This window comes from Ascaphus truei, chromosome 3, assembly GCF_040206685.1.
Source record: "Ascaphus truei isolate aAscTru1 chromosome 3, aAscTru1.hap1, whole genome shotgun sequence".
NCBI classification, from domain to species: domain Eukaryota; kingdom Metazoa; phylum Chordata; class Amphibia; order Anura; family Ascaphidae; genus Ascaphus; species Ascaphus truei.
Genome location: NC_134485.1, coordinates 304,377,596 through 304,449,684, shown reverse-complemented (window position 1 = coordinate 304,449,684; position 72,089 = coordinate 304,377,596). Strand labels below are relative to the sequence as shown.

Sequence of the window (72,089 nt, the reverse complement as noted above, 5' to 3'; positions counted from 1 at the left end):
GGATAATACATTATTTGCCCATTATTAAACACATTAACTAGCATATTAAAATAATGAAAATTCTACTGACCTCATCAATAAGAAGGCCCCGTCGCCAGCATCATCCTTGTGGTCCGTTGCCAAAATAATACATAGCCAATACATTGCAATGACATTCACATATCAATGAACCCCTTAATCGCCTTCTCGGGTACTAACCGCAAAGGTAATTAAGGGGTTAAGCCATCCTGGCAATGGCAATACCACTTATCCATAACATCCTCAATGAAATACAATGTAATTTCCTAAACAAATCAAATGTAATCATCCAATCTAAAGCATCAAATGCCAATCCAAAGCCTCAAATGCCACTTAAAACATTGCATTTACATTGTACAGTATACATGCTGCATAAAATGTAAGCTACATGTAGACGCTGCAAATCAATGTTAACAATACAATATTTCTAATAAAATAGCATTACATCAAAAGAAGTATACAATGTAATCCAATAAAGTTACCATCAATCAATTAGCATACATGAATTACATCCCAAAACAATTAAAATAGCATCCATATCAATTACACAATTAACTATAGCAACCGTTAAAGAGAACAAGTTACCATCATACAAAATAGGACACCAACAATTACAAAATACAAAAGCAAGCCTCACCATTACCTAAAGTATAGCATATAAACCCCAAAATTACATCTATCTAATTATAAAATACATTAAACACACATCTATGCATAGCAGCATAGCCACAATCATTTAAAATAGTGCAAAGCAAGCTTTTAAAACAATATCATTTCTTACCCTGTATATATATATATCTCTAGACATACATACATACATACATACATACAGTGGCAAGAAATTATGTACAATAAAAAAAAAAAACACATGTAAAAAGCAACAAAAAACACAGTTACATTAAATACATTTCTTTAGTTCACTTACCATTACTTGACCCACTCACCGACTCCCGTTGAACAGCTTACTCACGAACCAATCCACGAACAGGAACCCATAAAATAATAAACCTGAAAATAATAAACATTAAAATAATAAAACACGACAATCCAGGAACATGGTACGAAACATGGCCGGCCTCACATTGTACGGCAGCCAATCAGAGCGTGGGAACTCCATCCCATCTCTGATTGGCTCTAGTAGACCATGTGACAGAGGCTTGGGGAATAACGGATATGACGTCATTGAAAGCCTGTCACATGGTACTTGAACCAATCAGAGTAGGGATAGACTTCCCACGCTCTGATTGGCTACCGTACCATGTGAGGGCGACCATGTTTCTTTTAATGACATCATCTTAAAGGCAATTGAAGCAAAGCCATTCTAATTGGCTGTGCTTTCATTGCCTTTAAGTGACGTCATCATTTTTTTTGTATCGGCCAAAACACATGGTTTTCACGGCCAAATCAGGGGCGTGGAAACCATGACGAAAATGTGACGTCATAGGCCTTTAAAAGCCTATGTCGTCTAATTTTGAAGCCAGACGCCGAGGAGGAAGGACCTCCGGTGAAGAAAGAAGACCAGGGCATGGCAGCCGACGGGAAGAAGACCCCGGAAGAAGATAGAAGAAACAAGAATACAGATGAAGATGGATTAGAAGTAGAAGACCCCTGGATTGTCGTGTTTTATTATTGTAATATTTATTATTTTCTGGTTTATTATTTTATGGGTTCCTGTTCGTGGATTGGTTCGTGAGTAAGCTGTTCAACGGGAGTCGGTGAGTGGGTCAAGTAATGGTAAGTGAACTAACGAAATGTATTTAATGTAACTGTGTTTTTGTTGCTTTTTACATGTGTTTTTTTTTATTGTACATCATTTCTTGCCACTGTATGTATGTATGTATGTATGTCTAGAGAGATATATACATACAGGGTAAGAAATGATATTGTTTTAAAAGCTTGCTTTGCACTATTTTAAATGATTGTGGCTATGCTGCTATGCATAGATGTGTGTTCAATGTATTTTATAATTAGATAGATGTAATTTTGGGGCTTCTATGCTGTACTTTAGGTAATGGTGAGGCTTGCTTTTGTATATTGTAATTGTTGGTGTCCTATTTTGTATGATGGTAACTTGTTCTCTTTAACGGTTGCTATAGTTAATTGTGTAATTGGTATGGATGCTATTTTAATTGTTATGGGATGTAATTCATGTATGCTAATTGACTGATGGTGACTTTATTGGATTACATTGTATACTTCTTTTAATGTAATGCTATTTTATTAGAAATATTGTATTGTTAACATTGATTTGCAGCATCTACACGTAGCTTACATTTTATGCAGCATGTATACAATGTAAATTCAATGTTTTAAGTGACATTTGAGGCTTTGGATTGGCATTTGATGCTTTAGATTTATTGATTACATTTGATTTGTTTAGGAAAGTGCATTGTATTTCATTGAGGATGTTATGGATAAGTGTTATTTTTATTGGAGAATGTTTTTGTTAACCCTGACACATTTATTTGTATATTGGTTCATCATGTGTGTATATGTGTGTATATGTGTGTATATGTGTGTATATGTGTATATGTGTATATACACATATACACACATGATGAACCAATATACAAATAAATGTGTCAGGGTTAACAAAAACATGCTCCAATAAAAATAACACTTATCCATAACATCCTCAATGAAATACAATGCACTTTCCTAAACAAATCAAATGTAATCAATAAATCTAAAGCATCAAATGCCAATCCAAAGCCTCAAATGTCACTTAAAACATTGAATTTACATTGTATACATGCTGCATAAAATGTAAGCTACGTGTAGACGCTGCAAATCAATGTTAACAATACAATATTTCTAATAAAATAGCATTACATTAAAAGAAGTATACAATGTAATCCAATAAAGTCACCATCAGTCAATTAGCATACATGAATTACATCCCATAACAATTAAAATAGCATCCATACCAATTACACAATTAACTATAGCAACCATTAATGAGAACAAGTTACCATCATACAAAATAGGACACCAACAATTACAATATACAAAAGCAAGCCTCACCATTACCTAAAGTACAGCATAGAAGCCCCAAAATTACATCTATCTAATTATAAAATACATTGAACACACATCTATGCATAGCAGCATAGCCACAATCATTTAAAATAGTGCAAAGCAAGCTTTTAAAACAATATAATTTCTTACCCTGTATGTATATATCTCTCTAGACATACATACATACATACATACATACATACATACAGTGGCAAGAAATGATGTACAATAAAAAAAAACACATGTAAAAAGCAACAAAAACACAGTTACATTAAATACATTTCGTTAGTTCACTTACCATTACTTGACCCACTCACCGACTCCCGTTGAACAGCTTACTCACGAACCAATCCACGAACAGGAACCCATAAAATAATAAACCAGAAAATAATAAATATTACAATAATAAAACACGACAATCCAGGGGTCTTCTACTTCTAATCCATCTTCATCTGTATTCTTGTTTCTTCTATCTTCTTCCGGGGTCTTCTTCCCGTCGGCTGCCATGCCCTGGTCTTCTTTCTTCACCGGAGGTCCTTCCTCCTCGGTGTCTGGCTTCAAAATTAGACGACATAGGCTTTTAAAGGCCTATGACATCACATTTTCGTCATGGTTTCCACGCCCCTGATTTGGCCGTGAAAACCATGTGTTTTGGCCGATACAAAAAAAAATGATGACGTCACTTAAAGGCAATGAAAGCACAGCCAATTAGAATGGCTTTGCTTCAATTGCCTTTAAGATGATGTCATTAAAAGAAACATGGTCGCCCTCACATGGTACGGTAGCCAATCAGAGCGTGGGAAGTCTATCCCTACTCTGATTGGTTCAAGTACCATGTGACAGGCTTTCAATGACGTCATATCCGTTATTCCCCAAGCCTCTGTCACATGGTCTACTAGAGCCAATCAGAGATGGGATGGAGTTCCCACGCTCTGATTGGCTGCCGTACAATGTGAGGCCGGCCATGTTTCGTACCATGTTCCTGGATTGTCGTGTTTTATTATTTTAATGTTTATTATTTTCAGGTTTATTATTTTATGGGTTCCTGTTCGTGGATTGGTTCGTGAGTAAGCTGTTCAACGGGAGTCGGTGAGTGGGTCAAGTAATGGTAAGTGAACTAAAGAAATGTATTTAATGTAACTGTGTTTATATGTTTATATATGTATGTATGTATGTATGTGTTTATATGTTTATATATGTATGTATGTATGTATGTATATATATATATATATATGTATGTATGTATGTATGTATGTATGTATATATATATATATTTTTTTTTTTTGTTTGTTTCTTTCATTTTTATTTAATTTTTTCATGATGAAGCCACTGTACAAAGGAATGTGTGAAGGGTGGGTATGTAGCCAGGATGGCTTAACCCCTTAATTACCTTTGAGGTTAGTACCCAATAAGGTGATTAAGGGGTTCATTGATATGTGAATGTCATTGCAATGTATTGGCTATGTATTATTTTGACAACGGACCACAAGGATGATGCTTGCGACGGGGCCTTCTTATTGAAGAGGTCAGTAGAATTTTCTTTATTTTACTATGCTACTTAATGTGTTTAATAGTGGCCAAATAATGTATTATCCCTATCTGGATAATAGTTATTTGGCCCATTATTGTACTGTATGTGGTGGGGTGGGTGGAGGGGGTATTGGCCCCAAGGGTATGTGGTAGGCTCCCTTGTGGGTAGTGGGTGAGGGTGATTAGGCCTCAGGGGGTGGGGGGGGTAGTGGGGGAGGGTATGTGGGTGATGGTGGGTTAACCCCTTAATGACAGTAGCGGTTCATAACCGCTATTGTGATTAAGGGGTTAGGGGACATTACATTGGATGTTTTTAATCTTGTGTCTGTTTTGCAGAAGTGGATGGGGCATTAGCAGGATGAAGATGAGGATGGCCTTCATCGTGGCAGCCGGACATGGGTGAGTGCTACATGTATTTAATGTATTTATTGTTCTGTATGTATTTTACATGGACACATGCACTATTATCCTTTTCTGGATAATAGTCATTTTGCCCATTACTATACTGTATGTTAGGGGGGTATAGGTGTTGTTGGTGTAATATATATATATATATATATATATATATATTTCTTTAGTTAGTGTGGGGCCGTTGTGTGTGTTTTCTTTTTATTGTGGGTAGCGGGGGTGGGTGAAGGGGGTATTAGCCCCAACGGTGGTTTGTTTATGCTTTTTGGTGGGTAGCGGGAGGGTTTAAACCCTTAATGACCGTAGCGGTATTAACTGCTACGGTCGTGAAGGGGTTAAGCGCACCCGCAACCCCCCCGCTAGCCCTAAACAAACAACAAGGGCCAAATATCCCCTTCACCCACCCCCGCTACCCACAATAAACCTGGCACGGCTGTTTAACCCCTTCATTGCCTTAGCGGTTAGTCGCTAAGGTAATGAAGTGGCCTTTAAATGCATTTTTCCTTCCTCGGATGCATGCCGGGGGGGTCCGGTGCTGGTATTAATGGTATCAGCTCCAGAGACTACCGGCATCAATCCCAGCCAGGAAAAAGGCCAGAAATTTTTCTAAGTGCCGATCTGCCACTCATCAGCAGCCTCTCACCATCAACTTGCCAACTTTTTCTTGCGTGGTTGATTCGCCATAAAAACGCCATTCTAGAGTGGCGAATAGCTCCGCTAAGCTACTCGCCACTACTAGAATACAGCGTGGCGGAAAATGTTTCTATTTTAGGCGGAAAGTGCCTTCTCGCCTCGCCACCGGTGGAAAACAAAAAACCGCCAACAAAACTGGCGTTTTTTTTTATTCTCGCCACTTTCTCGCCCCTTACTGTATAGGGGTAGGCATTCTTGGTGGGAAAGTGGTGAGAATTGCCTTTCCGCTGCTTACTGCATGATGCCCTAAGTCTGTATTTCATTTAATTATATGCACAAAATCACTATTTGAGTTGATTCAAAATCAGGCACTTATTTAAGCACAATTAATTTGGGTATATATATCTTTCTGTACCCTCATATATATAAATTTTCTATACTTGTAACTAAGTATATTTAAGCGCTATTAGATAACACGATTTACTTCATAGTATTGGTCTTTGTATTACTACTGTATCTAAAAAGCAGCCTTTAAAATGGATGGCAGAGATAAAGACATATGACTACACGAGACAGCTGATTTACATGAATTTTGAAGGCTTTTAATTACCAACAATAAAGACTCTACAACCTCAGATGTTGCTCAGACAAAGCATTGAGTGCCACTGACAGGTATACATTGTTTTTTTTTCATCATTTTAGTGAAATATCCAAAAGATACAAATTAAAAGTTGCACATACAGTACAATGTCAAACATAGTTGTAACAGCTCAGGTTTCTGTGGCATTATACTGTAATATACTGAAATAATAGCTGTTTGGGGGCACTATTGAAACACCATTAGATAAGTTAAAAGCTCATCAATTTTATTATACCGTAATTAATTGAAATTTTGGATGAGATAAAATGGATTCCTCAAACTCTTTATATTTTAATTAAATATATCTCAACATAAGCCAATATTATTTTGTGAATATTTGCAAATAATTTGCATAGAAAAACAGATGTTAACCTGTAAATATCTGAAACTGAACTTACTGGTTCCATGTGCAGAATTATGACTTCGAATTGAAGCACTTGGTTGTTGCAGTTGGATTACTTTACCTTTAGACACTATTACAGTACTATAGGCCAATTTTATGATATGTTGTCAAGTCATTTTACATAACTTTATTGCTCATATAACCTTTTTTTGCTACAATAAATAACATGCACAACAAAGTAGAACAATGAAGAATTGGGGCATATTAAACTACAGTGAGTCATATTCTTGGATTACTTTATATATGTGGCCGGGTCCCCTTTGGTACTTGCATCTCCCGATCTGCCGCGGAGGGGCTTGGGTAGTTGCGGTAGGGGTGATCCGGCCGCTGGAGGCTCCCCTTGCAGGGCACTGCCATATTTATAGTGTGCGCGCATGCACAATGTGATCGTGCATGAGCAGAGAAAGGTGCCATTATAGCAGGGGGCTCTGCGGGGACTACAGCCCCCAGAATGCACCAGGGCATAGTACCACATTGGATTCCCCTGCAACTGTATGGATACATTTGGCACGCTGAGACAGCCACGTCAGTCGGAGCTGGGAAAAGCAGAGCGTAGGTTTTGTGTGCAGGGCATCTGTGACCCCTGTACTAGGCCATAGAACCCTTAGGCCTCAGCTAGGCCCCAACTCCCCTCAGCTTGTCGTTGCTGCAGGGACAGACCCATTAGATAGGGACACTCTCCCTGTAGTACCAGTGTGAGGGACCCAGCCAGGACGCAATTGCACCCTGGCATCAGATGATCTGGGACCAGATCACCATGCACTGAGAGAGAGAATATAAAGGTGGGAAACTCCTGCTGGACACCACCCAACGTGGAGGCACACTCGTCACTGACGAAGATGGAGTGGGACCGGATGCCCCTTTGTCTACAGTCGGTGCTACCGGGTGCTGGAGTACCCTGCAGGTATCAACAAATGCACCAACTTTACATGTTAGTTGTGGGCAGCGCTGTCTCGCACATTGGGTGTGTTGCTTCTTTTGGACACCAGGGTGGTTGGGTGCCCAAAGGCCCATCAGAACTTTGGGAAAATCACATCAGGTGTGGACACTGAGTTTGAGGGTACTGTGGGGTTATGGCCATTCGAGGCCATGTTGTTGGGGACGTTATAGTGTTGTCATTTCTCTTATGCATACAGTATACTGTTATTATTATAGTAGGATCCCACATAGGTGGAGGGTCTGTCACCATACCAATCAGGCACAACCCTGGCTCCCACCAGCAGAGGCTCAAGCTTCCTGTGAGCCACAGGTAACGCACTACACACACAGTAGATGCCATATCTCCCAGTGGGTGGGGGAAAGTGCGTTACAATTGGAGGCGCTGCTGAGGTGCAGCAATAGGGCAGGCATTCAGAGACTTTGCAGCCAGCAGCAGTTAAAGAGGTCGGGGCTGGGCCCCTGATGCTACCCCAGGGACCTGGGCACCCATCCGCATTAAGGAATGGCAGAGCCTCTCCCTGATGTGACACCAGGGAGGGGGCTGCCTAGACCCCTTCCTAGGATAGACTGAGTTGGTGCACACCCCAACAGGAAATCCGGGGAGTGTGTACCTATCATCAAAGATCAAGACAGGGACAGGCAGCCTTTCAGTGTACCAAACGAACCCTGTGCACGACATACTGTGCATGTTGGGGTGCATCCAGAGAGTATGCTTCCAGGGAGTGTGTACTCTTCATTCAATTACCGACCAGATGTTGGGGCATTGGGGCATTCTCTGATGGGAAATCCAAAGAGTGTGTACCCTTCAAGCTGATACTCCTTAAGGAAAATCTGGGACCAGAACTCTTTCAGCATAAAGAAGGACTATGGGTATCTGGACTGTGCTTTTGTGAGTGCACCCTGTGGGAAATTTATCAAGGGAGCGTGAACCCACATTTCATTTCAACAATGGATTGGCCTCTTCAGTTGTAGGCTGGGGGACCTTGTGCACCTTTATTCTGGAAGTTTCTACAAGTCGAATTCTCTCCAACAGGAGTCTGCTGCGGCCTTGCCAAATGAGGATGCAGGCAGAGCCCTGTTTGGTGTGCCACAGGGGGATGTACTTGCGGTGCAGCCGGATGTGATGTCATCGCTCCCGCCGAGCATTGGCCTTCTTGAGACTCTTGCAAGGCTGGCACTACCCGATGACATCGACAAGATGGCCAGTGTCTTGGATGTGGAACCTCCTCTACTATCTACCGGGGTGAGTGCCGAATGGTGTTCAGCTGCTCCTGCTCCCCCACAGACCCCAAGCCGGGGAAGAAGTCATTGTGGATCCATCAACAAGGCCCCTCTACCATTCCCTAGAGGTCGTGGCCAACTCTTCCAGGAAGAGATAGCTGAGGACCTTTGCAAAAAGTTGGGTGAGATTAATTTAGGAATAAGAGTTCCTAAGGGTACCTCCGTATTCTATCAGGAGGTAGAGCTCAGTGAGCCTAAGTTCTGGGTATTACCTGGTCAGGGAGATGACCATAAGATCATAAAGCTGAGTAGAGCTGACCGAGCAATTTTTAACAGGTACTGTCAGTCGCACGGCTATAAATTCCCATACAGTATGTACCTGAGCAAATAATGGATTAAATAGATCTAAACCGTCAGGAATGGTTGTGACTAGCTGTAATAGAGAATATAAAGACAAAAACATCTGATGACAAATTTATTACTGATTCTAAAATTTGTTCTGTCATGGAAGAATGGTTGGTAAATACCTGCATATACAAAGACAGTGCAGAAGTTAGGCAACAACCTGGTGCTCCAAAAATATATATTATATGTGGACCAAGCTATTCAATGGGAGAGAATTCAGGAAGCCAGATCCAAAATATTATAAATGAGGATCTTGTTTGTCTTCCCGTTGGAAGAGTAGTTATGTATTCATCATCACTGTAAATCAGTGGATGATGTGGGCAATTGTCTGTATGACTGTAATGGTTATGTTATACATCTGTAGTAACCTGTTCTGTTTTGCAAGCTTCAGGTTACTGGATTGTGACCAAATTGGATCTCAATGAGGACATGGGAATTTTCACCTAGGAAGAGTATAACCATGGCTAGTCCAGCTATCTTTCTCCCCCCCCCCCCCCTGTCACATAAGTTCTCCGAGGTACAGGCAGTGTACAGGTTATCCTGTGGGGTTTGCCCTACCTCATGCAGCCTCTCTGAGTGGAAGCAGATATGTGACACTGGGTCTGTATTGCATCCTATCAGTGGCAGAAACTGTACCCTCCCCTTTTGCATTAGGGTGGAGGTTCTAAATTATAGCAGTCAGTTCTCCTCCGCCCCTCCTGGGGAGAGGAGTGTGTGTGTGTTGGAGTTCCCTTCAGCCCCTCATGGGTGGTGGAGCCAAGATCTGTTTTTAGCACAAGGCCTCATCACATTATCTTCTGGCCAGCACCATCCAAGGTTACATATAAAAGACACTAGATGGCGCTCAAACACTATATCTATGTGCAAATAACAGTGAAAACATAAAAAAATAAAATAAAATATATATACTTCACCGTGCAATAAATAAAAGTAAAAACACTCAAACCCTTGTAGGACTGTTTCAGGGTCCACACTCAGAGTACAATGGAACGAAATCAGGGGAGCGTCAGTACCTGGAAAAAATATATACAAACTACCATAGTGTATACTGCTAATAAACAAAACATATAATACGGTAGGGCTCCAAGGAGCAACAGAGTGCTAGATTAGGTATATAGTCCATAAACAGCATATGAATAGGGAGAACGATATCCCAGAAGAGAGACAACAGAGTCAAGGATAAAAAGCCATATAAAATTTATCCGGAAATGGTAAAAGTCAAGGCTTACAAGATACCAGAGTATAACAGGCGTGGGTAACAGGTTAGAGATGGAACGCCGAGTCGCGACCTCGTGGACCTCCTGCACGTCTGTCTTCTCCGCCGGTATCTGTCCTGTGCTGCAGGCTTGATGCCGATACGTCAGTTCCGGGTTTCACGGAACAGTTGGCGCCACCAGAACATCAGCTGGAGACTGTCTCCCTCAGGATGTCACGTTGAGGGTTACGCTCTACGCGTTTCGCCGTATAGGGTGGACGGCTTCGTCAGGAGTGACGTAGACCCATAGGAGGATACTATTTATACCCTTCCCAATTGCAATGACCTTTCTCCCTATAGGTCACAATGTATGATGGTCTAATTAATTGGGTAAATTGTTTACACTCACCGCTATAACAGATCTCATCACAAGTTTATACAAATATATTAAAATACAATTTAAACTTTAATACAATATATAATAGTGAAAAATAATATTTTTACTCATAACTAAAAATATGTAATTAATAACAAAACACATCTAACTCAATAAAATTCATAAAATAATCCCCACATATTTCTCTTATTAGAAAAACGCCGATTGATGTGTCTCCAAAGGAAAAAGAGAAAGAAAAACACTATAAGTATTGATTGAAACAGTATACATAATCCAACAAATTCTTTACTCTTTAGTGTATATTTCATAAACAAGTTCCTGTATATAAAAGTTTATACTCATATGATTAATATACATCAATCATAAAAAAGCATTTAATTCGAAATCCACATTTAGTCCCAGTGGAACAAGTGTTTTGAGGGTGAAAATCCAGAAACTCTCTCTCTTTTTCAGAGAGATGATTCTGTTCCCACCTCTCCAGTGTGGTAACACCTGTTCTAATACAGTAAACTTAAGACCTGATGTGTCTCCGTTATGCTTTTGAATAAAATGATTAGACAGAAAATGTGTTGTAATACCTCTTCTTACATTCCCAATATGCTCAAGTATACGTGTTTGTACTTTTCTTGAAGTTTGACCCACATATTGTAGCCCACATGGGCAAGAAACAAGGTATACTACATGATCTGTTTTACATGTTAAATGTTGTTTTATAAAGAACCGCTTTCCTGTCACGTTTGAGGTAAAACTAAATTTATCATCTGTCCTGTATTTACATGCCGTACATGTAGTGCAACCGTAAAAGCCTTTATTTTGTGTTAGCCACCTATTTGCAGTTGGATTCAATTTTTGCAATGCACTAGGGGCCAGTTTATCTTTTACGGCTTTAGCTCTTTTAAAGATAACAGCTGGTTTGTCTGGGACAATCTCTCCCAGTATAGAATCATTTTTGACAATATGCCAATACTTATGAATGATCTTTGAAATTTTTTCGGATTGGCTATTGTAGTTTGTAATAAATGAGAACTCAAAGTTATTTTTTGAACTCAACTGTTTTTTACTTTTTTCACACAACAAATCTTTTCTGTCTAAATTTTCCGCTTTTGTTAATGCATTTTTTATATCCTTATCTTTATAGTTTTTTTCTTTAAACCTATTCTGTAGGAAAGCTGATTGGCTGTGGAAACTGCTATCATCAGAACAGTTTCTCCTAATACGTCTTATTTGCCCATATGGAACATTTTGCAGCCATTTAGGGTGATGACAACTATCCATAGATATATAATTATTAATATCAACACCCTTAAAAAAAGTCTTGGTTTTAATAAGACCATCTTCAATGAAAATTTCTAAGTCTAGGAAGTTCACTTTTTCCTGACTATATTCACATGTAAAATGTAAATTTAACAAATTGTCATTCAGATAATGGGTGAACTGAATAAGTCCCTGTTCGTTACCCTTCCACACAAAGATGATGTCATCTATGTATCTACGCAATAGGCACAAATTTTCACCCAGCTCCGCAACAGACCATATATGGTCTTCTTCCCATGCTCCCATCAGAAGATTTGCGTAGCTGGGTGCAAATTTTGTGCCCATGGCGGTACCACATTTTTGTAGATAATATGTACCCTCGAACAAGAAGTAGTTGTGCTCTAAGATGAATTTGATACCATCAAGGATAAAATTAGCCTGTTCATTTGGCATCTTTGAATCTTTGGCTAGTGCTCTGTCAACTGCCTCGTGTCCGTCTCTGTGGTTTATGCAGGTATATAGTGACGTGACATCGCACGTCACTAGATACCATCCCTTTTCCCAGACTTGATTGTCTAAGATACGCAAGATGTCAGTGGTATCTTTGAGGTAAGAGGGAAGTTCTTTCACATATTTTTGTAAATAGACGTCTATGTAGGCGGATAGATGTGACGTTAAGGAATCTATGCCTGCAATAATGGGCCTTCCTGGGGGGTTGGAAATACTCTTATGTAATTTAGGAAGGTAATAAAATATAGGTCTAATGGGGTTATCTCTATACAAAAAATTATATTCTTCATTGTTTATTATTTCTTCCATTTTACCTTTATCTAGCAGAATTTTAAGATCTTTTAGAAAATCTGCCATTGGGTCTTTTTTTAAAGGTAAATAGGTATGGCTATCTCCCAGGATCCTATTGGACTCAGCAATATAATCCTTTCTGTCCAAGATAGCTATACCACCCCCTTTATCAGCTTGTTTTATCACTACAGAGGTATCTTCCTGTAAAGTTTTTAAAGCTGTTTTCTCAGAATTTGATAGATTCTTTTCAAACATTTTTTCTGATTCTACCAATTTTTCAAAATCTTTTTGTATCAGATTTGAAAATACCTCTAAGTTATTACCCTTTGCAAATTTGGGATAAAACATAGAGGGTAATTTCAGACCAGAATGGACTAAAGTAGGTATTCCTATAGACGTATTAGTTGAGCAATTATCATTTGAATCTTTTTTCAGATTATCCGATGTTCTCTGCTCCACTTCTTTGGTTCTAAAAAACCTTTTGATAGTGAGTTTTCTAAGGAACCTTTGTGCGTCCACAAAAAGGCCGAAATTACTGGGACCTACAGTTGGAGCATATTTGAGTCCCTTTGCCATTAATGATTTTTCTGGTTCAGTAAGTACTTTTGAACTTAGGTTGAAGATGTTGTTCCCTATCTCTTGCTTTTTTTGAGATGTTTCTTTTTTTCTTCTTCTTCCCCGTTTTCTTCTACTCTTGTTCTTTTCCTTTCTGATGAGGGATCCCTCCTTGCCAGTGGAGCATATTTGTTTGCTCTCTGAAAAGAAGTGGACCCCCCCTCCCCTAAAAAATCCTTCTGGGTTTCATTTTTAGGGCCATTTTTGGTAAACAATCTTTCTTTTTGGACTTCCCTTAGTTCTTTTCTATTGTTAGTCACTATTTCTATTTCAGAGTCAAAGTCTATACTTATAGTCCTTTTGGGAGTTTTTTTAACATTAATCTTTATGTTTGACTTATTAGGAGTATTATTTGATTTGGTAGGAGTTCTACTTTGTTTGTTTCTCCAATTCTCCAATCCTTGACTCTGTTGTCTCTCTTCTGGGATATCGTTCTCCCTATTCATATGCTGTTTATGGACTATATACCTAATCTAGCACTCTGTTGCTCCTTGGAGCCCTACCGTATTATATGTTTTGTTTATTAGCAGTATACACTATGGTAGTTTGTATATATTTTTTCCAGGTACTGACGCTCCCCTGATTTCGTTCCACAGCACCATCCAAGGGCCTGAAACCCCTACTCTACTATATGCAACGCTGTTATACCATCCTGCAGTGGTTGCTATAAATAAAGATCCCGTTTATATACTCCTGGCTGAGTTGCAGTCTATTAGCCTGAAGTATAGGAGTAAGACTGTCATGGTAGCGACAGCCTGCAGTTTTACTGCATCCTGCTGATATTAGAGGCGCTGTCACCACATGGAAAAAACCTAAGGATCACCGAAAGCCTGTCCTGTTACCCCACAACATCGCAGACACTCAGCTCTACAGGACCCTCACAGGTCTGATCTCACTACAGACATCAGTAGCAGCAACATGTTTCTAGGGAAGGGGGGAAACAGGACTACAAATATATATATATATATATATATATATATATATATATAATTTATTTTTTTATTTTGGGGGGGGGGGGGGGAAGACATATGTTTCTGCAGATTAACTGTCTTTTTTCCCCCTTCTCCCTTCTGGATTTGTTGCCAATCAAGTTCAGCAAAAGTTAATTCATTTTTCAACCTTTATGTAGTCACGTTTAATGTTTTTTATGTATGTCCTAAGGGTTTGGATTTATATTAAAAGAGCTTTAAAATGCCATTTTCATTAAACTGCTCTAATATAATAAGTACTGCTCTCTTGTATTCTTTAACCGTAACCATACATTTACATCAGAAGATCAACCTAGATGACAATAAAGACTATGTAAGTACAAATCTATTTTTTCTTGATATTATATGCTTTGAATTCTGAATAAAAAAAAAACAAATATATCAACAGCAAACATACTCACAGTTTGTCCACCCATGCAGTATTGTGTGCAACTAGAATTCATACTCCGACTATTTGGGATGAGGAATTGAGAAATAGGTAATAAAAGAATAATCTAGACACTTTCATGTTTAATGATTTTTAATATTTTTGTTATGAAACAAATTGGATATTTTACGGATTAAAACTAATTTAAATAAGATTTGCCGAACATAGATTTTTTTTTTTGTGGAGTTGTGTTGCATATTTTGCAAGTTATTAAAGTTGTTAAGAAAAAACTTTTAGCATCACAACTTAAACAACCACATTTATTTTGTACAAATTCACTTGTATCAAATGTGTCCTCTACTAAGATCAAAATAAAAGGAAAAGAACTGGAAGAAGTCAAAGACAATTTGTACCTTGGCCACCATGTATCAATTGATGGTAATCTTTCAAATAAAATCAATTGGACAATAAAGATGGGATGGCGTGCATTTGGAAAAAAACAATACAATATTTAAAATTAATTTTCCATTATGTCGCAGAGGTGAATGTTGGGAAGAGATAGGAAAAAGAATGAATGGGTCCGAAGGAAAACAAAATTCTGTGACATCTCCACAAGGGTGAAGAAATGTAAATGGCAATGGTCATACATATTGCAAGAAGAAATTACCATTGTTGGACAAAGATGATACTCAACTGGATTCGAAAGGGATGTGAAAAGACCAAGACAATGGGTGGGAGATGGACGGATGAAATAAGGAAATTTGTTAGAGCAAAGTTGTCACGGGAGACCAGGTCTCTTAACACATTTATACCCTGGATCATATGATTGAGCAAAGCAAGGAGGTAAAATAAATAGTAATTTATTCCACGAAATGACATACACTCAATGTTCCACAATTACACTCAAAATACACTTACTGGGAAAGGGGCAAACAAAATAATTTGTTTCCAGAATTAAATGTTGAAAAATAAAGTCTTTAGGAGCAATTTCCCAGGAGCGGGAGTTGCTAGTGAAATGGTTTGGAACTGTCCTCGGTCAGCAGGTCAAGTTGCCACCGCTGTGTACTCCGATGAAGCAGCATCCTTCATTCTGTCACCACGGTGATGGCACTTGGAATCTTGGTATCTTACAAAGACTTTGATGAATCTTAAGAATATTGGATGGATCTGATTCCTAATGGACTGCAGGAATTCTCATAAGTATCATAACCATATACCTAACAAGTGCAGCCAATCTCTCTGTGGGAATAATTTTTCCCACCTATCCTGGAGTTGCCAATACTTTAGAAACCTGGCAGAGGGGGCTTATCATTCTGCTAAGGACATGCGCAAACGTAACACCTTTGCTTCTTAGCATGTAAGACCCAACCCTTCTACCTGGCTACAGTAAGTCTGTGCTGGCCACCATTTGCCAAACTGCCTGGACTTTACACTAGAATGGGGGTACTTGAGGAAACCCTGCCCAACTAACACCTTGGGGACACTGAGCCCTTTCAACTCCAGACTTTTACAGAAATTGTGGCATCAAGCCAGCGGGATGCCTTAGAAGTCCGGAGCTGCACATCCTCAGCTCATTTACAGTGAGTCACTACACGCATACTAAGTGGGGATGCTACAATAAATGAGTATTTACCTGTCCCCGGTGGTCTGAATGAAAGCCCAAATGTGCCTATCATGTTAAATACACTATTTGAGGGGGACTTTCAGTCATCAATTTTTATAAAAAGTTATAAAAATTACGCTATGGTTGTTTTACATGTTCCTATCTGAACTATGCGCACAGCAAGTCTCAGAGCGCTAGGAGCTTCCTAACAAAAGTTAGGACACAACCACTTTTATACTTTAAGCGCTGAACTTAAAAACATTTTTACTCTTGCCACCTTATACCTGGTGGGAGAGACTCCGAACCCCTACACTGGGTTCTGGGGCTTTGGGCATATACCGGGGGGCGCTGGGATGTTATTTCCCCTTGCCCGGTCTTACTGTTCTGGTCTGTGCCGAAGCAGGGAGATCTGGCAATGAGCTGCTAACTGCTTCCAAGGGAGGATTTTGACCGGTGGCCTGTGTCTTCATGTCTCCAGGACTCTGGTAGGATTCCTGGGTACATGTTTCAGGGTAACAAGCAAGTCTGGCCCCCTACTACCTAAACACACCCTGACAACATTTTACCGTAAAATCATCCCTGAAACTCATGCCCTGTGAATCTCCGCTGGTTGGCACTCCTAGAACAGTAAAACACACACAATCATCTTTATTAAAGTACAGTGCACATGCCATAACTGGGTTGCAGAGCTGACACTTTAAACTCCCCAATATGGCTCAGGGGCACCCAGTCTGGCATAATACAATTTATTATTGGCCTGGGTACCCCTCACCATCACAAACGTCGAGGAAGAGGCTTGTAATGACAGTGCAAACAACAAGGAACATATACAGACCAGCGCCCCAAAAGAGTCCAAAGTCCCTAATAGAGTCCAAACAGATGGAAGGGAAGATATCCAAATGCTCCAATCACTGTAAAATCTCCAATCCGGGGGTCCGTGACATAGGGACAGAAACAAAGAAAAATAATAGTGTAATACGTAATGTTAAAATGGGACAAACAACATGAAACACTTAACAGAAGACAAACATGAAACAATCAAGCTGAAAGAAAAATAACTATTTAATAAAAACAGAGCCTGTTGCAAAGGGTCATCAACTGGTTAAAACCCAAAACCCTACTTACAGCAGGACTGGAATAACATGAGTAACGACGGTGCCTTGGAGTTACACTGGTTGTGAGAAGTGAGAAGTGAGAAGTGTCAGTCAAGTGAAGCAGGAAGCAGCATCATTAAAGCTGCAGTGCTGGCAAGCAGGAGGGTGGAGTTCCCTTACTCGGCAGCCATCTTGGAGTGTGTTTTGTAGCTAGAAGGAAAGACACTACACAGGGAGCCCCTGAGGACCCAAACTGCTGCAGGCATCTGCCCCACTTGTCTACATATGCTTGTTATTCCAGTCCTGCTGTAAGTAGGGTTTTGGGTTTTAACCCCTTGATGACCCTCTGCAACAGGCTCTGTTTTTATTAAATAGTTATTTTTCTTTCAGCTTGATTGTTTCATGTTTGTCTTCTGTTAAGTGTTTCATGTTGTTTGTCCCATTTTAACATTACGTATTACACTATTATTTTTCTTTGTTTCTGTCCCTATGTCACGGACCCCCGGATTGGAGATTTTACAGTGATTGGAGCATTTGGATTATCTTCCCTTCCATCTGTTTGGACACTATTAGGGACTTTGGACTCTTTTTGGGCGCTGGTCTGTATATGTTCTTTGTGTTCTCTCTGGTCTTGTTCTGCTAGTGTTCCTGGCTGCCCTGTACACATTGTGTTATTATTGTTAGTATTTTATTTTATTGCACGTAGCGCCTAAGCACTTTTCTTTGTGTTATCAGTGCAAACAACAAAGAAAGAAAAGGGCGCTCCAGTAAAAATCACAATAATGTGTGCAAATTAGTGCAATAAAGTGAATATAGTGTGAAAAATACAAAATATACAATCAGTTAATAATAATAATAATAATAATAGTAATAATAATAATAGTAATAATAATAATAGTAATAATAGTATTTATATGCACTAATTGTGCAAATAGTGTAAAAACAAAAGTATATAAAGGTGCTGCTCAAAAAAACCTTAATGAATGATCCGTGGAGTTCACTTTGTAGAAGGATATTCTTAAAAGTAGGGGAGCGCAGGTGTCATTGTAGTATATATATATATAAAAATAGAAACATGGATTACTTCACTTACAAATTTCAATACTTATTGCACATATGTTTCTATTTTTTTTTATACATGTACTGTATGTAGCCGGGTTCCCCTGGCCCTTACCTGATGGCTGCTGTGGGAACCCCCACGCTGTGCTGGGGAGCTGTGGGGGCGATCGCTTCACTGGGGGCTCCCAGCGGCCTCAGTCACAGAACGCTGCCATGTTTTTCATGTCCACGCATGTGCGGATTGTCGCGCCTGCGCAGAAGGTGTCTGGCGGCATGTTGCGATTGGGGATAGGCTCGAGCAGGAGCAGACGTGACTCGGCGGCCATTACAGAGAGGAAGATATGGCAGAGGTGGCTATCCGTAAGGCAGGGACCTCCTAAAGTTGCGCTTGCACAGAGAAGAGCAGCAGCGGCATTGCAAGCTCGCGCATGCTCAGTGCAGATCGCACACGTGGCCCCAAATGTTTGAAGGCTCTATGGGAAACTACAACACCCAGTAGCCACTGGGGCTGCTAACCACGTGATGCCAGGGAGCCAATGGAAGAGCTAGATTCTCCTGCTGCAGAAGGATACATTTTGAGCGCAGGGAAGAGGAAGTCAGTAGGAGCTGGGACACAGACAGGGGAGGGTGTAGGTGCAGGGAGGCAAGTAGCCCCTGCACTAGGCCATAGACCCCCTAAGCCCCAGCTAGACCCCTACACATTTCAGATTGTGGCTGTTGTAGGGAAGGCCCCTTCAGTTAGCGACCTTGCCCCTTAGTAGTGTGTTAAGTTCAGGGACACAGCTGCAGTGCTGTGAGACCCTGACAAGTGTGGTCTGGGACCAGACCTACCTCACTAAAGATAGACTACATTATCTGTATGGTGAGATTGCTCAGAGGGAGACTATCTCACCAGGAGGAGGAAGCCATCGCTGAGGCTTCGGCGCTGGATGTAGCTATTCTGCTGTACCCGGGTGCAGGATCCCCGGGCAGGTATCAGTAACCAAGTACACCAACAATACACCTCATCTAGTGGGCAGCGCTGTCAAATACTTGGGTGGGGTTGTGGGACTCTTGGGAATCTTGGGACACTTAGGTATATGGTGTGGGGTTGGTGTGAGGCCAGTGTTACAGGGTGACACTCAAGCTGTTGATGTTATATTGTGATATGTTATTCTGCTGCATATAGTAAACTGTTATATATATACTCTGGTGTATGTGGTTACTGTATGTGGATCCTGTGTCAGGGGTTATTCTATACTTTAGGATCCTGCACAGGTGGAGGCGCTGTAATATTATGAGTATCATTCCAGGATACACCCCAGGTTCCCATCAGTGGAGGCTCAGGCCTCCTGTGAGACTGACCAGTATTGCACCACACCTGGTAATACATGTAGATTTCCCCACATGGTCCCTATCTGCGATTGGGGGGGGGAGGGAATGTGTTACATGTACTACACTGACACCTGTGCTTCCGTACTTTTCAAAATATGCTTGTAACGACAGTAACTCAAAGATCAGGGAGGAGGTCTTTTTCCTGCAGTAGATCGACAAGGGCTGAAGATGATGATGATATTGACATACATATATGTTCCAGTACCCCCTGATGCTGTCCACCCTAGCGTTAACACTATGACACATCTGGCCTTGTCACCAATAATGCCTGATGTTGCCATGAGTAATGGTGTTGTTATATCTGCCCTGATTGTCACACCAATGGTAAGGGTATCACCACAAGGGGAGGAGGGTCAGCGCAAAGCTGCAGAACAAGCTGAGATACAGAGGTTGCTAAGGGATTGGAAAGTGGGGCGTAGTATTCACAAGAACAGGGTAGAATACGTCTCTGCGTCTGGGAATAAATGATGTTATTCTATAAGATTGCCTGATAGTCAGGGCAATATGGTGCTGAAACCTGATCTAGCACACTACTACTAAAGGTAGCTTTTACCATGTTATAGCAATGGTATTATCTTATCACTGTTATGTTATGTTATGCAGATCTATCACATGTATATGTAAATGGTTATTGCGTTCATGCCAATTTCCAGGGATTTGCGTAGTGGGTGGTGTTAAACCCACTGCAGTCCAAGCAGGGATGTTGGAGTTTTCACCAGGAGGAGAATATAGCCTAGCCTCCCGGCAGCTACTTCTTTTTGCTGGGCCTTTCCAGTGTCAGTCTTGTTAGTGCAGGGAGTGGAAATGTTAATTCCTTCTGTAGGCCTGTGTGTGTGCTACAGCTTTGGATGATGTAATTAGTATCCAAGGGCGGGCCTAGCAACTTCTGAGGATGTCAATCTGAGGGGTGGATATTGATTGGAACACACCCTGTATGCAAGGGCATATCAGTATCCAGATCTGGCTTGTTATGAGTCAGAGTTACAGACACTCCCCAAAGATTATAAATCCTGACATTCTCCCAAATTGAGAGTTCAGTCCAGTTCTGAGAGAGGGTGGAGTTATAGAAGAAGAGAGGAGTCTCTTCCTCCCACCCATGAGGGGATGGGAGGGAAGAGGAGTAGGCCTGAGTTGGGTCTAAGGCTTGGGGCAGGGCAATGATCTGCAATTAATAACATGCAGTTATGAAGAATGTCTGCCTTTCTGTTGTGATCACCTTCCTACAATAAACATTTGAAAAGAAAATGCTGTCTGTAACTGTCTCTGTTGTATGAGGAAAGTCAGTAGGGGCTCATCCCCTGAACAACCACAGAGGATCCCTGCTGGCTGGAGGCGCTGCACCTACTGAGAACAAGGTAACCTGTCCCCCCTTTCCTGCTTCTCCCCAAACCACTACGGAGCACTCAGCCCTCCTGTTACCAACAGGTACAGTATGCACCACCACACAGCGTAGCCAGAAAAAGCATACCTACCCTAATCTCACTAGGTAGGGGTAGATGGGCTACATTTGGAGGCACTGCTGAGATGCAAAAGAACTGCTCCCAGGACAGGACAAGTTTTAACAACAGGACAAGGTTTAAGCAGACAGCAGACAATGCAGCAGTTTGGACTTCGTTGTGCAGCATAGGCAGCAGCAGACATGCTCTCCAGCTGAAGAGAAGACACGGGGGTCTCTCCCTGAAGCTTCCCCAGGGAGGGGGTTACCCAGAATAAAGACATTTCTATGTTGGGGCGACCTCCTGGTCAGTATGCCAGGGAGTGTGGACACCCTCATATGGACTTGCTACTCTGTGGGGTGACCCCCTGGAGGCCATGTGCCAGGGAGTGTGTATACCCAATAGGTCACAAATAGGATTTGGGGCGACTACCTGAGGCTTCACCAGGGAGGAGTGGGTACCCTGCCTATCAGGATATCAAGGAGAGAATGGGGATCAGGTTCCTGCGGCAACACCAGGGAGCCTGCAGACCATTTCTGGCACTGAAGTTGGGGCGACTACCTGAGGCTACACCAGGGAGGAGTGGTGACCCTTCTGTATACCACAACGAAGACTAGCAGCAACGGGACAGGGCCTCTGAGGTGGCATCAGAGACCCCTGTGTACTCAGCAATAAAGAGACTATTGCATTTCTGTTAGTGAGGCGTTCCCTAAAGCTATACCAGGGTGCGTATTACTCAGAGAAAAGAGAGAAATTGTGCTTTATTTTGTGTGGCTTCTTACTGAAGAAAAGGGGTCACACGTGTTCACAAGTCCTCAAAAGATGGTGGTTTTGCTCTGAAGGAGACCACATGGTCCTGGACTTTGTGCTTTCAAAATCGCGGTTCCAAAGAACTGGGGACAGCATGGACTGATTGGGGGTCATGCACTAAGCTCCGTTAAGTCACTTTTAGAGCGCAAAGTGCTCTTAGAACGTGATTTTGCACTGAACACGATGCACTAAGCAACGCAAACAGGCACTTTGCACTCTAAAACTGACTTTTTTCATGAATTTTTTTCCAACTCTGCTCGTTCGTTACCCTGTTTGCATTAAATTCTGCCCTTAAGTGGGATGCACAGAGCAACGCAACCTTAGCGTACGCGAAAGTTGCGTTCAACAGAAAAAGTCAGCTCAAGGTAGACGCAAAAAAAGCTGGACAATTATTGCTTTACATTTTTGCATGCGCAAAACCCATACAACAGGCTGGCGGGGGTCCCCGAGGAAGCCCGGGGGTCGTGCAGGTGTCCCCGGCTGACTACGCGGGGATCCGGGGGTCCCGGCTCATCAAGCGGGGGTCCCCGCGGGTGTCCCCGGCTGACCCTGCGGGGAGCCGGGGATCCCCGGCTCACCAAGCGGGGGTCCCCGCGGGAGTGCGGGGGTCCCTGCGGGGGTCCGGGGTCCCCGCAGCCGTCCCGGGGTCCCCAAGGGCCTGCGGTACCAATGTTGCGCCTCCAAAAATAATAAACAATATTTATAACTAAATACAACCCCCTAACACATACAATACAGTAATGGGCAAAATTACAATTATCCACATATGGATAATAATGCATTTGCACATTTTAAATACATATAACTTTCAATAAATACAGTAAAAACATATTACACTTACTTTTTACAGGCACCCACGATGAAGGCCGTCTTCATCCTCATCTTCATCCTGCCCATGCCCCCTCCGATGCTGCAAAACATACACAAGAATAAATACATCCAATGTAATGTCCCCTAACCCCTTAATCACCATAGCGGTTATTAAACGCTACCGTCATTAAGGGATTAACCCACCCTCACCCACCACTCTGGAGGCTTACATACCCTCCCCCACTACTCCCTTACCCCGTGAGGCCTAACCACCCTCACCCACTACCCAGCCGGGAGGCCTACCCACATACCCTTGGGGCCAATCCCCCGTTCCCCCACCCTCAGTACCCACAATAAAAACAATACACTGCCCCACAATAAACATCATTATATATATTAAATAAACCCACCCCTTGTAACCCCCCCTCCCCATAAGTACATGATTTATTATTTTACATACAGGTTTAATACCCCAGGCCCACGGGAGTCCCCGGTGGGCCTGATGGGTCACCTCTCAGACCTAGAGGTGACCAGCATCATGTTTCACACAGGGTCTTGAGGCCTGTTGATGGTTCCTGCCAGGTGCCATGGTCCACCAGGTGGTCTCCGCGGGTCACCGTGGGACACAATGGGGTCTCCACGGTAGGCCCACGGATGTCTGTGGGGCCCCAGGTCAGATCCACAGGTGTCTGACGTGCCTCGGGTGGTTCCCACGGGGGTCTGGGGACCCACGGGTGATCCCTACAGGTCTGCGGTGCCCCCACAGATGTGGGGCCACCGGTTCTTCCCCGCAGGTGTCCCCCGTGGACCCGGAAGCCTGGTACCCGTGAGAAGCCTGAGGATACCACAGATGGTCTCCAGAGGTCCCCCGCAAACCAAAATGAACCAACCCTGTATTTAAAAAAAATAAACCTGACCTATACATTAAATACATCAATCCTCCCCCCCCCCCCAACACATACAGTACAATTCTGCTGCATATAGTAAACTGTTATATATATACTCTGGTGTATGTGGTTACTGTATGTGGATCCTGTGTCAGGGGTTATTCTATACTTTAGGATCCTGCACAGGTGGAGGCGCTGTAATATTATGAGTATCATTCCAGGATACACCCCAGGTTCCCATCAGTGGAGGCTCAGGCCTCCTGTGAGACTGACCAGTATTGCACCACACCTGGTAATACATGTAGATTTCCCCACATGGTCCCTATCTGCGATTGGGGGGGGGAGGGAATGTGTTACATGTACTACACTGACACCTGTGCTTCCGTACTTTTCAAAATATGCTTGTAACGACAGTAACTCAAAGATCAGGGAGGAGGTCTTTTTCCTGCAGTAGATCGACAAGGGCTGAAGATGATGATGATATTGACATACATATATGTTCCAGTACCCCCTGATGCTGTCCACCCTAGCGTTAACACTATGACACATCTGGCCTTGTCACCAATAATGCCTGATGTTGCCATGAGTAATGGTGTTGTTATATCTGCCCTGATTGTCACACCAATGGTAAGGGTATCACCACAAGGGGAGGAGGGTCAGCGCAAAGCTGCAGAACAAGCTGAGATACAGAGGTTGCTAAGGGATTGGAAAGTGGGGCGTAGTATTCACAAGAACAGGGTAGAATACGTCTCTGCGTCTGGGAATAAATGATGTTATTCTATAAGATTGCCTGATAGTCAGGGCAATATGGTGCTGAAACCTGATCTAGCACACTACTACTAAAGGTAGCTTTTACCATGTTATAGCAATGGTATTATCTTATCACTGTTATGTTATGTTATGCAGATCTATCACATGTATATGTAAATGGTTATTGCGTTCATGCCATGTTATGCCAATTTCCAGGGATTTGCGTAGTGGGTGGTGTTAAACCCACTGCAGTCCAAGCAGGGATGTTGGAGTTTTCACCAGGAGGAGAATATAGCCTAGCCTCCCGGCAGCTACTTCTTTTTGCTGGGCCTTTCCAGTGTCAGTCTTGTTAGTGCAGGGAGTGGAAATGTTAATTCCTTCTGTAGGCCTGTGTGTGTGCTACAGCTTTGGATGATGTAATTAGTATCCAAGGGCGGGCCTAGCAACTTCTGAGGATGTCAATCTGAGGGGTGGATATTGATTGGAACACACCCTGTATGCAAGGGCATATCAGTATCCAGATCTGGCTTGTTATGAGTCAGAGTTACAGACACTCCCCAAAGATTATAAATCCTGACATTCTCCCAAATTGAGAGTTCAGTCCAGTTCTGAGAGAGGGTGGAGTTATAGAAGAAGAGAGGAGTCTCTTCCTCCCACCCATGAGGGGATGGGAGGGAAGAGGAGTAGGCCTGAGTTGGGTCTAAGGCTTGGGGCAGGGCAATGATCTGCAATTAATAACATGCAGTTATGAAGAATGTCTGCCTTTCTGTTGTGATCACCTTCCTACAATAAACATTTGAAAAGAAAATGCTGTCTGTAACTGTCTCTGTTGTATGAGGAAAGTCAGTAGGGGCTCATCCCCTGAACAACCACAGAGGATCCCTGCTGGCTGGAGGCGCTGCACCTACTTAGAACAAGGTAACCTGTCCCCCCTTTCCTGCTTCTCCCCAAACCACTACGGAGCACTCAGCCCTCCTGTTACCAACAGGTACAGTATGCACCACCACACAGCGTAGCCAGAAAAAGCATACCTACCCTAATCTCACTAGGTAGGGGTAGATGGGCTACATTTGGAGGCACTGCTGAGATGCAAAAGAACTGCTCCCAGGACAGGACAAGTTTTAACAACAGGACAAGGTTTAAGCAGACAGCAGACAATGCAGCAGTTTGGACTTCGTTGTGCAGCATAGGCAGCAGCAGACATGCTCTCCAGCTGAAGAGAAGACACGGGGGTCTCTCCCTGAAGCTTCCCCAGGGAGGGGGTTACCCAGAATAAAGACATTTCTATGTTGGGGCGACCTCCTGGTCAGTATGCCAGGGAGTGTGGACACCCTCATATGGACTTGCTACTCTGTGGGGTGACCCCCTGGAGGCCATGTGCCAGGGAGTGTGTATACCCAATAGGTCACAAATAGGATTTGGGGCGACTACCTGAGGCTTCACCAGGGAGGAGTGGGTACCCTGCCTATCAGGATATCAAGGAGAGAATGGGGATCAGGTTCCTGCGGCAACACCAGGGAGCCTGCAGACCATTTCTGGCACTGAAGTTGGGGCGACTACCTGAGGCTACACCAGGGAGGAGTGGTGACCCTTCTGTATACCACAACGAAGACTAGCAGCAACGGGACAGGGCCTCTGAGGTGGCATCAGAGACCCCTGTGTACTCAGCAATAAAGAGACTATTGCATTTCTGTTAGTGAGGCGTTCCCTAAAGCTATACCAGGGTGCGTATTACTCAGAGAAAAGAGAGAAATTGTGCTTTATTTTGTGTGGCTTCTTACTGAAGAAAAGGGGTCACACGTGTTCACAAGTCCTCAAAAGATGGTGGTTTTGCTCTGAAGGAGACCACATGGTCCTGGACTTTGTGCTTTCAAAATCGCGGTTCCAAAGAACTGGGGACAGCATGGACTGATTGGGGGTCATGCACTAAGCTCCGTTAAGTCACTTTTAGAGCGCAAAGTGCTCTTAGAACGTGATTTTGCACTGAACACGATGCACTAAGCAACGCAAACAGGCACTTTGCACTCTAAAACTGACTTTTTTCATGAATTTTTTTCCAACTCTGCTCGTTCGTTACCCTGTTTGCATTAAATTCTGCCCTTAAGTGGGATGCACAGAGCAACGCAACCTTAGCGTACGCGAAAGTTGCGTTCAACAGAAAAAGTCAGCTCAAGGTAGACGCAAAAAAAGCTGGACAATTATTGCTTTACATTTTTGCATGCGCAAAACCCATACAACAGGCTGGCGGGGGTCCCCGAGGAAGCCCGGGGGTCGTGCAGGTGTCCCCGGCTGACTACGCGGGGATCCGGGGGTCCCGGCTCATCAAGCGGGGGTCCCCGCGGGTGTCCCCGGCTGACCCTGCGGGGAGCCGGGGATCCCCGGCTCACCAAGCGGGGGTCCCCGCGGGAGTGCGGGGGTCCCTGCGGGGGTCCGGGGTCCCCGCAGCCGTCCCGGGGTCCCCAAGGGCCTGCGGTACCAATGTTGCGCCTCCAAAAATAATAAACAATATTTATAACTAAATACAACCCCCTAACACATACAATACAGTAATGGGCAAAATTACAATTATCCACATATGGATAATAATGCATTTGCACATTTTAAATACATATAACTTTCAATAAATACAGTAAAAACATATTACACTTACTTTTTACAGGCACCCACGATGAAGGCCGTCTTCATCCTCATCTTCATCCTGCCCATGCCCCCTCCGATGCTGCAAAACATACACAAGAATAAATACATCCAATGTAATGTCCCCTAACCCCTTAATCACCATAGCGGTTATTAAACGCTACCGTCATTAAGGGATTAACCCACCCTCACCCACCACTCTGGAGGCTTACATACCCTCCCCCACTACTCCCTTACCCCGTGAGGCCTAACCACCCTCACCCACTACCCAGCCGGGAGGCCTACCCACATACCCTTGGGGCCAATCCCCCGTTCCCCCACCCTCAGTACCCACAATAAAAACAATACACTGCCCCACAATAAACATCATTATATATATTAAATAAACCCACCCCTTGTAACCCCCCCTCCCCATAAGTACATGATTTATTATTTTACATACAGGTTTAATACCCCAGGCCCACGGGAGTCCCCGGTGGGCCTGATGGGTCACCTCTCAGACCTAGAGGTGACCAGCATCATGTTTCACACAGGGTCTTGAGGCCTGTTGATGGTTCCTGCCAGGTGCCATGGTCCACCAGGTGGTCTCCGCGGGTCACCGTGGGACACAATGGGGTCTCCACGGTAGGCCCACGGATGTCTGTGGGGCCCCAGGTCAGATCCACAGGTGTCTGACGTGCCTCGGGTGGTTCCCACGGGGGTCTGGGGACCCACGGGTGATCCCTACAGGTCTGCGGTGCCCCCACAGATGTGGGGCCACCGGTTCTTCCCCGCAGGTGTCCCCCGTGGACCCGGAAGCCTGGTACCCGTGAGAAGCCTGAGGATACCACAGATGGTCTCCAGAGGTCCCCCGCAAACCAAAATGAACCAACCCTGTATTTAAAAAAAATAAACCTGACCTATACATTAAATACATCAATCCTCCCCCCCCCCCCAACACATACAGTACAATTCTGCTGCATATAGTAAACTGTTATATATATACTCTGGTGTATGTGGTTACTGTATGTGGATCCTGTGTCAGGGGTTATTCTATACTTTAGGATCCTGCACAGGTGGAGGCGCTGTAATATTATGAGTATCATTCCAGGATACACCCCAGGTTCCCATCAGTGGAGGCTCAGGCCTCCTGTGAGACTGACCAGTATTGCACCACACCTGGTAATACATGTAGATTTCCCCACATGGTCCCTATCTGCGATTGGGGGGGGGAGGGAATGTGTTACATGTACTACACTGACACCTGTGCTTCCGTACTTTTCAAAATATGCTTGTAACGACAGTAACTCAAAGATCAGGGAGGAGGTCTTTTTCCTGCAGTAGATCGACAAGGGCTGAAGATGATGATGATATTGACATACATATATGTTCCAGTACCCCCTGATGCTGTCCACCCTAGCGTTAACACTATGACACATCTGGCCTTGTCACCAATAATGCCTGATGTTGCCATGAGTAATGGTGTTGTTATATCTGCCCTGATTGTCACACCAATGGTAAGGGTATCACCACAAGGGGAGGAGGGTCAGCGCAAAGCTGCAGAACAAGCTGAGATACAGAGGTTGCTAAGGGATTGGAAAGTGGGGCGTAGTATTCACAAGAACAGGGTAGAATACGTCTCTGCGTCTGGGAATAAATGATGTTATTCTATAAGATTGCCTGATAGTCAGGGCAATATGGTGCTGAAACCTGATCTAGCACACTACTACTAAAGGTAGCTTTTACCATGTTATAGCAATGGTATTATCTTATCACTGTTATGTTATGTTATGCAGATCTATCACATGTATATGTAAATGGTTATTGCGTTCATGCCATGTTATGCCAATTTCCAGGGATTTGCGTAGTGGGTGGTGTTAAACCCACTGCAGTCCAAGCAGGGATGTTGGAGTTTTCACCAGGAGGAGAATATAGCCTAGCCTCCCGGCAGCTACTTCTTTTTGCTGGGCCTTTCCAGTGTCAGTCTTGTTAGTGCAGGGAGTGGAAATGTTAATTCCTTCTGTAGGCCTGTGTGTGTGCTACAGCTTTGGATGATGTAATTAGTATCCAAGGGCGGGCCTAGCAACTTCTGAGGATGTCAATCTGAGGGGTGGATATTGATTGGAACACACCCTGTATGCAAGGGCATATCAGTATCCAGATCTGGCTTGTTATGAGTCAGAGTTACAGACACTCCCCAAAGATTATAAATCCTGACATTCTCCCAAATTGAGAGTTCAGTCCAGTTCTGAGAGAGGGTGGAGTTATAGAAGAAGAGAGGAGTCTCTTCCTCCCACCCATGAGGGGATGGGAGGGAAGAGGAGTAGGCCTGAGTTGGGTCTAAGGCTTGGGGCAGGGCAATGATCTGCAATTAATAACATGCAGTTATGAAGAATGTCTGCCTTTCTGTTGTGATCACCTTCCTACAATAAACATTTGAAAAGAAAATGCTGTCTGTAACTGTCTCTGTTGTATGAGGAAAGTCAGTAGGGGCTCATCCCCTGAACAACCACAGAGGATCCCTGCTGGCTGGAGGCGCTGCACCTACTTAGAACAAGGTAACCTGTCCCCCCTTTCCTGCTTCTCCCCAAACCACTACGGAGCACTCAGCCCTCCTGTTACCAACAGGTACAGTATGCACCACCACACAGCGTAGCCAGAAAAAGCATACCTACCCTAATCTCACTAGGTAGGGGTAGATGGGCTACATTTGGAGGCACTGCTGAGATGCAAAAGAACTGCTCCCAGGACAGGACAAGTTTTAACAACAGGACAAGGTTTAAGCAGACAGCAGACAATGCAGCAGTTTGGACTTCGTTGTGCAGCATAGGCAGCAGCAGACATGCTCTCCAGCTGAAGAGAAGACACGGGGGTCTCTCCCTGAAGCTTCCCCAGGGAGGGGGTTACCCAGAATAAAGACATTTCTATGTTGGGGCGACCTCCTGGTCAGTATGCCAGGGAGTGTGGACACCCTCATATGGACTTGCTACTCTGTGGGGTGACCCCCTGGAGGCCATGTGCCAGGGAGTGTGTATACCCAATAGGTCACAAATAGGATTTGGGGCGACTACCTGAGGCTTCACCAGGGAGGAGTGGGTACCCTGCCTATCAGGATATCAAGGAGAGAATGGGGATCAGGTTCCTGCGGCAACACCAGGGAGCCTGCAGACCATTTCTGGCACTGAAGTTGGGGCGACTACCTGAGGCTACACCAGGGAGGAGTGGTGACCCTTCTGTATACCACAACGAAGACTAGCAGCAACGGGACAGGGCCTCTGAGGTGGCATCAGAGACCCCTGTGTACTCAGCAATAAAGAGACTATTGCATTTCTGTTAGTGAGGCGTTCCCTAAAGCTATACCAGGGTGCGTATTACTCAGAGAAAAGAGAGAAATTGTGCTTTATTTTGTGTGGCTTCTTACTGAAGAAAAGGGGTCACACGTGTTCACAAGTCCTCAAAAGATGGTGGTTTTGCTCTGAAGGAGACCACATGGTCCTGGACTTTGTGCTTTCAAAATCGCGGTTCCAAAGAACTGGGGACAGCATGGACTGATTGGGGGTCATGCACTAAGCTCCGTTAAGTCACTTTTAGAGCGCAAAGTGCTCTTAGAACGTGATTTTGCACTGAACACGATGCACTAAGCAACGCAAACAGGCACTTTGCACTCTAAAACTGACTTTTTTCATGAATTTTTTTCCAACTCTGCTCGTTCGTTACCCTGTTTGCATTAAATTCTGCCCTTAAGTGGGATGCACAGAGCAACGCAACCTTAGCGTACGCGAAAGTTGCGTTCAACAGAAAAAGTCAGCTCAAGGTAGACGCAAAAAAAGCTGGACAATTATTGCTTTACATTTTTGCATGCGCAAAACCCATACAACAGGCTGGCGGGGGTCCCCGAGGAAGCCCGGGGGTCGTGCAGGTGTCCCCGGCTGACTACGCGGGGATCCGGGGGTCCCGGCTCATCAAGCGGGGGTCCCCGCGGGTGTCCCCGGCTGACCCTGCGGGGAGCCGGGGATCCCCGGCTCACCAAGCGGGGGTCCCCGCGGGAGTGCGGGGGTCCCTGCGGGGGTCCGGGGTCCCCGCAGCCGTCCCGGGGTCCCCAAGGGCCTGCGGTACCAATGTTGCGCCTCCAAAAATAATAAACAATATTTATAACTAAATACAACCCCCTAACACATACAATACAGTAATGGGCAAAATTACAATTATCCACATATGGATAATAATGCATTTGCACATTTTAAATACATATAACTTTCAATAAATACAGTAAAAACATATTACACTTACTTTTTACAGGCACCCACGATGAAGGCCGTCTTCATCCTCATCTTCATCCTGCCCATGCCCCCTCCGATGCTGCAAAACATACACAAGAATAAATACATCCAATGTAATGTCCCCTAACCCCTTAATCACCATAGCGGTTATTAAACGCTACCGTCATTAAGGGATTAACCCACCCTCACCCACCACTCTGGAGGCTTACATACCCTCCCCCACTACTCCCTTACCCCGTGAGGCCTAACCACCCTCACCCACTACCCAGCCGGGAGGTCTACCCACATACCCTTGGGGCCAATCCCCCGTTCCCCCACCCTCAGTACCCACAATAAAAACAATACACTGCCCCACAATAAACATCATTATATATATTAAATAAACCCACCCCTTGTAACCCCCCCTCCCCATAAGTACATGATTTATTATTTTACATACAGGTTTAATACCCCAGGCCCACGGGAGTCCCCGGTGGGCCTGATGGGTCACCTCTCAGACCTAGAGGTGACCAGCATCATGTTTCACACAGGGTCTTGAGGCCTGTTGATGGTTCCTGCCAGGTGCCATGGTCCACCAGGTGGTCTCCGCGGGTCACCGTGGGACACAATGGGGTCTCCACGGTAGGCCCACGGATGTCTGTGGGGCCCCAGGTCAGATCCACAGGTGTCTGACGTGCCTCGGGTGGTTCCCACGGGGGTCTGGGGACCCACGGGTGATCCCTACAGGTCTGCGGTGCCCCCACAGATGTGGGGCCACCGGTTCTTCCCCGCAGGTGTCCCCCGTGGACCCGGAAGCCTGGTACCCGTGAGAAGCCTGAGGATACCACAGATGGTCTCCAGAGGTCCCCCGCAAACCAAAATGAACCAACCCTGTATTTAAAAAAAATAAACCTGACCTATACATTAAATACATCAATCCTCCCCCCCCCCCCCAACACATACAGTACAATAATGTGCAAAATAACTATTATCCAGATATGGATAATAGATTATTTGCCCATTATTAAATACATAAAACATGCATAAATCAAAACATGAATTCTTAATCTTAAAATCACCACATTGCATGTTACACTAAATCCAGCAGCAATTGTAAATATAAACCAACAAACCAGCAGCTACACAAATGTATATGAAATGTCACACAATTGCATTGAGTGTGTACATGGTGCAATTAATCTGTGCATCATGTAACACTATGCAAAATATATGTAACAATAAAATACACTATGAACAATGTCCCCTAACCACCAATGCCATCATGAAAATCAAAGAGAAACTAAGCAACATCAATACAATTACCATTAATCAATTAATCCATTTCCTAAACCAATTACAATACAAATCAATTATACAATTCCCTATTCAATTCCTAAAGCCAACCCATTGCCAAAAGTATTCTAATTGAAAGTAACCACCATCATTCTAATCTAACTACCAGAAAGAAGCCATTAAAAATAATGTGTAACTAAATACAAATTACATTGTTCACACCAATGTCTAAATAAAGCTGATAAATACATTAGCCATACATGAAAAGAACATAAACATTAGCAAAACAATCAATTATTATCCCTGTATGTCTATCCATATAGATATACATAACATACAGGGGCAATAATTGTCAAGAGAGAGGGGATTTGGCCTGGGATTAAAGGGGTTACACCCCATTTGGCCACCCTCTACTCTCACCTGGGAAGCAAGGGTTAACTGGACTGGGGTCCAGTAATGTGTTTTTACCTTGCTTCAGCACCCTAATGTATATTCCCCTGTAAAAATGTATTGTTTCTGTTCCAGTGTTGCACCAACACATACACTGGGATTGATGCGGGAGGCTTAAGGGGTTTATGAGCTACAGTTTAGGAAAATACAATTGTGTGGGGTCTTTTCAGAAATATCTGGGCTTCAACAGGCTTGATTGAAGTTGGGTGTGAAAAGTACATAGGGGATTTGGTGTATGTTAACACATATTGCTGGTAGAGACTGCTAGGACCCAGACTGGGGCATTGGATGTGAAATATAGCACCGGTGAGAAATGTTCACTACACACAGCCCAGCTTCAAAGGATTCCTTGATGGGGGCCAGGGGTGCGGTTACCCAAGGAGATATCAGAATGAGTGACCTTATTAAATATAAGAATATTATGAGATGTCCTCGGCTGAACGTGCTAAAAACTACATATGTGTATTTGTGGGACTGATTCGCACATAAGGATTACAGACACAAGATGTCTAGCTAGTACTAAGAGACAGATATTAATATCTCTCTTAATTTTAATATTACACAGTAATATTTAGTCTTATTGGGAGCGTCATGCGTGCCGGAATGTATTAATATGTCTCGCGTGCCAGTAAATACTTCTAAACTGAAGTTATGAAGTTATTTAGATAGGAAAAGCAGTTTTTAAACGTCCTTGGGTGGGAGGAGTTTTACTCTGAGGAAAACTGTCAACATCACCACTGATTTATGAGATGGGCTGGGTTTAGGTTGTGTTCAATGGGAAATAATTGTATAAGAACCAAGCTCAGCCTATGGCTATTGTCCTTCATGTCTTTCGTGACTTGGTGATTTTTGAAGATTGCTGTATGAACTGCCAGTCCAGAATTATGACTGTTTCATCATTTCCATCTTAAGTGAGTGTCCATATTTTGTCTGTTATTTGTATAATCTCATGTGTTCACCTTTTTCAAGGAATAAATGACATTTTATCATATCTGAGCCTCGTCCAGTTCAACCCAGTTATATTTGTTGTGTATTATTAATAGCCTGTCTCAAAGCTACCGTCACAATAATAGAGCATAAAAAACAATGCATTTACATCCAAAAATCACATAGAATACACCCATTCAGTGTCCGTGAATGTATGTATAGCCATAGGTACATAGATACATTCATGGGCATTAAATGGGACTAAAAAAATAAAAGACATGAATCAAAAATCAAAAGAAAACCTGTAAAAGTAAAAATAATACACTTTTCTTTTGTTTACTTACCATTAGATGCCCACTCACCGAAATCCAGGCGACCGGAAGCACAGGAACCAATCCACAGGTAACCATAAAAAAATAAACCCTTACAATCCATAATGGTGTCTTCTTTCTTCTATTTGTAATCCTTCCCGTCAGTCTTGGGGTCTTCTTTTCTTCTTTGGGGTCTTCTCCGTCTTCTTCCGTCTTCTTCCATCTTCTTCTGCCTTGCCCTTCTTTTCTTCTTAGGAGGAGAGGTGTTCCCTCCTCAGCGTCTGGCTTCAAAATGAGGCGACATAGGCTTTTATAGGCCTATGATGTCACATTTTGGTCAAATGTTTCCCACAGTCCTGATTGGGCCGTGAAAAACATGTGATTTGTAAAAAAAAAAAAATTATGACGTCATGTAAAGGCAATGATGCCAGCCAATCAGAATGGCTGAGTTTCAATTGCCTTTAAGATGACATCATCAAAACAAAGATGGCCGGCGACTCATGGTACGGTAGCCAATCAGGGTGTGGGAACTCCATCCCAACTCTGATTGGCTGAAGTAGACCATGTGACAGAGGCTTTGCTTCAGCCAATCAGAATTGGGATGGAGTTCCCAAGCTCTGATTGGCTACCATGCCATGTGTCGCCGGCCATCTTTGTTTTGATGGTGTCATCTTAAAGGCAATTGAAAATCAGCCATTCTGATTGGCTGGCATCATTGCCTTTAAATGACATCATCATTTTTTTTTTTTTTTACAAATCACATGTTTTTCACGGCCCAATCAGGACCGTGGGAAACATTTGACCAAAATGTGACGTCATAGGCGTGTGAGTAATGTAATTTGTATTTAGTTACATGTTATTTTTAATGGCTTCTTTCTGGTAGTTAGATTAAAATGATGATGGTTACTTTCAATTAGAATTCTTTTGGCAATGGTTTGGCTTTAGGAATTGAATAAGGAATTGTATAATTGATTTGTATTGTATTGTAATTGGTTTAGGAAATGGATTAATTGATTGATGGTAATTGTATTGATGTTGCTTTGTTTCTCTTTGATTTTCATGATGGCATTGGTGGTGGCATTGGTGGCATTTTTCATAGTGTATTTTATTGTTACATATATTTTGCATAGTGTTACATGATGCACAGATTAATTGCACCATGTACACACTCAATGCAATTGTGTGACATTTCATATACATTTGTGTAGCTGCTGGTTTGTTGGTTTATATTTACAATTGCTGCTGGATTTAGTGTAACATGCAATGATGGTGATTTTAAGATTAAGAATTCATGTTTTGATTTATGCATGTTTTATGTATTTAATAATGGGCAAATAATCTATTATCCATATCTGGATAATAGTTATTTTGCACATTATTGTACTGTATGTGTTGGGGGGGGGGGAGGATTGATGTATTTAATGTATAGGTCCGGTTTATTTTTTTTACATACAGGGTTGTTTCCTTTTGGTCTGCGAGAGACCTCCGGAAACCACCTGAGGTATCCTCGGGCTTCTCACGGGTACCAGGCTTCCGGGTCCACGGGGGACACCAGCGGGGAAGAACCGGTGGCCCCACATCTGTGGGGGCACCGCGGACCCATAGGGACCACCCGTGGGTCCCCAGACCCCAATGGGAACCATCCGAGGCCCCTCAGACACCTGTGGGTCTGACCCAGAGCCCCCCAGACATCCGCGGGCCTACCGTGGAGACCCCATTGTGGCCCACGGTGACTTGCGGAGACCACCTGGTGGACCATGGCGCCTGGCGGAAACCATCAACAGGCCTCCAGACCCTGTGTGAAACATGATGCTGGTCACCTCTAGGTCTGTGAGGTGACCCGTCAGGCCCACCGGGGACTCCCGTGGGCCTGGGGTATGAACCCTGTATGTAAAATAATAAATCATGTATTTATGGGGGGGTCACAGGGGGTGGGTTATCTATTTAATAAATATAATGATGTTTATTGTGGGGCAGTGTATTGTTTTTATTGTGGGTTCTGGGGTGGGGGAACGGGGTATTGGCCCCAAGGGTATGTGGGCAGGCCTCCCGGCTGGGTAGTGAGTGAGGGTGGTTAGGCCTCACGGGGTGGGGGGGTAGTGGGGGAGGGTATGTAGGCCTCCCGAGTGGTGGGTGAGGGTGGGTTAACCCCTTAATGACTGTAGTGGTTAATAACCGCTAAGGTGATTAAGGGGTTAGGGGACATTACATTGATTGTTTTTATTCTTGTGTATGTTTTGCAGCATCGGAGGGGGCATGGGCAGGATGAAGATGAGGATGAAGATGACCTTCATCGTGGGTGCCTTTAAAAGGTAAATGTAATATATATTGACTGTATTTATTGTAATTTATATGTATTTAAAATGGGCAAATGCATTATTATCCATATGTGGATAATAGTTTTTTGGACCATTACAGTACTGTATGTGTTAGGGAGCGGGGGGGATGTGTGTTGTATATTGCTATGTTTATTGGGGGCAATTATCCCCAATTAACATGCTAATGTGTCTTAACCCTTTTATTGCCTTAGCGGATAGCCGCTAAGGTAATGAAGCTGCTTTAATGTATTTTTATTAATAGTGTGCGGGAACAGGGGGTCCCCTGAGCTGAACCACATTGATTTCTGCCTCTGCGACCCCCTGCTTCCCGAGTTACAGGCCCCGGTTTGGGGCATCGGTGCCAGTGTTGCCGCCATCTTTATAGAGCCCACGTCACGTCTTGGACACTATAAAGATGGCGGCGACACTGGCACCCAATGCCCCATACCGGGGCCTGTAACTCGGGAAGCAGGGGGTCTCTGAGGCAGAAATCAATGCGGTTCATTTACATTAATGCAGCTTCATTACCATAGCGGATAGCCGCTACGGTAAGGAATTATTGTTTATTGTTATGTGTGTTTTAATACTAGTGTAGATGTGCAGGGGGTCTCCTGAGCTGAACCGCATTAGTTTCAGCCTCGAGGACCCCCTACTTAAGCAGATACAAGCCCCTTTATGGGGTGCCGGTATCCCCTGCAGAAATTAAATGTCCCGGTCACGTGACGCGGGAGCTTTAAAGTGCAGGGGATACCGGCACCCCATAACGGGGCCTATATCTCCTGAAGTAGGGGGTCCTCGGACCTGAAACCAATGCGGTTCATGTCCTGAGACCCCCTGCTCATGTACACTATTATTAAAATGTATTTATTTAGTGTACGATCGCCTGTAACAGTTTTGCATGGAGATACAGAATCTCCATGCAAATGTTACAAGCGGCTTTTTTTCCTATCAGCTAGCATACGTAAAGGTTAAGAATGCTAGCAGGGGGGAAAAAAGCAACACTTACGCTGTGGGTGTTTTGAGCTTTCTTGAGCAGGTACGTTAAAAAATGGGTTCAAGGCCTTAGTGAATCGCGTCCCCGGCCTCACTTTTTAAAGGACGTGCTTTTTTGTAACATCAGAACGCAAACCCATTGAGCTTAGTGCAAAGCCCCCACTGTACTCAAAATTGCCTCTTTCCGGAAATCCATGTGCTTTTCTGCAAAAGTTGCATCCAGTTGCAAGCTTTTGCTGGTTCACAGTTTGCAAAAACAGTGTAAACTGCCCAAACCACTCCTCCTTTCTTGCTCCTGATTGGGCTATTCTATCCACCAGGGGGAGGAGCTGGGTGTGCCCTAAAGGAGCAACAGGATGTGAGGAGCCAGATACTATCTCACTCTCATAACTGCTGGTTGTGTCTGCAAGCTGCCTTACCTGCTCTACAATGCAGATTATTCTGGAGGATATGGATAATGCTTACCGCTTGCCTGGCGGAGTAGCGGTGGTCACTAATGAAGATGGGACATACCAGATGCTGGGGGTATGTGCAGTATGTGGAGCCACAGGAGAAGAACTGCAGGCATCAGCTCAGTGTGCTATGTGCAAAGTGCCCTATTTCCAGCCATGCTCCCTACATCTGGTGATGTCCTACCTGCCAGTGACCGAGAACCACCTTGAGGAATTACTGTTTCGTTGTTCAGTTCTCAGTCCTCTAATGCTGCTCGGTAATTTGCTCTGGGAGGGGAGATCCTGCGGAGGCTGATGACATCACTGAGGTCCCTGCCATTACCTCCACCGTACCTGAGTATGCTGCAGAGCTGCATGTTCCGGTAATCATTGCCGGTGACCCCCGACAGATTAACGCTGACAACAAGGGAGCTACAACCTCTGAGGTACCGGTCGGGGCCTCCAACGCTCCCGAGTTGGCGCTCATCCTACCGGTGCCTGTTCCTGAGGCTGGCACCAATCCTGATGTCCGCGATGTGACGTCACTTACAGCTCCACCACCGGGAGAAGAGAAGGCCGCAAAGCCGTCCGGCCGGATGGGCATAACAGCTGCTGCTACCTCCCTGTTGAGTACTGTCAGCGGACTCCTTTTCCCTGCAGTGCTGGGGGAGAGAAGAAGAACGGGGCTCCCATGATGCTGCAGCCGCCGTTGCGGCTGAATCCAATGCTGCCAGGGGCTCTGGCCTACAGAGCCTTGCCGGGACTGTGGACACTGTTATGGCTCTGCTCCGGGAGGTCTCTTTAGTCTCCCGCTCACATGACTATAATGTGCCCGTTCCGCCATACCCTGTTCCAGTACCCCCTGATGCTGTCCACCCTAGTGTTAACACTAAGACCCATCTGGCCTTGTCACCAATAATGCCTGATGTTCCCATAAGTAATGGTGTTGTTATATCTGCCCAGCCTGTCACACCAATAGTAAGGGTATCACCACAAGGGGAGGAGGGTCAGCGCAAGGCTGCAGAACAAGCTGAGATACAGAGGTTGCTAAGGGATTGGAAATTTGGGCGTAGTATTCACATGTACAGGGTAGAATACGTCTCTGCGTCTGGGAATAAAAGTTGTTATTCTATAAGAGTGCCTGATAGTCAGGGCAATATGGTGCTGAAGCCTGATCCAGCGCACTACTACTAAAGGTAGCTTTTACCATGTTAAAGCAATGGTACTATCTTATCACTGTTATGTTATGTTATGCAGATGTATCACATGTATATGCAAATGGTTATTGCGTTCATGCCATTTTTTGCCAATATCCAGGGATTTGCGTAGTGGGTGGTGTTAAGCCCACGGCAGTCCAAGCAGGGATGTTGGAGTTTTCACCAGGAGGAGAATATAGCCTAGACTCCCGGCAGCTACTTCTTTTTGCTGGGCCTTTCCAGTTTCAGTCTTGTTAGTGCAGGCAGTGGAAAGGTTAATTCCTTCTGCAGGCCTGTGTGTGTGTTACAGCTTTGGATGATGTAATTAGTATCCAAGGGCGGGCCTAGCAACTTCTGAGGATGTCAATCTGAGAGGTGGATATTGATTGGAACACACCCTGTATGCGAGGGCATATCAGTATCCAGATCTGGCTTGTTATGAGTCAGAGTTACAGACACTCCCCAATGATTATAAATCCTGACATTCTCCCAAATTGAGAGTTCAGTCCAGTTCTGAGAGAGGGTGGAGTTATAAGAGAAGAGAGGAGTCTCTTCCTCCCACCCATGAGGGGATGGGAGGGAAGAGGAGTAGGCCTGAGTTGGGTCTAAGGCTTCGGGCAGGGCAATGATCTGCAATTAATAACATGCAGTTTTGAAGAATAGGTGGGAAGAGTCAGGGAGCGAGATTCACCAGTGGCAACATGAAAAATAAAACATAACATACAAAAAATAGTGCATCTCTGTGGGGAAAAACGGATCAACAGGACCCGTGGCTTACTCAAATAATGGTGTGTAACACAAGGCAATCACAGAGTAAAGATTTGCTTCAAGACAAATCTATCTATATAAAGCAAAAGAAACAGTTCAAGGTTCAAACGGATGATATATTGAATATAAAAGAACCGCAGCAGCGGTAGGCAGTGGACACTTACAAGAAAGCCTTGTAATAAGGCATGTAATGGGCAGGCAGCGTTCTGGCAGAGGGATTATGCCAAAGTGTGATATCGCAGGACCGGGGTTAACGCTGCGCTCGGCGAATCCTCCGGTCGGCGCGTCACAGTACTTCCGGGTTCAATCCCTCCAGACGAGAGCTACACGTGACCGCTATCGTCCTCAGATGCTGCAACAGCCAATACGGCAGGGTGGTCTTCTCTCTGTGTGTGGCAATTTCCGCATTTCACATACAGCTTCGTCAGGAGGGTAAGATCACCTGGTATTGGCTGTCAGTCTCAAGGAGCCCCAACCGTCCAATCCGCGAGCTTCTCTCGTAATGCACTTAGACACAATAATGCAATAAGATACATCATCATATAACATAGGGAAAGAGGTACAAATCAAAAATAAATAACTTTAATAACATATCAAAAAACTCCTCCTACTGTATATGCATGACACCTAGATAAAATGAAAAAATGAAAAAATAAATACATAGAAAAAAACTAAATAAACACACCTAATGATTGAAGGCCATAAGTGGGGCAGAAAAAAATCCCATACAGGGAAAACCAGGAGGAGGGGCAACAGTACAAAAACCACCATATGCCAAAGAATTTGTCCATATCAGACAGTTAAACAATATATACTTTAAAAAACATACTAATTAAAATCTATTAAAAGTAAAAAATATTAAAAAATATATTATAAATATTATAAAATATTATAAAATATGCAACATGACAAGATCTTCCGTACAGAATGAGGTGGAGATAAAAAATCATAAAAAAGCGGCAATATCTATATCGATATTCAGGCCGTGAGGATCGAGTGTCTTCAATTTGAAGATCCAAAAGCTTTCTCTTTGGATAAGTTTTCTGTCTCTGCCCCCCCCCCCCTCCAATGTGGTTCAACGCTTTCAATGGCCCTATATTTTAATCCGGCTGGATTCGCATCATGTACTCTTAGAAAGTGTTTTGGCACACTATGAGTTGTTATTTTCTTCCTAATGTTCCCAAGGTACTCAAGGATACGGACTTTTAGGGGTCTGATTGTTTTTCCTACATATTGGAGGCCACACGGGCACTCCAATAGATAAACAACAAAACTAGTTGTACATGTTGCGAATGTATTCATTTTAAAACATTTCCCAGTTGAATGAGATTTAAAATCTATTTTCTCTGAAAGGGCTGAATTACAGGCCTTGCACGAAATGCACTTAAAAAAAAAACCCTTAGGTTTCTTCAGCCATCCCTCCTGTATCTTATTCTTAAAAGCACTAGGGGCTAGTTTGTTTTTAAGGCTGGGTGCCTTCTTGAAAATTACTTTAGGCCAATCACTAAGTGTTGCTCCTAGGATAGGGTCTTCTTTTAGAATATGCCAATTTTTAACAATAATGTTTTTGATCTCTAGTGCCTTTCTATTGTATCTAGTAATAAATGCAGTCTGATAGTTGGTGGTGTCTGTCCTTTTTATTTTTGGTCGTAACAGGGATTCTTGATCAAGGAGATTTGTTCTCTCTATTGCTTGAGATACCACTTTAGGGTCATAATTCCTTTCATAAAATTTCTTCTCCAGGATCTGTGTCTGATCATGATAGTCACTGTTTTTACTACAATTTCTTTTTATCCTTTTTAATTGACCAAACGGAATGTTGCGAACCCATTGTGGATGATGACAGCTGGATCTTAAAATATAATTATTGGCATCAACTGTTTTAAAAAAAAGTCCTAGTATTAATCCTGTTGTTCTCAATATAAATGACCAGATCTAAAAACTCCACCTCCCTCTCGCTGAACTTACTAGTAAAACGGAGGTTTAAAGTATTGGCATTCAAAAAGTCTAAAAATAATAAAAGGTCTGTCTCGGTGCCCTTCCAGATAAAAAAGATGTTATCTATATATCTCCGGGGGGAGCATGTGGGAGAAAACACAACAAGAAAACACACTGAGTGCAGACTGAAATGTACAGGTGTGAGATGATTGTGATGCTTGGCCTCTAAGTGCTGCCTACTCACAGGATGTAGGTAGATTATGTATAGTGGCGTGATCAGTAGAATCTGGTGGGTCCCTCTGAGTAAACACAGGAGGTAGCTGGAACTAGGGTATCATTAGCAGATGTACATGGAAAGATAAAAACAGACCTCCATGGTGCAGATCAATGGTATACAAAAAACTTTATGAAAGGATATAAAATGTGCACTCACAATATTTAAAAACAATATCAGCGTTTTTCACTATATAAGTGATGGGAGGGTAGGGATGGTTGCCTCAGCTCACCGCACCGCCGATATCCTGGATAGTTCTCCTCCGCAGGCTCCCTGCTACACCCAGGCAGTGTGGGGATCTCCAGCTGCGGTCTCTCCGGTGCGTCGCGTCACTTCCGATCTGCACGATCAGCTCCGTCGCGTCACTTCCGGTTCGGCGGTTGATTGGCAGTTCACGGGCACCAATCCTCTCACCTCCTGGGCGGGTCCACTCTACGCGTTTCGCCAATGGAATGGCTGGCTTCATCAGAGACTCCTGAGTTTGACCGGGATGAGGAGGATTACTTAAAAGGTAATTACAGGAATTGGAAACAAGCAAACAGCAAAGAGAATAGCAATAGAATGTGGGAACAGAGTGTATGTCAACCAAGAATGAGACCAGAAGCCTTCAGGAGCTCTAGAGTAACACCTAGATCCCCAGTTAAAGAAAGATGGGACTATGTACCCTGAGTATCACCTGTTAAGAGACTAGAGGTTCGTGCCCCATCTAGGTCTCCTAAAACCAAAAGTTCACTCACAAGAGAGTAGAACCGGGAAGAACACCTCCAAGGGAATCTTATTGTCCCTGCCACTAACATTAGATCTCCAGTGATACCAGAAGAAAATAGAGAGAACTATAGGGATAAATCAAGGAGCTCCCAAGAACCACGAGTTAAATCTAGGGAAAGATCGAGGAGAACACCAGAACCAAGAGTTAGATCTAGAGAAATATCGAGGAAGGAGGAGGAACCAAGGGAAAGAGAGAATGGACACGAAGGAAGACCCTGGAGTAAATCTAGCAGATATAAACACATTCCAAGAAGGGACCATATGGAGGGGAGGGTAAAGACACCAGAAAGGTCTGAATGTCATTTTTAAGAGAAGGGTCCCAACCACAGCAGGTGGGAGGACCCCAACAGATTTGCAGTACTAGACAATATAGGTAAAGAATATCAGTCTTCCAAACCACAAAGGAAAATAAACCTAGAGGAAGGAGAGGAGGAGGGAGGCAAAAGGCTAAAAAAACTAAACCATTAAGTGGTATTTTTAATCTTAGTTCCCTGGTTCTAACCCCAACACAGAATATGATTTTAGGTAAGGGTTTGAACTTTGCCCCCACTGTAGGGACCAGCAACTTCAAACTTTTTATTGATGCAAATAAGTATCTCCGCAAATTAGCAATTAGAAGATTTTTCCTACTAAAAAACAGGACAGATCAGCCTATGGAGAATATTAACATCACCGAACATAGTAATTCATTAAATGATATAGAAGAAAGCCCACATTTAATTCACACGAATTTGAAAAACAAATCAAATTTTTACCCGAGTTTTAGCAAGGGCACATATCTAGATACTTTTAATAATTTATTGATTAAAGATTTTGAAAAACTGCAAACTGATAGGAGACCCTTTTTTAACAATTTAAGTCCGGTTGAGAGGGAGGCATTGAAACAGTTGATGGATAATGACAGTATAGTCATTAAACAAGCAGACAAGGGAGGGGGTGTTGTCGTTATGGACAAAAGTTATTATGAGAAAGAGGCAACCAGAATTCTAAACGATGAAGTGACCTACAAAAAATTAGTAACCAATCCGACAAAATAGTTTTTACAAGAACTTAATAATCATTTAACTAACGGGACAAGAAGTGGTGTTCTTAATGAAGATGAATATGGATACTTAAATAGGCCAAAACCCATATTACCTGTTTTTTATTTTCTCCCGAAAATCCATAAAGACTTAAAAGAACCTCCCGGGAGACCCATTATTTCGGGGATTGGGTCTATCACCGAAAATTTATCGGAGTATATAGATGCATTTCTTGGCAAATATGTCATTGGGATTAGATCATATCTAAAAGACACGATGCAGATCCTTGATATAATAAGTACTATTGAATGGGAGAAAGGTTATGTTTTGGTGACATCAGATGTTACATCATTGTATACATCCATTAATCACAACGATGAGATTGCTGCAATACGAAATGTTTTACTGGATGATCCTCTATTAAAAATGGAGCAAGTTTAATTTTTATAAGCCAGCATAGCTTTTATTCTCGAGCATAACTATTTTTCTTTTAATGGAGATTTTTATCTGCAGAAGTGTGGTACCGCCATGGGGGCCAGGTTCGCACCAAGCTACACAAATTTGTTTATGGGTGTCTGGGAGTCACAATGTGTTTGGTCCCAGAACCCGTTTGGTGCGAGCCTGGTCCTCTGGCGGAGATATATAGATAACATCTTTTTTATCTGGAAGGGCACCGAGACAGACCTTTTATTATTTTTAGACTTTTTGAATGCCAATACTTTAAACCTCCGTTTTACTAGTAAGTTCAGCGAGAGGGAGGTGGAGTTTTTAGATCTGGTCATTTATATTGAGAACAACAGGATTAATACTAGGACTTTTTTTTAAAACAGTTGATGCCAATAATTATATTTTAAGATCCAGCTGTCATCATCCACAATGGGTTCGCAACATTCCGTTTGGTCAATTAAAAAGGATAAAAAGAAATTGTAGTAAAAACAGTGACTATCATGATCAGACACAGATCCTGGAGAAGAAATTTTATGAAAGGAATTATGACCCTAAAGTGATATCTCAAGCAATAGAGAGAACAAATCTCCTTGATCGAGAATCCCTGTTACGACCAAAAATAAAAAGGACAGACACCCCCAACTATCAGACTGCATTAATTACTAAATACAATAGAAAGGCACTAGAGATCAAAAACATTATTGGTAAAAATTGGCACATTCTAAAAGAAGACCCTATCCTAGGAGCAACACTTAGTGATTGGCCTAAAGTAATTTTCAAGAAGGCACCCAGCCTTAAAAACAAACTAGCCCCTAGTGATTTTAAGAATAAGAAACAGGAGGGATGGCTGAAGTACCTAAGGATTTTTTTAAGTGAACTTTGTGCAAGGCCTGTAATTCAGCCCTTTCAGAGAAAATAGATTTTAAATCTCATTCAACTGGGGAATGTTTTAAAATGAATACATTCGCAACATGTACAACTAGTTTTGTTGTTTATCTATTGGAGTGCCCGTGTGGCCTCCAATATGTAGGAAAAACTATCAGACCCCTAAAAGTCCGTATCCTTGAGCACCTTGGGAACATTAGGAAGAAAATAACAACTCATAGTGTGCCAAAACACTTTCTAAGAGTACATGATGCGAATCCAGCCGGATTAAAATATAGGGCCATTGAAAGCGTTGAACCACATTGGAGGGGGGGGGGGGGGGGGACAGAGACAGAAAACTTATCCAAAGAGAAAGCTTTTGGATCTTCAAATTGAAGACACTCGATCCTTACGGCCTGAATATCGATATAAATATTGCTGCTTTTTTATGATCTTTTATCTCCACCTCATTCTGTACGGAAGATCTTGTCATGTTGCATATTTTATAATATTTTATAATATTTATAATATATTTTTTAATATTTTTTACTTTTAATAGATTTTAATTAGTATGTTTTTTAAAGTATATATTGTTTAACTGTCTGATATGGACAAATTCTTTGGCATATGGTGGTTTTTGTACTGTTGCCCCTCCTCCTGGTTTTCCCTGTATGGGATTTTTTTCTGCCCCACTTATGGCCTTCAATCATTAGGTGTGTTTATTTAGTTTTTTTCTATGTATTTATTTTTTCATTTTTTCATTTTATCTAGGTGTCATGCATATACAGTAGGAGGAGTTTTTTGATATGTTATTAAAGTTATTTATTTTTGATTTGTACCTCTTTCCCTATGTTATATGATGATGTATCTTATTGCATTATTGTGTCTAAGTGCATTACGAGAGAAGCTCGCGGATTGGACGGTTGGGGCTCCTTGAGACTGACAGCCAATACCAGGTGATCTTACCCTCCTGACGAAGCTGTATGTGAAACGCGGAAATTGCCACGCACAGAGAGAAGACCACCCTGCCGTATTGGCTGTTGCAGCATCTGAGGACAAGAGCAGTCACGTGTAGCTCTCGTCTGGAGGGACTGAACCCAGAAGTACTGTGACGCGCCGACCGGAGGATTCGCCGAACGCAGCGTTCACCCCGGTCCAGCGACATAATACTTTGGCATAATCCCTCTGCCAGAACACTGCCTGCCCATTACATGCCTTATTACAGGGCTTTCTTGTAAGTGTCCACTGCCTACCGCTGCTGTGGTTCTTGTATATTCAATATATCATCCGTTTGAACCTTGAACTGTTTCTGTGTCTTTATATAGATAGATTTGTCTTGAAGCAAATCTTTACTCTGTGATTGCTTTGTGTTACACACCATTATTTGAGTAAGCCACGGGTCCTGTTGATCCATTTTCCCCACAGAGTTGCACTATTTTTTGTATGTTATGTTTAATTTTTCATGTTGCCACTGGTGAATCGCGCTCCCTGACTCTTCCCACCTACCAACACACCCCAATGATCAACTAGGAAGATCCGGTGAAGGTTGAACTGCAGTTTATCACCGTTTGTATAGAGCCTTCTTTATTTATTTTAAGTTTATTACTGCATTATAGCTTTTGACTCATACATCTGTGGGAGCGCCTGGTGAATTTCTGTTTCTAGTTATGAAGAATGTCTGCCTCTCTGTTGTGATCACCTGCCTACAATAAACATCAGAAAGAAAATTCTGTCTGTAACTGTCTCTGTTGTATGGAGGAATGTCAATAGGGGCTCATCCCCTGAACAACCACAGAGGATCCCTGCTGGCTGGAGGTGCTGCACCTACTGAGAACAAGGTAACCTGTCTCTCCTGTCCTGCTTCTCCCCACACCACCGCGGAGCACTCAGCCCTCCTGTTCCCAACACAACCACACAGCGTAGCCAGAAAAGGCATACCTACCCTAATCTCACTTAGGGGCTGGGGTAGATGGGCTACATATTATATACATATAACCTAATCATAATTCCCATAAGATTGAATGGTAACGAAAACACAGAATATCACAATATACCCCCACATTGGGCCAGTGGATGCAATGACCTTGGCTACAGATGTACAAAATGTAGCAAGACTTACCCTCTTCATGACCATGAGGAAAACTGCTGATGATTGCAGCCCAAAGGCAACCGATCATGGCCAAAAGAAAAGTAAGACTTGTTGCCTAGAAGGATTAATGCTGCAAATCTTTGAATGGGACCCTACAACATTAATCCTTTGCTTTATGGGCGATGAACCTGGGAGAGAATTCTGCTACTCAATATTCAGATGAGCAGCACACTCACTTTTTATTATTATTATTTTTTGTACATAGGTTTGAAGCAGTGGTTCTCCGGAGATGAACCCCATTTAATTTCAGCTCCAGGGACTCCTTGCTTTTGGAGATTTAGACCTAGAAGTAGTTGTAGCTCTTGCAAGTTAAATCTTCAGCATCATGGCCCATGTAACCAAGACATTGAAACAGCATTGAGATAACGGTGCCCTCTACGAAGATCCCTTGTGCAAGATGTATTTATTTTATTTCTGCTGCTTCTTGTATTTGAAATGTGCAAATGCATTATTATCCATATGTGGATAATGGTAATTCTGCCCATTACTGTATGTGTTAGGGTGTGTGGGGGGGGGGGGGTGTATTTATTTTAAAGTATTTTTTTTTTTTTATTATTACTGACATTTTTTATTGAGCATTTTTTGTACATACAAAATAAAATGAAACAAAACGTATAACACAAAGAAAAAAAAGGGGGCATCGGTGAGGGGGGGGAAGGGGTAGCCTTTGTAACAATATAGCACTGTACACAACAGTTTAATTACCGCATGTATCACTCTGTTCCAAGTTCTCTAATCTATATATGGCGGAACCAAGGAGCCCAAATCTCAGAGAATTGCGAAGTAGAGCCGTTCAGATGGGCAGAGCATTTCTCCATATAGACTATATGCCAAATTTTGTTGTTTATTTGGTTTAAGGATGGGGAGGCAGATTGTTTCCAATTTTTGGCAATTGTACACCGTGTAGCGTTTAACATTTGGGCTAGTACTTTGGAGGGAATATTGGCCATTGGTTTTCCTAACAAAATATATACTGGGTCATGTGGGACAGTGATTTATAGGATCTTGTGTATTAAGGTAAACACTTCCGTCCATGTTTGTTGGATTTTGGGACATGACCAGATTATATGCAGAATATTCCCCACTTCACCACAGCCACGCCAACACAGAGGGGAAACACCTGGGAGAAAAGAGTGCAGCCTGGCAGGAGTCATATACCATCTGAATATTAACTTGTAAATATTCTATTTCATTACTACGCATGATGAATTTTTGGAAGCAGCTTCCCAGATATCTTTCCAAATATCGATGTCTATACAGACGTTAAGATCCCTTTCCCATGATACCATATAGTTATCGGGGGGTTGATTGCTCTTGATAGAGGATAAACTTTGATATATTCTGGAGATATTGCTCTTTGTGTGGGGCTGGTGTAAACACCAGTCCTCATACAAAGTTAAAGCATGGGGTTGACTTGATTTGTAAACTGATTGGATATAATGCCTAACCTGGAGAAATCTGAAGAAATCAGAAGAGGGGATATCATGGTTTGTTTGTAGTGAAGCGAATGTGGGGACTTTCCCTTGAGTGAGACTATCCTTGACTCTCGTGAGTCCTTTTTGAACCCAGGTAAGGGAGTGCGGGTTTTCTGTATAAAAAGGAAGGGAGGAGTCCGAGAATAGGGGTTACATTTATGTATTTTTAAATTATTTTTGGGGGGCACAGAATTGGTAATGCAGGCAAGCGGGGACCTGGACACCTGCGGGACCACCCGAGGGCCACCGCCGGCCAGTAGTATAATTCCTGTGCATCCCCAAACAATTAAGATATGTTATGTATGTTAGGAGTATCGGGGTTGTTGGGAGCACAGGGGGTGGATGTGTTGTGAATTGCAATGTTCATTGGGGTCAATTGCTGCTTTAATATATTTGTATTAATATTGTTCAGGAGCAGGGGGTCTCCTGAGCTGAACCGCTTTGATTTCTGGCTCAGGGACCCCCTGCTTCCCGAGTTACAGGCCCCGATATGGGGCATCGGGTGACAGTATCCCATTGTTTACATGTCACACGTCACGCCACGTGGACGCAATAAAAATGGCGACACTGGCACCCAATGCCCCATACCGTGGCCTGTAACTCAGGAAGCAGGGGGTCCCGAGGCTCAGGAGACCCCCCCGCACACTATTAAAAAAAAAATACATTAAAGCAGCTTCATTACCATAACAGCTATTTGCTAAGGCAATGACGGGGTTAAGGCACAATAGCATTTTATTGCGGACAATTGCCCCCAATAAACATCGCAATACACAACACACACGCACACTATTAATAAAAATGACATTAATGCAGCTTCATTACCATAGTGGCTATCCGCTACGGTAATGAATTATTATTTTTTGATATGTGTGTTTTAACTCTAGTGTAGATGTGCAGGGGTCTCCGGAGAAGAACCGTGTTGGTTTTAGGTCTGGGGACCCCCTACTTCATGAGATACAGGCCCAGTTATGGGGTGCCGGTAGCTCTCTGCTTTGTTTACGTTCCACAGTCACGTGATCGGGACATTTAAAAGCAGAGGAATACCGGCACCCCATAATGGGGCCTGTCTCTCGGGAAGAAGGGGGTCCCCGGACCTGAAAACAGCGCGGTTCAGCTCTGGAGACCCCCTACACATCTACACTATGAATTAAATTTTATTTAAAAATATTTTATTTCTGGCGAGATTTACGCAGAGAGAGTGGCGGATCTCTCTGCTGCAGGCTGATCTCACCAGAGAAACCCTTCTCATCAGGCAAACTGTCTCGCCACCGCCTACTCGCCATTTAGAAAATTGTTGCTCTCAGAGGTATTCGGGCCTTCCTGCATACCGTGAGAGCAACTCACCAAAAACATGGCGAGTTCAAACACCTGCTGAAAGTGCTTTTTCGCCACTTACTGCATAGACCCCTAAGAGAATCTCCTTTACAGGGTAAATGTACACTGTATTTGTAATTTGCCTTTACTGCACTGCATAGACTGCATCTATATGTATAAGAAGTATATCTTTTGTTTTATAGTACCATTATTATTATTATGACGATGATTAAAATGTTGAAAAATCTTTGTTGTTGACAAGGAATAAGATACAATATAGTACATTTTAACATTAATCAGAAATTGGAAGATAAGTTAACTCTTCTTCGTTAACTTCATTATCTATCCTTTCTACTTACATTTTTAAGTTTATTTATCAGAATACTTTGCTATTGATTTCTTGTCATTTGATGTTTATACTGGCTAGATACAATTTTGTTCTCAAGGCGATTAAAATAATCCAGCTGCTGTGACGGACATGAATCCTTAGAACTGTGTGAGCAGTATAGATTTTGTATGGTTTTTTTCTGATGGAATATTTTTAGTTCAACATAAATGACAACATTTTTTTTTATCCCTGTTAAGAACTAAACTACAAATGCATAATGCAAACTGTTTTATTCCCTTGTATATATAGAACAGAAATGTATATATTTTAATAAATGATGCATTATATTACTGTAAGTTTAGCATACTGTGAAACATTCTATTACTTTTTCTCATTACAGTATCTCAATGTCATAATCTTATTTTAGACTGTTAGCATACGTAATGCCACATAATGCAGTTTATTTTAATTTCAAAGCTTAATGGTCATAGCTTTACCGTAGTTTTATAAAAATGATGAAAAAATAAAACCTTAAAGCATTCCTTCTGGTGCCAAAGTTCCCAAATTGTAGATTTAGCAACACTGCCTTTGGAGTAGTCGCATGTCCCAATCTCCTTTGCGTATACCCAAGGGAATGTGCTCTATGCTCATAAATATAAGACCCTCAATTTCCCCTTGGTATATTTCAGATTACCCTATTTGAGATATCACTATGAGACACTTATTGGAATAATACATACCTCACTGACGGTTATCCAATACTTTGTAACTCAAAGTCACCTTACCTTGGGGATTTTTAAATTATTCACTGTACATATACTCACTTGCGTTGATGTTTATTATTATCATTAAAACTGTATGTAATTGATGACCTCAATACTCTACTAATCTTGTCAGGTTTTTTCTTGGTAATATTGCTATTTAAGTAGTTAATTATCTGCTTTACATTGCTATAATTAGGAATATTAAGATTTCATGACTATTTATGTCTCAATATATTTCAACATCTACAGCTGCGCCAGCCTTTATTCTAAAGTGCAGCATAGTAAGGGATCTAGTGTAGGCGTAATGCTGGACACTTGTTTATTTATACTTATAATGATTGTCCCTATGCAACGATGAATATGTATCACATAACTACCTCTCGATTTAAAATATGTTGAGCGGTTGGTCATCTAGAGTTGTTTTACTGTTATTTGGAATTCATGTGCATTCCTTTCTGACCCACCAGCTCCCAGGCATCTCCAGGGATACTGAACATATATTTTAGCATCAATTAATAATCAATACTATATATACAGTAGGAGATTTGTCGTTCTTACAATATCCAACATGACTGGTTTCCTCTCTAATAAAACCGATTTTGGGATCTGGAGGAGCGAAGCTCTTAGCATTTTTTCTAACATTAACAAACCAGTGGCTAATTTATCAACAAAAGATATTCACAATTTTTTTTCAGATCAATAGAACATATAACTTACAGATGAAAATCTGGTGGGAGGTAGCGAGCCTCGAGAATTATCTCAAATCTGAGCTTGTTCCAAGGGGACCTAGGGTAAATCCCTCACACCAGATCTCATCTCTGATGGGTCTTTTTTTAAATCTTGGGAAAACATATTATTGAAATGCTCTGCTGAACTAATGAAGGTAATAATTGATTTTGAAAATAAAAAATTGGATACAGTAATATCAGAAATAGATACACTCTTGAAACAAATACACACCTGGCAGGATGAGCCAGACTTTGTGGATCTTCAAAAGAGATTAAAACTCAATATCGAGAAACTAAAAACAGATATAAAAAATAGAAAATAGAGAAAATGTATACGAGATTCACTGGACATTCAAGATGATAAAATCTTTAGATATAAAATAAAACAGACTAAATCTAGACAACTAACCAAGACAACAGAATCTTCTACCGAATGGGAAGGTTCAGCCAGCGACACAGAATCAGATCATCAAGAGAATAGACCCGCTAATACACTAGACACCACCTAGGAAGACAAGAAGGGGGGCGGGCAAAGTTCCTGCATGACAGAAGCAGGTGGAGGGAGCTAGTACCCAAGATGTTCAACAAATATAAATCTCAGAGATAACACAGTTAATAAATCTTTCTAAAAGAAAACTTGACCAAGTTAATTTTAAAGTGTTGTCAATGGGTTTATACTACTGCCCAACAAATAAAATGGACACTTTTCAAACTATGAAACATCTGAAACTCTTCTCGAGAAAATTGACACTGCATACATTTTTTAGCAGTCTTAACACCTCACTACAGGAATTTGACAATATGGATCTATCCAATTTGAGGAACCTTTCCAGTCTCCTATAAGAGATCGAGAGACCCCAGGGAGAGGGCCCATTCACTGATCTTAAAAGTAAATCCACAAGACTTATAAGGGATCGGTCTGAAACATCCTGGATGACTGCTGACAGGAAGTGATGTCATTTTGTCCGAAGCTACCACAGACATCTTACTTTCTGGCAACTCCTGCCCTTACTCCCCTGTCAGGAAGTAAGCCTATCTATGTATTTTAAATAGCAGGCAGTTGCCCTTGGACTTTGCTCGTGGAAAGTAATTGTTACCTTGTCCTGTCTGAGCTCTGCCTTGCTTTGCTTTGCCTGCTGGAACTGAACCTGAGCTTGACCTTGGAACTGAACCTGACTACCCCTTTCCTGCTGCCTGTCTCGACCCCGGAACTAGACCTGACTACCCTTTGCCTGCCGTCTGCCTCAACCTCGGAACCGGACCCGACTACCCCTGCATCCCAAGCCTCTGAGCCCAGGCCAAGGTTACTCCCTACCTTTGCCCCGCGGGTTCGTATCCTGTCTTGCTTTTAGCAACGTTAACTGTTGCACGAGCCACGCAATGGACCCTGCAGAGGTACTGCACCGACACACTTTATTCGAGCAAATACCCAGTATGTACCTGGCAGATACCTGGAATGTGCCGCTCCTCACCTCTGACAAGCCCCGTTGCGTTTGCCTTCCCAGCCTGGGTTCATGCCTGGCTGACGGGCGGCTGATCTGTTAAATGATAATGATTAGGATTTAATAGGCTGCAATGCTTCGCGTGTCTACCAGATGGCATAAATTCATGAATTGTAATGCAGTATATATATATATACTGTGCAGTATTGCAGCCAGCGGGAATAAAATGCTTCAATCCCTGCCTGGAAAATAACCCAATGCACTCGGGCAGAAAACAGTCACAAACCTCAATACACCCGGGTATACCCGAATTCGTGGGACTAGCCGAGCTCGAATAAAGTGTGTCGCCAGTGTAGCAAAAGCCATTTACCATCAGGGCCATCTTCTGGGAACCCATGCCACCCATCTAGATATGCTGGATCAGAAACTGTATTCAATATCCGCTACGCTGCATACCCTGTGCAGCCACCTCAGTACCACCAGCATGACCCCATTTATGCCCACAACTTTAGCTCGTGACGCTGCACCAGTATATGTGGTCCTAAGGGAGCCCCGGATCCTGATTCCTGTCAGCTATGTAGGGCTTCCAGAGGATTGTTGAACCAGTGCCAGGTGCAATTTGACACACAACCGTCCATAAATCTTCTCGCTCGTCATGGATGAAGCATTCGCTTGGGTGTCACCTTTTTATGAAAAGGGTTACCTCTTGGTCGACGATTCTGTCGCTTTCATGCAAACCTTCCAGACAATCTTTGATACACCCGTGTGACAGGGCTTCTTGCACTTTTGTAGAAGTTAAATGCATGTTTGCTTTCTGGCATCAAGTGCACCACTTTTCTCTCTTTCTTTCTGTTGCTGTTTTTTTTTTTGCTGGGCCCAGCGATCTTTTTTTTTGTTTCCTAGAGAATTAGGGGTGCAGGACTTGGACGAGGTCAATAATGTTTGTGGCAAGGATATTGTAGAGGCGCAACAGCAGGACAGCTCACTAAACCCTTTTTTTCAGCAGGTGGTAACTGAAGAGATGAGCGAGTTTGGGCCCATACCATCATATGTATTACGACAGGGTGTATTAACCAGGGTCCACAAGGATCCTCAGTCTTCTTTGCAGGTGGAGCAGGTCATGGTGCCAAAAGTATTTCGGAAGGAGATTCTTCGGTTGGCACATGATGTTCCCATGGGGGGTCATATGGGCAGAGACAAGACCTTATATAGAATATTAATGCATGTTATTGGCCTAAGGTACATAAGGATGTGGGAGAATATTGTGCCTCTTGTCCTATATGCCAACAGGTGGCCCCAGTGAACCTCATGGATCGGAGGAAATTGATCCCTATACCGGTAGTTGGGGAAGCTTTTGACCGGGTGGCCATGGATGTGGTGGGTCCTTTACAAAAAAGTTCTAAAGGTAATCAGTATATACTGGTACTATGTAATTACGCCACCAGGTATCCAGAAGCAATTCCCTTGCCCAGTGTTACTGCTAAGAATGTAGCGAATGCTCTTTTTCAAGTATTTGCAAGGGTAGGAATCCCCCGTGAAATTCTCACGGATCAGGGATCAAATTTCATGTCAAATTTAATGAAAGAGGTGTATCAATTGTTGGGAATCCATACCCTACGTACATCCCCATATCATCCCCAAACTGATGGTTTAGTAGAGTGGCTAAACGGGATACTAAAAAGGATGATTAGAAAGGTGGTAGGTGAGCAGCCTAACAAATGGGACCAGTGGTTGCCTTATTTATTGTTCTCATACAGGGAAGTACCACAAGCCTCAACAGGATTTTCCCCGTTTCAGTTACTTTATGGAAGGCAACCCCGGGGTCTGCTAGCATTAATCAAAGATTCCTGGGTGCAGCGGGATCCTTTGAGGGATAATGTAGTCTGATATATTACCCAGATGAGTTAAAGAATTATCCGGATGCAGGATCTGGCTAATGAAAATTTGAGGGAGGCTCAACAACACCAGAAAGTGTGGTATGACAAAAAGTCCAGAGATAGGGTATTCCTTCCTAGGGATAAAGTGCTCCTCTTGTTGCCCGATAGAGAAAATAAACTGGTAGCTAGATGGCAAGGTCCATATACCATTGTGGAAAGAAAGGGGGCTGTGAACTACCAAGTAAGCATACCAGGATAAAGGGACCAGTCTATATACCATGTTAATTATTTAAAAGGTTGGAAAGAGAGAGAAAATTTGTCTTTGATGGTCCTGAGAGAATGTGAACCTGATATGGCAGGTGAGGCATATCCGAGATTGCAGTTGGAAAGTAAGGAAGACGCAGTAACGTCTGGGGAGGAACTTTCAACAAAGCAAAGGGATATGTTAGAGAAACTAGTTACTCGGTATGCACATGTATTTACGAAAAGGCCAGGACGCACTACACAAGCAGTTCAAAGGATAGAGACTGGGGATGCAAGACCTATCCATACCCGTCCCTATCGTATCCCTGAGAGGCAGAAAAAGATAGTGGAAGAAGAAGTGCACCAAATATTGGAAATGGGGGTTATTGAGGTTTCCACCTCCGAATGGTGTTCCCCAATAGTGTTGGTATCTAAAAAGAATGCAACAGTACGATTCTGTGTAGATTTTCGAAAGTTAAATGAGGTGACCCGTTTTGATGCCTACCCTATGCCCCGCATTGATGAGCTTTTGGATCTAGTGGGTAAGGCACATTATATCAGCACTTTGGACCTTACAAAAGGCTATTGGCAGATTCTGGTGGAAGAGTCAGATAGGCCCAAGACAGCATTTGCCACCAACCAGGGGCTTTATCAATTTGTAACCATGCCCTTCGGTTTGCATGGGGCCCCAGCGACCTTTCAAAGAATGATGAATAGGTTGTTAGTAGGGAGGGAACAGTTTGTGGCAGCGTATCTAGATGATGTAGTGAATATAGCCCAGGCTGGGGCAGTCAATTAAACCATCTAGAGGAGGTGGTTTAGTTGATTGCCCAGGCTGGGTTAACCATAAACCCAAAGAAATGTGCCCTGGGTTTCACACAAACTAGATATTTGGGATACATGTTAGGAAATTGAGAGGTGCTACCGGAAAAGAGCAAGGTGAATGCTATTCGGGAAGCAGCGATACCTAGAACCAAAAAGGAGGTAAGATCCTTTCTTGGATTGGTAGGATATTACTGAAGGTTTATCCCTAACTTTTCATCCATAGCAGCCTCGCTGACCAATTTAACCAAGAATAAGGAACAAAATTTGGTGACCTGAACTCCAGAGTGTAATGCTGCATTTTACCAGTTGAAGGATATTTTATGCAGTGAACCAGTGTTGAAAATTCCAGACTTCAAGTTTTATTTTACACATTTATTGTACACTGTGATCTTCAGAGGTGGGGCTAGGGGCAGTACTTAGTCAGGAAGTTGAAGGGGTGGAACACCCTGTTTTGTATATAAGCCGTAAGCTATATCCAAGAGAAACCAGATATGCCACGGTTGAGAAGGAATGTCTGGCAATTAAGTGGGTATTGGAAGTGTTGAGGTGTTACCTGTTGGGGCAGCAATTTTCACTAGTCACCGATCATCATGCACTGACGTGGCTAAACAATATGCAATGTAAAAACGCCCGGGTTACCCGATGGTATGCCCTGCAACCATTTCAATTTACAGTATCATACCGACCTGGAAGTCAGCATCATAATGCAGATCATTTATCCCGATATGGGGCTGAAATAACTAGGAAGGAAGGTGCTGAGAAATAGCAAGATTGATGTTCAGGAACTTTAGTGTATTTAGATTTGACTACAGTAAATGTGGTTTTGTCTCATATAGGGCCTGGACATGGAACCACTAGAGTGGGAGGGCGGAGGTTCCCTATTTCTCATTATAGGAGATTAAAATTGCAGCACCCCTGTCTCTTACAAAAGTATATTGGAGAAAAATCCTGACTGTTTACCTCTAAAAGTGGGGGATATGTGACAGGGCTGCTTGCACTTTTGTAGAAGTTAAATGCATGTTTGCTTTCTGGCCTCAAGTGCACCACTTTTCTCTCTTTCTTTCTGTTGTTGTCTTTTTTTTGCTGGGCCCAGCGATCTTTTTTTTTTTGTTTCCTTTACCTGAAACTTTACTAACCTTTAATGTGGTGTCCTGAGGTCAGTCAATACAATACAGGTCTGGTTGGAGTTAAACACAGTTTTATGTTACACAGCCATGGGCAGTCTCTGTTAAAAAGAAAAAGGGCATTTACTTCCTGCATGCCATCCAGGGTGGATTATACCATGGTATGGAGGGGGGGGGGGGGATTAAAGTAAGTGATACTGAATGTCATTTATTTTGCAGAGTAAAGACATGCATGGGATGTTTGTAAAAGGTACTGTTGTTTATTTTGGGCTTGCTATAGAAAATTGTATGTTGTGTGAAGAGTATTATGTTTGCTAATTGTGTAAGTTTTGGGAGACAACTCCCCTATGTGGTTTACCTAATTTGGATTTGTCCTAATTAATCAGTAATAAAAGGGAGGGAGTATCTTTCCCTGGGTGGTTCTGCACCCCTTGTTGCTGCTATGTGATACGAGGTTGTCTTTTTCTTCACTCCTTGTTGCTGCTATGTGATATGAGGATGTCTGTGGAACTTCAGTGAAAGGATGAAAACTTTCTAATGCAGATATTGCTGGCTACTCTGTGGCTGGAGACACCATGCTGGGAGAACTGGTTGTTGTACACCTGAATGTGGAATACCTAATAAAAAGAAGGTTCAGTGAACAGCAAAAGCCTCTTTCATTCTTCCCAGGGTCTGATGCTGCTGCTTCTTTAAAAAGGCTGGGACTCAACCTTTCACACCCCGGCGTGTGGCTTCCGCTGAATTTGCACTACTATAGTTAAAACAAGGCTCTCGCACTATGGAACAATAATCTATCGAGTTTAGGACCCTGGCAGCAGAGACCGATTAGAACAAGGGGGCTTTTGAAGGCTGCTTCTGCAGGGCATTGAGGAGAGGCTGAAGGACGAATTCACATACAGCGACCTACCCGCAGATCTGGAAGGATTGATCGCCCATTGCATGTCCTTGGACCTTTGGATGATGGAGAGATGTTAGTAGCAGGATTGTTCTCACAGATTGCGGTCTCTTCTGCTGACTCCACCTATTCAGGCTCCTTCCAATGAAACGCCAGGAGAACCAATAGAATCCATGCAATTGGGCAATTTGCGTTTGACAGAACGAGAGAAGCAGCACCGGTGATCATTGCGGTTGTGCCTCAACTGCAGAGAGAAGGGTCCCATGCTACAGCTGCGGCCACCTTTATCCTAATGCGGCCGTAGCGGCGCAACTCTGATAACCACAGGCAGATGCAGTATATTTTTTTTTTCCGGAATATGTTCCGGTATTTTAGCGCTTGTAATATTAGCATATTATTAGCGCTGTCTGCAATACTGCAATACCGTCTAAAAACTCAGGTGGGCGTTCGCGAGCTGTTGTCTTCAAAGTCTAATACTGTAGCAGTTCAACCTACGTCAGTACACAGTCTGCGTGTGCGCGCGCAGTAATTGTAAATGTGCATATTTATACATGCATGTACAGTGCTGTATGTCTCATTTGAACATTGTTGAAACGCATAGGCGTGTACTGTACTGTAACAGTATCACATTTCGACGTATACACCGCTCTCCCCTCGCTCGCCCCCACACACACAGGCTAATGTACTGCACTACAGGGTATTTCATCTTCTTATATACAGTACACCTCTCCCACACCATTCCTTTGAATGGATGGCTTTGTGTCTTCAATCACATTCCTGTCATCACATTCCTGCGTGTATAACGTGCAGTGCAGTGCAGAGCCTGGTTTGATTTATTCTTCTGTATTGATTATTAATGCTCATTGTGGGAAAAAAAGTTCAAGACTGACCAAATTTTTTTTATTTTATTTTTTCTCGTCATTTATTATTTTTATTTTCTCAACATGTGCCTGCCTAAACCATCTTGATATTACGATATTCAATCGGTGCTGTAGCTTGTGTGATTTTTATGTATTTGTTGGTGTGGGGATCAAATTATTATGATGACCTGCGTGTTGAAAATATGTCATGTCTTTGAACTACAGTACAGCTAACCCTTCATGCAGCTTTACCCCCCTCCTCCCCCTCAGACACACACAAGGCTCGCCGAAAGGATTTCAACCTCTTATCGACACCTCTCGAAAACCATTCATTTTCATAAGCTTGTCTTTGTGCTTTAAATCGTCCTGAGCCGAGCATCACCACTCTGCGCCTGCATGTAATCCTCTTTGGGAAGGGAGCTAGCTGATGATTACTGCGCATGCACCTATAACTTCACCACTGCTTGCTTGCGAATTTCAAGATTGCCCAAAAAAATATATTTTTTTTTCTCGTCATTTTTATTTTTATTTTCTCAACCATCCTGCCTAAACCATCTTGATATTACGATATTCAATCTGTGCTGTAGCTTTTGACTGCGACACTGTGCATTTACTGCACATGATTCATTTGTGTGATTTTTATGTATTTAGGGGTGTGGTGATCAAATTATTATGATGACCTGCCTGTTGAAAATATGTCATATCTTTGAACTACAGTACAGCTAATCCTTCATGCAGCTTTATCTCCATTCCCCCCCGCAGACACACACAAGGCTCGCCCAAGGATTTCAACCTCTTATCGACACCTCTCGAAAACCATTCATTTTCATAAGCTTGTCTTTGTGCTTTTCAACCTCTCTCAGACCATTCGTTAATTTTCCTAATGTTGGCTTTCCCTTATGTTAATCTGATTATGTAACCAATTATTACAAAGGTAACCAATTATTAAAACTGTATGTCTTCTTGAAGAACCCCCCCCCCCACAGACACACACATTCACAGTGAATTTAAAGTTCAAAGAAATAAAATCTGGATAATAAAATACAAATAATTATTGAGAGAGGGGGGGGGGGTGTGGGAATCATGACTGTAGATACACTATTGAAGTATGCAGAAGAGAAATAACAAAATAGTACAGCACAGTTGAAAATTGAGGGCTGGTGGATAATCATGAATAATGCACATTGATAATAATAAAAACAGTAATACAAATTTTCCGTCTTTATCCTCATTCTGTGTAGTTCATTGAGAGAGGGGAGGTTTTGTGTAAATGATGACTGCACTTTAGATACACTTTACTGTACACACAGCTCACAAAATTTACACATTATACCCCCCCTCCTCCTGTCCATCCTTTTTTCTCTGAAAAGACAAGAAAATAAAAAAATAGTGCAGTTATGTGCATACTGTATTATGGCATTGTGTACTGTATAGCTACTCCATATTGGACTACAGTATGCAGATAGTACTGTCAAACTAGTCTATACTGGAACTACTGTATACTTTAACTACTGTTAAATACGTTGTAACCAGATGGCTAGTGCTGCTGTCTCAGGAAAGAAAAAATGTGTGCCATACTTACCTGTATCATACTGTACTTGGTGTGCCTGTACTTACCATACTACAGTACAGTACTATACCATACTACCTTCCTGATGCTTTCCCATTACGCTCGATCACAATGGGCAACACAGTCGTAATATGGTCAATATATTTATTGCATCGTTCCACGGTGAGTACATCGTTCCAAAAACTCATTATGCCTTGCGCCAACTCATCCTTTTTGGAGGGTTTCACGACTTTAAGGATATGATCCTTCAGCTGATGCTAGACCATTTCGATAGGATTGAAGTCTGGCGATCTGTCATTGGAGGGGGAAAAAAGGACAATTAGTTAAAGAGATACACAGTAAAAACAGTGGGAAAAAATGAGACACGGTTACCGCACTGACTCCGCTGGCGTCTTCACCCAGTTGATACCGTGCTCAAGAATATGCGCTGTTGACGCGGTATACTTTGGATCGTTGTCCTGGTAGAAACGGTGACCATCTGGGAACTCACGTGTGATGTATTCCACAATCTCAGGCACAATTTGCTCTTGGAAAAAAGCTTTATTCATGATTCCTGTAACAAGAAAAGAAAAGTGCTCAAAAAACTGCACACTAGTACAGTACAGTGCATAAGGCAAAAGCGTGTGACTTATTTTACCTTCAAAGATGACAATGCACATAGGGGGCGTGGCCAGGACTCTGAGCTGAGTAGACGCAGGTCTGATCAGCTCCATTACAAAGGGACACGATTAGGTGTTATTACCCCTTAAAAAAACACCCCTAACAGCTGCAACACCAGCAAAGTGGAGGAGAACTACCCACTAGACTGACAGTCCGATTCTCGGTCTCCCCTGCAACCGGCTCGCTGTTCTGTGGGACACGGGACAGCCAGCATCTGCCGAAATCCCCTCGAGGCTTTCAAGATGGCCGCCGTCCGTCTGAGTGATGCCTGAAAGCGCCCTGCAAAGCCCCAAAAACCAGCCTAAAAAGGGGGGGGGGGGAAGTGCTACACAGGAGGGGGAGACTCACCTCGCACCCAGTGAAGTCTCTCGGAGGCAATCCAGACGAGCAGCGAGCACGGATGTGCGTAATAGCACTGGAGCCTCAGACCCCCCCCCCCAGGAGTGAGGCGAGCTCCACGCAGGAGATCTCCCCACCGGGTAAGCCTGCGGAGGCATCCAGCCTGGCACCGTGCTGCGGGAGGGCTGCAGCTGGTGTGGGGTCCTGGCGGTGTGTTGCGGGAGCCACCTGCAGCAGTGGGAGGGCCCGATCACCGAAGGCTCTGTAGGAGCGGCCACGTGGGGAGCTGGCGACCATCTTGCCCCTGCAGCGCTCTGAGGCCCTGAAAAGGTTGGGGAGGAATCGGGGCCACAGTAGCAGCATAATAACGACCCCCACCCCTCCCCTCTACACAAGCTCACTGGGAGGGGTGTGGAAAAATCAGGGGTAAATAAAGCAACCAAATAAAGCAACCAGATCTCTGCATCCCCCCCCCACCCAGTACACCAAACTGCTGGCGCGGGGCTGCTGCAGAGAGGGGAGGACCTGCAAACATCCCCTTGGTCAGCTGGCCTGACCCTCTGCGACAGGGTGCGGCGCAGGAACCACAAGTCTCCCCTTCATCCCCAAAGGAGCCGTCCCTCAGCAGTGCGAGGTGGGGAGGTGCTGGACAGGAGAGGCTGTGATCTGTCTCCCCTAGGCCCCCCTCCCCCTGTCCCCATAACTCCAGAAAAACCCCAGACAACCATTCAATAAAATGACTTTATTTAAATAAAATGTTCATTCGGGGAGGACTTCCTGTGACATCTCAGAGCATGGTCGGGTTGTAGGGCTTCCGAAAACCCTCTCCGCTAACCCGCTCATTTACGCACCCACCGCCACCAAAAAATCTCAAACACCTCCAAAACATACAAGAACGGGACGTTGCCTTCAAAAGGAAAAGCGACCCAGAATCAAGGGGTCACCAAGTACTTTACCCCCGCGCAGTGCTTGCCAGAGCCAAGCTGCGATTCGCAAGATGCAAGCCTCAAATGTGGATCGGGCGCCAGACACAGATAGCCGAGAACCGCCGGAATTCGGCCTTAATAAACAATACTTCGATGCCCTTTTCCTCCAAATGAGGAGAGGAGTCCAGGAAGACGTGAATGCTGCCTTGGAGAGCCTAAGGGCAGATATCAACGGCCTCACGAAGCGCACTGACAAGCTAGAGCACAAGATCAGAGATGTAATAGGATCGCAAAAGAGCACAGAGGAAGAGGTGATTAGACTGGGACAGGTCATTGAAGAGTTAAAAGACTCCCTCGAGGACCAAGAAAACAGAGACCGCAGGCAGAACCTTCGGATAAGAAATATACCGGAAGAAGTCACACCTGAGCTCCTCCAATCTTACCTGCACAAGCTGTTCCGGTCCCTGGTCCCAGACTTGATGGAGCACGATATACAAATTGACAGAGCTCACCGAGCGCTAGGCCAGAAATCCTCTGATCCAAACCGTCGCAGAGATGTGATTATTAAATTTCACATGTACTCCTCCAAAGAAAGAATCATGTCCGCGAGCAGAAAAGCAGGAGACCTCCACATAAAACAGAATCCAGATATACAGCGACCTGTCGAGGGTCACGGTGGCCAGGAGGAAGGAGATGAAGCCCCTCATTAACATTCTAAAGGACCATAACATCACCTACCGCTGGGGCTTCCCCTTCAAACTGATCGTTCTGAGAAATGGCCGCCATCATACCATCTCCAGACCAGAAGACTCCCCCTCTTTCCTCAAAGCGCTGGGGCTCACCCCACCACCAAACAGCAGAGGGCCCTCTAAGTCTACAGTGCGCCAGGAAGAAGCAGAAACGCCCAGAGCCTCCGAACGCATAGCGAATCAGAAGCTCCCCAACGCCTCAGACCAGGATTACCACCTCCAGTCTCGCTCATAACCAACCTGGGGCTCCCCCACCCACCCAGCTTCCCTCCACAGTTCGAGAGAAAGAAGTGGAGCCGAATCAGCCGAACACCAACCTGGGTCATCAACAGCCTCCCGGCCGTCATTCCTCGGTTTGGGAAAGAAGACCGCAGCACTCTGGACCAGGCGCCCGTCCACTCTCTCCGTGCCGCTGAGACCAGAGACAGGACCTGACTGACAGATGTCAACTTGACACGCAGAGCCTGTCAGCCCCCATCTACTCCCCATCCCCAGCCATACAACCCCCGCCATACAGGTTTCCCCACAACCTGCCTCTCCAACCCTCCCTCCCCCCACCCATTGAGTCAAGATATCACTGCAGCTAGCAGGCCTCAAAGCACAAAAACTATATGGTCTGCTCTAACATGCAGTGATTCTAAATGCTTCCCCATAAACATGTATGTATTTACCATCTTGGGAACAACTGTTGTATATGCACAATGTCTGGCAATATCACTAAGCTCAATACCCACCTCTCCCCCCCATGTTTCCCCCAAGACAAGATCGCCATACAACACCCCTCCCCCCCTCCCCCTCCCTCCTCCTCCCCCCTCCCTCACCCTCCCCCACCCTCCCCCCTACCCCCACCCTCCTCCTCCCCCCTCCCCCCACCCTCCTCCTCCACCCTCCCCCCACCCTCCACCCTCCCCCCACCCTCCCCCCACCCTCCCCCCACCCTCCCCAAACCCTCCCCCTCCCCCCACACTCCCCACTCCCCCCACCCTCCTCCCTCCCCTCCCCCTCCCCCCTCCCCCTTCCCCCTCCCTCCCCCCTCCCCCTCCCCCCTCCTCCCCCTCCCCCTTCTTCCTCCCCCTCTCCCCCCCTCCCCCCCTCTCCTCCCCTCCCCCCTCTCCCCTCTTTCCCCCCTCCCCCCTCCAGCTCTTCCCAGCCCCTCCTCCTCACCCCCCCGCGCCCCCTCCTCCATCTCTTCCCAGCCCCGCCTCCCCACCCCCCCTCCTCACCCCACCCCCCCGTTCCACCCACACCCCCTTCCCCCCTGCACCCCCCCTGCACCCTCCGCATCCCCTCTCCCCCCCACAACCCCCCTCACCCCCCTCCTCCTGCCGCTCCCGCTCCCCCCTCCTCCTGCCGCTCCCGCTCCCCCCTCCTCCATCTCTGCCCAGCCCCATCTCCTCCCCCCTCCCCCCCTGCATCCAGCCATTCCCATCTCCCCCCCCACCACCCACCCTCCTGTGTCAAGATAGAACAGTGACGTACAGGCCTCAAAAAAAAAATGTTTGGTTCTGATTTCTATGCAGAGGTCTCTAAGGTTCCCCATAACTGTGAATGTTACAATCAATTCATCTTCAACAGTAGCCTCCATAATTATCTCAGAACACTAATAAAGTCCAACCACATGCCTCCTCCCTGCACTCCTTCCCCCCCTCCTCCTCCCCCCTCTCCCTCCCCCTCTCTCTCCCCCCTATCTCCCCCCCCTCCCACCCCACCCCCCTCTCTCCCCACCCCCTTTTTTTCCCCCAACCCCTCTCTCTCCCCTCCCCCCACCCCCTCCTTCTCTCTCCCCTCCCCCCTCTCTCTCTCTCCCCCCTCCCACCCCACCCCCCCTCTTTCCCCCACCACACCCTCCCACCCCACCCCCCTTTCTGCCCCCCCACCCCCCCTCTCTCTCCCCTCCCCCCACCCCCCCTCCCTCCCTCTCCCCCCCACCCCTCCCTCTTCCCCCCCACCCCCCTCTCTCTCCCCCCACCCCCTCCCTCTCCCCCCACCCCTCTCTCTCCCACTCCCACCCCCCTCTCTTTCTCCCCCCCTCTATTACTCCCGCCCACCCACCCCCTTCCCCCCTGCCCATCCGTCCTCTTCCCCATCCCCACCATCCTGAGTCAAGATAGAACAGTGACGTACAGGACTCAAAAGAAAATAAATGTTTGGTTCTGATTTCTGATTTCTGATCTCTAAGGTTCCCCATAACTGTGAATGTAACAATCAACTCATTTACAACTGTAGCATCCACATATATCTCAGGACACTAAAAAAATCAAACCACATGCCTCCTCCCCATTCCCTTCCCCGCCCCCCCCCTCCTCCCCTACCACCCTTTTTTATCCCCCACCCCATTTCAACTTCCCCCCTCCTTCACCTCTCCTGCCCTTCCCCTCCACCCCCGGCACCAACTTGAACTAGCCACATCCTAACACGTCCTACTCAAAAGTGTCCTTCTCGAGGCGCATGCGCGGCAGGAGCAGGGATGGCAGCTTAACCTGATCGCTCCGATCCCGCCGGCAGTAAACACACAAAAAAGCATAATAAAACTCATCAAAAGCGCATGAAAATAACAGGACTTAGTAGGCATAAGAACCAGGCATAAAGTCTCATGGCGGCTACAAGGCGAAAATCTAAACAGAAAGAAGACGTGCGTTCATACTTTGTGGGAGCGCAAAAGATACAGGAGGAAGAAAACATGGCGGCATCCGAATCTGATTCCGGTCCGGAGATGGACGCGATAACGGAGAAACAGACGGGTGCTCTGAAGAAAGAAATAGCCAAACTCCTATCTGACTTAAAAACATTCTTCCGCGGGGAAGTGGACGCTTTAAGAAAAGACATACACAGCATCGGGGCCCGCACAAACGATTTGGAGGAGAAGATGGACGAATCCACCCGCTGTCAGACCGCTACAGACTCCAGAGTTACTATACTGGAGAGAAAAGTAGCAGAACTTGAAGAACGCCACGAAGACAGCGAGAACAGAGACAGGCGAAATAATCTGAGGATACGGGGGATACCGGAAGAGATCCTGGACCCCGAGCTATTAATAAACCGCTGGATGACATCTATAATGCCAGAAAAAACAGAATCCGAACTGGTAATGGACAGATGTCACCGGGCGTTGAGGGCCAAACCACTTCCCAATAACCCCCCCAGAGATGTGATCATGAGACTACACCACTTCAAGACCAAAGCCGACATATGTAAAATCACCAGGGCCACCCCCACGATCAAATTCGAGGGCGCAGAGATGTCAATATTCCAAGACATCTCTCCAATCACCCTGGGTCGGCGTCAAGCCCTACAGCCAGTCACTAGACTCATAAGGGAGAAAAATGTACGCTACCGCTGGGCTTTCCCCTTTGCCCTGATTGTACTGCAAAATGGCAGGTCACACGTCCTTAAGCACATCGCAGAGGGGCCTGAGTTCCTGGCCAAGTTGGGATATCCTAATGCCTTGCCGCAGTCTGACACCCCAGCTGGACGAGTGACTCGACGGACGGAATGGGAAAAGGTGCGACAGCCACCCGGACAACAACACACAAAAGCTGGCCCTTCAAGACCAGGGTGAAGATTGAACACCAAAGTTCTCAGTTTCGTTCACCAGTTGTTTGCGTTAAAAAGTTTGGAACTATATACCCTCCCGAGCTACAGCCCCAAGTAAGAGGGGCTATAATACATCCCCCACCGAAAGCTCTGACTCAGACTGAATTGGCCTCGCTGGCAGTCCAGAAAAAGACAAAGGAAGAAAAAACATGGCAAAATCTGCCTAGCCTGTAAACTTACCAAGATGGCTTCATAAGGCTCCACGAGGCTCCAAGAGTAGCTGGGCGGGAGAAAACGGAGAAGAAGGGACAGATCAGAATGGCGGAGAATGCTCGGGCGTGCATGTGAGGAGCTCCGGGTAACCCCGCCCATCGGGACCGCGTACACCAGCCACAAGACACTGCCAGACCTGCGCACGCCCCCAGCTGACGTAGATAAATATCTTCCCGCGAGAGGCCGGCGCTCGGAAACTGACGTCATCAACAGCGACTCTGGCGCGGGACGCACAGGATGCAAGCAGCTCAAGCACAGAGGACAGAAGCAGTAACCGGAAGGCTTGCGCAGAGCACCGGAGCTCTCCAGAGGGGTCCGCGCACTCCCCTACTGGGGAGAGGGGATGAGCTTAACTTATAGAGATAGGGTAGCCAGTTAAAACCTGTAAAATAAAAATAATAGAAGCTAGAAAGTAAAAGGTTGGGATCAACCGGAGTTTTTTACCAGACAAAAAGATGAGTTATAGATGAAATTATCATGCTGTTTATATGCTGTATGTTAAAAAAATCTTTTCATTTTGCTGCCGGCGGAGGGGCGGGAGTCTGCCCTCTCTAGTGCCTGTTGGCATGTGCCTCTGGGGTTGGAATGTGGCCTTAAGCCACAGTCTAATCAAAGACCTGGGCTGCCGCGAGCTGGATGATTTCCCACAACCCTATATGGGGAAATGGGAACATCCGGAAGCGGAGCGGTGTTCCTGGGCAGCAAACCACAGGTCTCCAAAGACCAAATGGGTTTCCCTTGTTGATATAACAAGGTTATATGTTCCCTGTCACTCCCCTTTGTGTTTTCCTCCCCCCCCCCTCAGGTACCCTCAGAACAGAAAACATGGCAACACAAGACCTACAGATCCTCTACCATCAGCCGCCGGGCCACCACAACCCGGGTAAGAGGAGAAACCTATACACATACGCAGAATCATCACACACACAACGATGACATTATCATTCATATCCCAGAATGTCAAGGGATTTAATTCCCCCCAAAAACGCAGAAAAGCGTTTGCTGAATTCAAGCGCAGAAATTCTGACGTTCTATTCCTTCAGGAGACGCATTATTGCCGTAATAAGAACCCGAGTTATATAGACAAACAGTATAGGAAATTCTATTTGGCTTCAGCCAAAGAAAAGACAAAGGGAGTGGCTATCTTGATTCATAATAGAATCCCATTCGTGTTGGAGAAGATAAAAAGAGACCCAGACGGTAGATACCTTATTATAGTAGGCACCCTACAGCAAACTAAAGTTACATTGGCATGTATATATGCCCCCTGCGAAAATAATCCCCAGTTCTTTACAGAGTTCTTTCTTAAATTACAAAATTGCGCAATTGGTAACGTGATACTAGCGGGAGACTTTAACAAGGTCTTAGACCCGCGCATAGATAGATCGCCGAGACAGGAGAAGGGGAGACAGGCAGGAACCAGAGCGCTACTAGAAGGGCTACGAAGGGGATGTCTGGTGGACATATGGCGAGAACAACACCCAGGCGAGCGCTCATATACATTCTACTCGCACCCACATGACAGCTATAGCAGACTTGACCACTTCTTTGTATCGAGTAGAATGGTCCCACAAATTTCCGACACTCTTATACATGACATTACATGGTCGGATCATGCGTCTATCGAGCTAAGATGCACCCAAATTAAGCAGGTTAGCCCGGGAGCAAACTGGAAACTAAACGAGTCCCTTATTAAAATTCCAGAATTAGCGCAGACAATCAAAGACGAGATCAGACAATTTTTTATTACAAACACAGGCACTGTGGAATCCCACAACATGTTGTGGGAGGCTCACAAGGCCACAATTAGAGGGACACTGATTGGTCTCGCAGCAAGACGTAAACGGCAAAGAGAAGCGAAATTGACACAGCTATATCAGAGGCTACAGGAACTCTCTGCACTACATAGCCGATCAGGTGGAGAGGATATTCTTAAGGAGTTGAAAGATATAAGAATTGAGCTTAATCTTCTCCTCACGTCCCAGGCCGGGAGAGATATAAGTTGGACAAAGAGGAAATTTTTCGAGAAAGCCAACAAGCCGGACACTATGTTAGCCAACAGGATCCGAAATAGGCAGCCAAGTTATAACATACAAACTTTAAAAACCAAATCGGGGGAGATGACCTCCAACCCCAAACGCATAGTGGAAGAGTTTAGGCTGTATTATGAACAGCTATATAATGGGGAGAAAGTGACACACAATCCAAAAACAACTAATCTTCTACAGTTCTTCCTAGAGGAAGCAGCCCTCCCAGAGCTGAGCAGGCTGGAAAACGAGGCAGCTCAATCTGACTTCACGTTAGAGGAATTGATGACGGTAATCAAACATCTTAAGCCCTCCAAGGCCCCAGGCCCAGACGGGTTTTCTAATCTATATTGCAAGAAATTTATAGGGGTGCTAGCACCACATATGCTCAAGTTATTTAATGGAGTTCTGGCGGGGGAACCCTTCTCGGCCCAGATGCTTCAGGCGTCAATCTCCATAATTTATAAAAAGGACAAAGATCCCACAAACTGCCAAAGTTACCGGCCAATCTCTTTAATAAATTCGGACGTTAAAATATATTCCAAACTATTGGCCAATAGATTGAGTTCGATCCTGCCGAGGCTTATCCACCCGGACCAGGTTGGCTTTATTAGAGACAGACAGGCGGCCGACAACACAAGAAAAATAATAGATATTATTAACTATATTAACGCCAACGGGATCCGAGGAGTAGTTTTAAGTTTAGACGCAGAGAAGGCTTTTGACAGGATCGATTGGCCATATATGGAGTCCACGCTTGAGGCATTCGGGTTCGGAGAAAAACTCATAAGGGCAATAAAAGCATTATATACGACCCCGACCGCCAGGGTGATACACCAGGGCTTCCCATCTAAGGTGTTTAAAATTAAAAGCGGTACCAGACAGGGCTGCCCACTATCGCCCCTGTTGTTCGCCCTATGCGTGGAACCGTTGGCGGCACACATCCGCCATCACCCGGACATCGCCGGAGTGCAAATTAGTTCCCAAGAGCATAAAATCGCTCTATACGCAGATGACATTATATTATCGTTAACAAAGCCGCTTACTTCGTTGCCCAATCTGTTCGCGCTATTAGATAAATTCAGCAGAATCTCCGGCTTTAAGATTAACCAATCAAAATCGGAGGCATTGAATCTCAACATCCCAAAGGAGACAGAGAAACTAATTGAGATTAATTTTCAATTTAAATGGCAGGTCAGGGCTATAAAATATCTCGGAATATTTCTCACGAAACATAGCCGCAATCTCTATCAAGAGAACTACCCGAGACTTCTAAGAGCCCTCACTAAGGAACTCAAAGAGTGGGCCGCCTATGGGATATCCTGGATTGGCAGGATCTATTGTGTGAAAATGAACCTCCTCCCTAGGATACTATACCTGTTCCAAACTCTCCCGATACCCGTAGTAAGATCAGACATTTTAGCATTGCAGAAAGCAGTTACGAAATTCATTTGGAAAAATAAAAAACCACGGGTAAAAATGTCAATTATGCAAAGACCTAGGGAAACTGAAGGTCTGGCAGTGCCGACCTTGATGGCTTACTATAAAGCGGCCCAACTATGCCAGATTACGCAGTGGCATGGTGATCCAGAGCTGAGGCGATGGGTAGCTTTGGAGAGGGAGGTGTGTGCTCCGCTAGAGCTCAAGGATCTTATTTGGTATCCCAGGGCTAGACTAAAAGATCTAAAGAACCCGCTGCCCTCTGTGTTGAACTCTCTCTCGGTCTGGGAATCGACAAAAAATAGACATTCATTGACCTCTAAAGATTCATTAATGGCCCCTTTATATGGCAATCCGGACTTTGCTCCAGGGTTAACTGATAGGAACTTCACATGCTGGCAAAAGGGGGGCTTAAGGACCTGGAGGGCAGAGACACAATCAAAACATTCGAGATTTTACAGTCAGAAAAGGGCTTACCCAACACAGATTTTATTAGATACCTCCAGGTTCGGGCATTTTATACCAAACACCCAAACAGACCACCACTAACTAATTTTGAAAAGCTCTGTGATTGGGGAACCGATACACGGGGACTCATCTCTGCTCTGTACAGGGAGGTGGTTGGGACAGACAAGGATGACTCACATAGACCCAGTTTTATGACTCAATGGGAGACAGACCTGACAGGACCGTTAGAAGACGAAGAGTGGACAGCAATTTTCAAAGCTGCGGCCAGCAGCTCGATTTGTACGACACTGAAGGAGAACTCATATAAAGTATTATTGAGGTGGTACCTCACCCCAGTTAGAATGGCAAAATTTGTCGCGGGAGCTTCCCCTCTCTGCCCTAGACAGTGTGGGGAACAGGTGGACCTGGTACACATGCTGTGGTCTTGTCCACGAATCATACCCGTCTGGACACAAATTAGAGATTGGCTTCAAAAGGTCTTTTTGGGCCTCAAAATCCAACTGGATCCGTGGGTTTTCTTATTAGGTAGGCCCACGGACGAGGTATCT

General features: G+C 44.2%; 1 long non-coding RNA gene across 1 annotated transcript; it reads left to right on the top strand.

Moving 5' to 3' along the window:
- Positions 1-17,807: 17,807 nt before the first annotated feature.
- LOC142491083 (uncharacterized) lies at positions 17,808-38,347 on the top strand. The gene is made up of 4 exons (XR_012800271.1): positions 17,808-17,838; positions 34,552-34,603; positions 36,756-36,824; positions 38,144-38,347. It is a non-coding gene; the product is annotated as an uncharacterized LOC142491083 (long non-coding RNA).
- The last annotated feature ends 33,742 nt before the right edge of the window (positions 38,348-72,089 follow it).